The 72,089-nt window shown below is 37.8% G+C and overlaps 1 protein-coding gene and 1 long non-coding RNA gene across 2 annotated transcripts; both read left to right on the forward strand.

Moving 5' to 3' along the window:
* Nucleotides 1–3,199: 3,199 nt before the first annotated feature.
* Nucleotides 3,200–10,072, forward strand: LOC145551166 (uncharacterized). The gene is made up of 2 exons (XR_014087006.1): nt 3,200–4,864; nt 7,355–10,072. It is a non-coding gene; the product is annotated as an uncharacterized LOC145551166 (long non-coding RNA).
* A 2,441-nt stretch (nt 10,073–12,513) lies between these two features.
* Nucleotides 12,514–35,500, forward strand: hsd17b12b (hydroxysteroid (17-beta) dehydrogenase 12b). The gene is made up of 11 exons (XM_008405692.2): nt 12,514–12,866; nt 21,460–21,506; nt 21,824–21,899; nt 22,460–22,567; nt 23,647–23,711; nt 23,944–23,988; nt 24,875–24,909; nt 27,985–28,066; nt 28,968–29,033; nt 29,191–29,340; nt 34,448–35,500. The coding sequence occupies exons 1-11, from the start codon at nt 12,689–12,691 to the stop codon at nt 34,553–34,555; spliced, it is 960 nt and encodes a 319-aa protein (XP_008403914.1). The 5' UTR covers nt 12,514–12,688; the 3' UTR covers nt 34,556–35,500.
* Nucleotides 35,501–72,089: the final 36,589 nt, after the last annotated feature.

Consider the following 72,089-nt stretch of genomic DNA (forward strand, 5'->3'; position numbering starts at 1 on the left):
GACCAGAACTTCTTTCTTCACATGCTGTCATACTTGCTGCGCATTGCACACACCTTTCATACACAGTTCACTATTCAGCAGTTTGCACAATTACGCAAAATGTTGCTCAGCTGTGCAAAGGGGGGGAAAAAAGAGTAAAGAAATTTAAGAAAAAATATCTGGCACAACATTCTTTTAAAATTGTCTGTCTTTTTACCACTCTTCCATGATAGCTGGGTTTCTAAGTTTATGACTAACAGCTATCCTCCCCACAGGTTCTCCCTGAGTTGTGGATCTCTGCAACTGTTCATGGGTTATCGTGGCTGCCCCTCTGCCAGATGTTCTCCTTGCCAGGCCTGTCATTTTAGGTGAACAGCCATGTCTTGGTAGGATTGTAGTTGTACTACACTATTTCCATTGTTACATTTCAGATTTAATAGCGGTTTGTGAAATGCTTAAGCCTTTTGTGTAATGTTTAATCACTTAACTTTGCTTTAAGCGTCCACGACTGGTTTGCTGGGTTAAGTCATAATAATGGTGTTTATTGAGGTTTTCTATCAAACTTCTTGGGCATTCACATTTAGCAGCATTGATTACCCACAGAAGGACTAAAGTTCAAAGAGAATACAATGCATCTGACATTGATGCCTAGTATAGATCTAATTGTTTTTATTATGCTTTTTCATGTAAAACAATCAGAGATAGGTAGCAACATTTACTCTGTTGCTCTTACTCTAGAAAAATGTATTTCTCGGCGCAGTCATATAGCATCGCATTTTCTTTTTTACTTTTAATCAAGTAATACTTTCAAGTAATACTTATGTTACTTGATTACAATTTGATTACAATCATCAACTATTTAACCCCCCACTAATTACATTTTTCTCGGTCGCTTTGGTGCATTTCTCACATCACTTAGCATTTGGGCAACAGCTAGTGCATTTATCAAAACAATTAGTGCAAACTAAAAATATCAAAAACACACAATTTCACTATGAAGTGATTTGTTTTAACAATAATATATATATTTGATAATGTATGTAAAAATTATTATTTTATTGATAAAAAGAAAACAATGGCCGCGGTAGGTACCGCACGCCTTGCCGGTATCATGAGCTGCCGCGCAATGAGCAGAGCATCCAAACATCCAAAGCTCCAGTCAGAAGTCAAGTAAGCAAAAATAATGTCTCAAAAAAGGACGTATTCTTCAGGGTGGGGAAATGAAAGAGGAAGAATAGAAAAAAGCCAAGATAAAGGTTTGTTTTAATGTGCCTTGGTAATGTAATGTAATGAAAAAGATTTGTAAAGCTGATAATTGAACGGTCCAGTTCAACAGTCAAACTTTTATGCTGCACCGTTTGTATTTATGTGAAACTGAGTTTAAATTTTAAATGAGTTGGTTCTTGTGGTTGGTTCTGTATATTTCTGAGGTATTTTTGGCTTCAAAACGCCGTGTTTCATAACGTTTGATAACAATAATTAAAACTTCTCAGTGTTTGACATTGTCTATCAAAAAGTTTTACATCAGGCAACATGGCTGCCTGCTGTATTAATGTATCGATGAGCTGCTCAATGCTGTAGTTGGGGATATGTTGTTTGCTGCTGAGCATAATCATTTTGTGGCTAAAACAAACATTATTTTTACATCAACTTCTAAGTTATGTGAAACTTCTGTTAAAATCATTTGAAGGCTCAGAATCAGTCCAGTACCGGTCCACATTCCAGGGGAAAAAGACTCACCTGGTATAAATAAAATTTTCAGCTTATTGGAGTTACGCTTAAGAGAAATTTATTTAATCAAACAACGTCATGAATATGTGTATAGGGCTGCATTGATTGCAGTTTTCTGGCCGATTCCTTGTTACCAATCTTTAAAAAGTCTGACCTGCTGATTAGGATTTTTTTGTTTGTCTGAAATGTTGCTAAATATAGCAAGAAAGTCACTGTTGGCAACAGTGGGGTGAATATTGTTAACTGTAAATGTGCAGACCTGACCTGGTTGGTCTGTCAGTCAAACCTCTCACTGCAGAGCAGAAGAGGACAGAGGCTGATTTATAAACCTTTGCTGATGAAGATAAGATCAGAGAATAAGATGGACTTCATGTGTAAGTATCGGCCGATCACGATCCCCCAAAATTAAGGAAATCGGCGCCCAGAAATCAACTGGTCGATAAATCAGTTGGCCAATAAATGTATCCTTTTATACACGTACTGTATATAATGTCAACAGTCAGAGATGCAATAAGTTTATAGCAGGTGTGTGAATGATATAATGATCGGACTGCTGATTGCAGGCCTCATGAGGCTTGGACCGGCCCTGTTCATTGTGTTAATGTTAGTTTTTATCTGTAGAGCCCACTGTGACATTTGTAGGCTAAGTCAATATGCATGAGACATTATACATTTTCTGCACTGTTCAAACATAAATACAATATTTCAGATCAGAAACTGCACATCTACCAAAGTCCTTGTTACTCACTCTAAAAAGAAAATAGTTGAACCAACTTAATTGAATTGCTTCTATAGGTAACAAGCAATTCAATTAAGTGTATCCAACTGAATTTATTAAGTTTAACCAATTCAATATATTATAATCATCCAACTCAATTTGTTAATTTATTTTTAACAAATTTATTAAGTATGTTTAAGATAACAAATTTAAGTCAGTCTTACTCAAATCATTTAGTTTACTTCAAAAATGGAAAATAAACTTTTATAGCGCTTTTCCAGTCATTTTGACCACTGAAAGCACTTTACACTATAGTCACGTTCACACATTTATTTAATGTGCAGATAGGCAACTTGGGGTTAAGTGCCTTGTCCAGGGGCACATTGACATGTGGCAGGAGGAAGCTGGAATCAGACCTACAACCTTCCGATCACAAGACGGATACTCTACCCACAGAGCCACAGTCACACCAGGAAATCTGTCCCTGGTAAACTTGAGTCATGACGTCAGATGAGAGATATATGTTATTTAACTTAATTATTTCAAGTAAAGTCAAAGTAAAAAGGTCATTTAAGGAAAAGAAGCACAAAAGTCCAGAAACAGCCTCTGATATTATACAAAGCTTTCGAATTGCTTAGGAATTGTATGATACAAATTTCCTTGTATCATACTTTTAACTACAGACCTCTCCCTACTTGTTTTAGTTCTCTTAGGTGCTCCATCACCTAATCTCACTGTTTCAGTTTCAGGACTTCTATTAATCAAGCCAGGAAGAAGGGTGGAATCTGAATTGAAAATATACAATTTCTCAGATTTATAGATTATTATAAATCAGGTCTCATTGCAAATATTATGAGTGGATCAGCATTATGAATAATTGGTCTTTTTATTTTAAACATGTGAATGTTAAAAACATAGATAGACAAGAGAGAACATCGTAGCTGCAGCGTAATCAGAAAACATGTTAATAAGACAGAAAAAGAAGCAAAAGTTCGCTCTCCTGCAAATGCAATGCCATGAAAATCCTGCAGGTTGCAGCTTTAATGAATGAGACAGTCTCCATTCTTAAAGAGACACGGTTTAAAAAAAAAAAAAAAGAATACAGAAAATATTGGAGGATTTTTATTTAATTTCTATTTTTATTCTGCAAAGGCTGTAATTTGTCCGATGAAAGCAGCCGTGGGTTAATATATCCCGCTTCCAGTACAGTAACACCTTGAGCAGAGAAACCCGCAGCGCCAGGCGTGTTGAGTATGGGAGTTAAAAATAGCATCATCGGTCGGCCAAGCGCCGCTCCGTTACTACGCGTTTCAGCATTCTGCCCTATGCAGGGGGGGAGTCTGCAGGACTGAGACCGCGGCAACCCTCCACCTTTTTGTGCTGCTCCGCATTATCAGTCGGAGGGCCACTTGTGGTTGTTTCGAAGGAGTAAACCCAGCCTGAAGTCCATTTTAAGCACATTTGCAATCTTTATACGAGTCCCATTCTCACGTTACTCGCCATTTTGCTCCTGATGCTCTGTGTGAAATAAAACAGACGTTTTAGAGTCACCAAACCGCGGCCAGTTCGGTCTATTGAAAGAGGTGTAGGCTAGTCTTTTGGCTCATCGTCTACTCGTTTACATTTTTACTGGCTAATTGGGCCCTCGATGGTGTTTGTTCACATTTAAGGCAAAAGCAGGCTTTGCTTCCACCTTCAAAGTGGGAGATTCTCCACCTGACGTCAATGCCTATGTGACTGACGCAGCCCGCAGCAGAAGGAAGTCTGTTTTAGTTATCCATTTGTTTAGGCGTTAAAAATACAGAAGGACACCCAATTATCCACCACCAAGCTCTACAATTATAGCTTCGTTTGACTATTTTCGCCATATTTTTTCCCCCCTTTCCACATGGTGGGTGAGTCTCTGCGCGCATGGATGCACGCGCGCGTTGGGAGATGAGGGTGCCACCGTGCTTTCAGCGACAAATCATGATTTTTTTAATTTTTTTATTTTATTTTATTTATTTATTTTTCTAAGCGTCAAATTTTGCACATTATTAACTCCTGTTTGCAAACCCGGTCCGAGTGGTTTCCTTGTGGAAATCATGACCACTACATATTGGACAATATGCGGGTGGGCTTGCGCGTGCGTGCGTGCGTGCAGCCCACCGTGCAAACAAGGCTCGCGCTCGCTCTCAAACGCCGCACGCTCGAAATTCCTCCAAGGAACCTCTGCGAGCTTTTCTTTTTTCATCACGCGCGAGCTAAAAATAGAAGCGGGGTTGGATCGTGATCCAGAAATAGATAGGGGGCATCACTCCTATAAAAGGCATACCATTCAAGAGTACAGTGAGAGAAGAGAAAAGCCGGAGCAGATTTAATGGACAAATAGGGTGTTTAGTCCATTTTTTAAAAGCTTCTTTCCGTGCTTTTATCAGAATCTCTGCAGCTACAACGGTGAGTTGTTCTAACCTTTTTCTGAATGCACCTGTTTCCTTTTCATCCCAGTATTCTGCATCAGTATTATTCCTTGTTGTTCTTTTTTACGTAAAATTTTGGGGATTGCAACTCTTTGATTGGGATGGGAAACACATAGCATTTAAGGAGAGCCTTTTCGTAAGAATTGCTGCTATTTCTGCAGCTTGCTGGAAGGAACATCAACCGGTGTGTGCTTACAGCTACACGGGGATCACCCTCAGACACTGTTATTAAAATAGGTAAATTAGTCTTCTCCCTGCTTATGAGAGATGAATTGTCAGTGTTCTTGCTGTTGTTACCTAGTGATCCTCATTCTGAGATTTGTTGAGTGGTTCTCAGCCAAGAAGTGTGAAGGGAGCTGTCCTTCATGTAGCGGTGCTGAAGCGGTTCAGGTAGCGGTTGCTGGTTTACACCCAGTGCAACTACGAATACCGCCATGGGCAGCTCTGATTAGTTTGATGCACCAGAGTTTTATGCTTTTTGATGGGTTTTGATCTTCACGCTTTACCGCTGTGTGAATAAACATGATTTTATTTGTATGCTTAAACTGAAGGGAGAGCAGTTCGACGCCTCACACCAAATGCTCCATTTAGAATTTGAATCCGTTTGCAGAATTTTTTTTTTTTTTTATTTTCATCTCTCCTCCCTTTTGTGCACGATGAGCCTCGAGTCGTGACTGCTAAAAGTGAGTAAGGCGCGTGCTGCGTCAGTGGCGTCTGGCTCCGGTGCGCTCGAGACAGATGGGGAGAATCGTGACAGGCTGGGGAGACGCGTCCTCGACTGAAAGACTGGGCGGCCCAATGAAAACGAGGCGAGGGTGGGGCCCCTACATCAGCAGCTGGTGATTTGGAGCCAAAATTAACCCTTTGCAAATAATGAAATAAAACTTTATGCTTATTTAAGATGAATTCGCTCTGAGTAGCACGTCCAGTTTGGATCCACGCATCTGATTGCGATGAAACGTCGTGCGTTTTCAGCTGCAGCCTGATTGTTTCAAACCGCTCTGATGTCCATGAGAGCAGAGGTAGTCAAGAAACTGTCAGGTGCTTTGGCCTCCTGCTTTTAGGTGCTCTTTTTCTTTGCGTCCCTATTGGTGGAGGACTGGGTACCCTGTCCAATCAGATCACAAGCATTCCTCTGCTGCGTGTTAAAGTCTATAACGGCGATAAGATACCGCCTCTCTTCATCGCCGCTCTTTTTAATAACAAGGCTGCGTGTTGCTGCAAAGCCAATACCAGTCAGACGAGTGTTCAGATTAGATACAATTCAGTCAATGAACAAGTCAAACGACAGTGCAAAAGCTGAAGACACTTTGAGGATGAAGACCCCCGGGGAGTCGTGGACTGGAGATTCACTGTGATTTATAGCAGCTGTCCGTCACGAATCTTTTTGCGGTCTGGGCTTGCTGTGCATACATGAATCCGGGAAGCCCTTACCCCAAAAAGCATTCGTGGAGGACGTTAACGTCGCCCGTGTTGTTTTGGATGGAGGAGACACACTGCTGCTGTCAAAACGGGCTCTCTGCTGTGTTGTAACAACGAGAGCTGGACCCTCAAAGTGCTTCCGCACACACAGGCAGTGTTTGAATGTAATAGCTAGACGTTTGGTTCGATACTTAAATACAACTATTATGTCTCTGCATCTATTGAAGGAGGAAAAGGCAAACACGAAGATGCACACACCTTTCATACACAGTTCACTGTTCAGCAGTTTGCACAATTACGCAAAATGTTGCTCAGCTGTGCAAAGGGGGGGAAAAAGAGTAAAGAAATTTAAGAAAAAATATCTGGATTTCAGAAGAGTTGTGAAATAGAAAATAATGTATGTTTTGGACACATATTTTTTATTTATTTATTTGCACTTAATTATCTATCTATCTGTCTATCTGTCTATCTATCTATCTATCTATCTATCTATCTATCTATCTATCTATCTATCTATCTATCTATCTATCTATCTATCTATCTATCTATCTATCTATCTATCTATCTATCTATCTATCTATCTATCTATCTATCTATCTAATCTCAGCATGTTTAAATTTTGTTCTATTGCTCTATCTGAATTGTAAACAGGTGCATGTGAAAGACTGCGTAATGTAATAAGTGGGAGAAAGTAAAAGCAATTATCATTATGCCCAGAATTTGGCGTATAATAAGTTATCCAAAATCTGGTATATATTTTGATTTTTGAATTTTGAGACATCAATACAAATACCTAATTGCTTTCTTTTTCAACACACTTTTCACGTGCAATTTATCACATATATTATTACATACACTTAATCTGAAAATAGAAGTTATCTATTGAATCTATCCATGTTCATCATATATCCTCCGTCACACCAGCGTGCGCATGTTTTCAAATCATTTTTTCTGTTCGACGCAGCAAAAGAAATTCGATTTTTATTGTTTCTGCTCCCTCGCGTTGTGTTCACTTTCTAATTTTTTTTACCGCTTTAACTCCCAGGTTCCCCCCTTCACATGCAAATATAGCACACAACACCTGGAGACAGCAGCAGTGACCAAAGAACATCTAGGTCAGCAAGTGGACTCTACAGTGAGTGGGAAATCCTGGAAAAGATGTGAACAAAAATTTGCATCATATTCTGGTTTTGCTTTTGTGAAATGTTCAAGAATGTCTGCCTTCTCATCTTTAAACTGCACTTCAGTTTTTTTTCTATCTAGCTATTAATGATGTAAATACTAAAAATTCCACTAGAAAGCAAATTAATTTGTGTCTTCTTATTTTTGCAAGCTGTGGTTAGGTGTTCTATTCATGCGCTGCAAATGACTTAACTTTTTGTGTTCTTTTTTTTTTTAACCTTCCACACATTACCACATCTTTTATTAAACTCTCCATACATAATATTTTTTTGTGTTTCATTGCACTGAACAATTTATACAACATCTGAATGTATTATTTATTCCTCTAACAAATTTCGCACATGATTTTTTTCCCAATATGCTGCTGACGTAAGTGACTGAACCGTTCATTAATCTTAAAACTCCTTTAAATATCTATGAGGCTGATATTTTACCCATGTCGAGGAGCAGGGGCAGTAAACTCCCCTCACACTTTCTTCTAGAAATGGTCAAATTTATCCAATTCCTCACAAACTAAGGAGCGTCATGTTTATGATTCATCCCTTTCTTTGCAATTTTTCATCTCATACACATCGGTCACAGTCCCTTGAAAAAGCAGGGGAATTAAAATATATTTTTATCATGTGACAATTTAAATGAATTTAAAACTTGTGTCTCTTGGAATAAACAATGTTTAGAAGCTGAAAATGTTTTTTACTCTTATTGGGTTTTTTTTTTTGCAGGGTTACACTGTATTTTCATTATGTTATTTTTTCATGAGAAAATCCACCAGAACATGTTTTAACTCTTCATAAATAAAAACAAGAACTATGAATCAACATTAACTGTTATGACTCAGACGATCTTTGACACTATCCAGTCTTTTTCCTTCTCTTTGATTATTTAATTCTTTATTTCTGTACACAGTATGAGCTTGGATTTTAATAAGAAGCAGTTTAACGGTACTAGGAGTGTATATGTATCTGGATGCGAGACATTCTGATCATCATAGTTATTTACAAGCAGCAGTCTAAATTGATTGAACCCATGCATGCATGTGTCCAATTGGTCTCTCTAAACTGCCCTCAGGAGTGAATGTGTGTCGTGCATGTCTATGACAGACTGACGATCTGACCAGGGTGTGCCCCACCTCTCGCCCATTGACTGCTAGAGATAGGTCACCCTACCCCAACAACCCTGCAAGGATAAGCAGGGGTATACAATTTATGAATGTGTTCTAGGTGGAAAGACATTCTGCTGCACAGTTAATCGGAATGCTGTGTTAAGCTCCCACAAAGATGTGACGTGGTACTAATGTCACCAAAGACCAGCATGTATAGAATACTGAATTGAAACTAATATATATATCTCACTCTTTTGGGCTCATTGGAAAGTAGTTGTAGTATGAATCTTTTTTTTTCTCTCTAATAAGGTTGGCAACATAAAACTGATATGTCAGAAGTTATGTGAACGCCCATCTTTGTTTTAAGATCTACATGTATGGTAAATGAATTTACTCCTGTTTTCAATCAAACAGTGAAAACTCCCTTATTTGAGTTTTCATATCTGACTCTTTTTTTTTTACTTATTCTTTTTACTATTGTTATTATGGTTATTATTTAGGTGTGTGAAGTTGTGTATAGATTGCATTGTTATGCAAATAAAACATAGATATTTTTAAACTTTTGTATTATTGGTGTTTACTTTGTCAACTTTACTAATATATCAATGCCCAAGTAATATAGATTAAACACTGCATGTAATCACTTAAACACTGCTAACATGTAATCACTGTTCATGTGAATTCTTATTAATAATAAAAAACCGGAAGGAGAGCCAGATCAACAAGAGCAGTTTACATTAATTTAGGAGATATAATATCCACATTGTGAAGATGTAAATGAAAGCCAATGTAAATGATGTTTATTTTATTAATTTTGTTCTAAGTTTAGTTGAATTTATGCAATAAAGAGTATACAAAAACATGAGTTTATTATTGTCATTGTAAGCCTGCAAAGTAACTAATCAATAAAGTAGAGTTTAAAAAGCATAAAACAAAAGGAAAGTCCAGTAAAATAAGAATGTGTGATCATCGGCCTGCAGCACTGTTTTACAGACATTATAAGTACAAATATATTAACAAGCTTGGCACTTTTTTCATGAACCAATCAATGCAACAGTTGAAATCAACACTCCTCATTCACCTACAACACACTCACTCACTGAGGCATGAGCAGAAGACTCACAGGACTTGCCTGGGGGCATTCACAGTAAGGATCAGCTGTCGGTCCATCTGCGACCAAGACAATGCTCTGATTTAAATTTCATTCAGGTTCCTTTGAAAGTGCACAGCCGACAGTTTAGACCCATGTTTACAATTGGTGCATTTCTATTTTTAGTAGCAATGCGCTTATGTAACACTCACACTAACGTTATAGACCACTGATGTCTGCTCCACTTGACTGAACTATGTTATGCATATGTGCGTGCGTGTGTGTGTGTGTGTGTGTGTATGTGTTTGCATCTGTACACGGATTTGGACATTATGTCTTTTATTAAAACATGAAGGAGTTGTGTTGACATTCATAAAGTTTTAAACCTATTCACATTGTGTCCTTGTGCATTTTTTAGTGCCATTGCTGACTTAAGGTTTATTATTTTTGAACAAGTGATCAAGGTTCTCTAAAATGTTAATCAACAAATCTAACAACATAACCCATAGATGCATGAAAGCACAAAAACCTAAAGAAAGGTAAAAAATTAAACAGTGTTGTATAAAATAGTGGTCAAATAACACAAGTGAAGTGAAATCAGTGATCGACGTTTGAGGTGAAAAATATAATTCCAACACAATCAAGAAATTATTAAAATACAATCAGAGTAAACATTGGCTATTTCATTATATTATATATAGCTACAGCTCAATTTTTCAGTTTTTAATTTTTTAACTGGTTTCCTTAACATGATAAATCTAGTACAAAAATCATGCAAGATATAAATCATGTTCATACCAACATGATTTATGTCATGTTGGTGAAATTCAATATTGCATATTCAATGTCATACGTCTATAAACAAAGAGGTAGACAAATAAGCAAATGTCAAATGGACAAAACAGGTCCTATAGATAAAGCACAAAATTTGAATAAAATATACACAAAATATAATTTTTTCAAATATCTGACTAAACTAACCTGGGTCATGTGAGCCAACAATGTATATTTTCCAGATATTTGGTGAATATTTTTTTATTTTAAACATTGTAGTCGGTGGATGATGCCTGTAAAATCCCTTGTCCAGGAGCAGAACTCAATACATTATAATAGTTTAAAACAAATATAGAAATACTAAAATTATATATTATGACAATTAATTATAAGTAGTCATATAAATAATTATAAAAGTATCAATAAATTGAATTAAAAATCATTTTTATATATTTTCCAACTCCATTGAAATGTGTCCCTAGTTTTGTCAACACCGTCCGAAAGAATGTAAAAAAATAAATCTGGCATTATTGGGGGCACCAGAACTTCTGAGGACCCCATGACCTCTTCCTTTCTCTTCCTTTGCTAAGAGGGCTAGTTAGCTCTGGTTAGCTTATGTTATTCTTTAATTTTTTTATTCTTTTTATTCCTAAGTTGTTTGTCACAACCATGATGTGTCAACACCATAACTGACAATTTACAAAACTTTGATACAATTTTGTGAAATAAAAGCTTAATTTTGGTATAATGTAAAGATTTCATGGACCTGATGAGCTACAATATGACCTCCTTCAGAATAACATCATATAAATTGAAGTAGTTTGGCATTTTGTCAACTCCGTCAGAAGTAAACTCCATCAGAGTTTTTGTGACTATTTCAGTGAAATTGTTGTCAAATTTCACTTAAATGTGCAAATAATTTATTTTAATGTATTTTACATAAATTGCATTACTTCACATGTACCAAGTTTTTCATTTTACTCACTAGTTTGTCACCACCTTCAGTTCTGTGTCAACTCCATCATGCAGTGTCAAGTCCGTCAGATGAACTTTTTGTTGTTTTTTGTTTTAAATAATATTTATTTTGTTTCTTGAGAAGCATTTGTTTGTAAAATTAGTAAAAATATCACTATTCTCCCTATTCTCAAGAATTACTGTAATATTACTTTTAAATATAAAGCATACACACCTTCATATCCACCACCACATAACTTGCAGATTTGATTGTACAGTTAAGTACCAAATATATCAAATTAATAAATATTTAAATAAACTTAAAATACTGTAAAATCTGTGAATTTAAAGATGTAGTTGAAAATCAGCTGTTGCAAATCCGCTGTATAATAAAAAAATGACAAAAAATAAAAATAATAACTAAATATATATTATTAAATACAAATGGAATACTTCAGAATTCTGATAAATTTTTTAAATATCTTGAGATATAAAAAGAAATTAGATGACAAGTGCAAAGACCACATAGAAAAAAGAGTTTGCAATGTATTGAGTGCAAGACTGTGTTTTAGTTCATTGGTTTATGGTTTTTAGTTAATTGGTTATGAACTGTACTGACTAGTATTTTTTTAGCATATTGTTTTTTTTTTTGCACGTATATATTCAAAAATTGTTTCTCCTGAAATGACACCTTGTATTTTAAAGATTTACGAGTATAAATATAGTGGGGAAAAACCAACAACAAACAAACAAAAACAAAACAAAAAAGGCATACAAATCTGTAGAGTTAAGTAAATGATAAATCGGGTCATTAAGCTATAAATACATAAAATAAGCTTAAATTAAAATTCCGCTGTTCATAAGTGAAAAGATATAGCCAGATGTCTATTTTATTCCAGAGTATAAAATAGAATATAAAATAAAATAAAAAAAACAACTCGTGTAAAATGCCTGTATCACAAAAAATCGTTCATTTCCAGAGAAAAAGAGAATGGTCCAGTTATCGATCATTGAACAGTTTGAATTCTTGACATGTTGCTCAACGGTAGGTGGTGGTAATGCTTCGGTTTTTCACTGTTGCTAAGAAACGTACAAAAGAAGAAGAAGAAGCACCCAATCACCAGCAGCGAAACACACATGAGGAAGCGTCTGACTCGGGCGTCTAAGCTGGGATTCCCTTTGCACTTTGAGCAGCGGCTGTTTAATTAATAAAGAAGTTAGAAGTCCAGGTGTTAGTGTCACCACAGAGTAGAGACAGAGGAGGGACCGGTGCGGGAATGTCTTTCAGAGGAGAAGCCATGTGTAAGGCCGTGGAAGTCCCGCTGTTCTGGCTGGGTGCTCTAACCGCGGCCTGGCTGTCCGTGTGCTCCGTGTACCGGCTACTGTCCGGCTTCAAGGTGTGGGTGCTGGGCAACGGAAGACTGATCTCCCCCAACAAACTGGGAAAGTGGGCAGGTGAGAGTCTAGAAGGCTGGAAACACTAATGTCAAGTAATATCGCAGTTAAAACTGATCTTAAGCATGCAGAAATAAAGTGACAGTGAGTTTTTTTGATAAGGTTTTGGTGAAGTGAGAATTGTAACAAGGGACGTTAAATGATAACAGCAAATCTTGTATATTGTTGTACTAGCAACCCAACATGTATTATTTTGACATAAGATATACCTACATCTGTCTGACTGGTCTATATTTTATTATACTTCTCTTGTTAATTGGATTACAGCGAGAGTAGAAATTTGTCATCATAACCTATCAGTTGGAAAGAGAAGCTCAGACTTTTGATCGCCATGTCCAATAACTGACCCTATTTATTGAAAACTAAGTAAGACAGTTTGTCTTCTGAAACCTAAAACAGCATGTAATTTGGTTAAATTGCTATTTTAGATAGTGTGGTGAAATTGCAGAGTTTCTCTTGGGCTTTTTCAGAGCCACTGTAATACAGACTTCTATGAAGATCCTTCCTGCCAACAGCCATAAGCATCAACACATTTTTATTTTTATCCAAATCTGGGGAAACATTTTATCCCATCTCTGACCAATAAATATATTATTTTCATTTTGATCTGCAACATCCATTCCTGAAGACTTAAAAAATCTTGTTGCAAATGTCTGCATACCTACATGCCCTTTTTTCCCATTTCGGTACTGACTTAAGGAACAGATGGTCTTTAGAGTGAAGACACTATCTCACTAGATTGTGCTTTGTACTTAGAATGGCCTTGCAAATGAGAAAATAGCTGGTCCAGTATCAGGACAATGTGCACTATTCAACTGTCACTAGTTGAGTTGTTTTCTTTGTTCCCACCTACAATGTATCCAGTCTGTTTGAACAATGTATAGAATTGCAATGATAATGTGCTGAATCAAGTTTGCAAATAGGAAGGTAAAAAAAAAGAAGCCAAATCTGATCTTTATACATTTATCACAATCTTATTGTCCATACTCTTAAAATGCTGTTGGTCTGCATAACTAATCGTAGCTACAAAATATGTGTATACCGAAGTTTTATCTGATAAAATTAACATAGTAGTTTGTGACACTGCCATGCAGCCGTTTTTCTAACATATTTGAATAATCCACATCTGCTGAATCTATATTTATCTTCCCATTTTGCAGCAGCACACACACATCTCTTGACCTATCTTGTATGCCCTAGCAGTAAATGTGTGTGACTTCCTTCTGGTAGGTTGAACACGATGGAATGATCAGACAGTTTGGTTGTAAACTGTAGTAACTCTTGTGACTGGATTATGGTTCGAGTGGATTATCAAATCAGATTGAATACTGTCCATCTTTCCATGTTGCTTACTCATCAAACCTTGACATTTGAACAGGCTACCTGATGTTACTTCATACGCGTAACCCTAGAGCTCGAAGTCCACATTTCAACACAGATGCTGTAAAACTGCGTGTGTGTGTGTGTGTGTGTGTGTTAGAAATGGGCATACCATATGGGAACTCTTAACAGTTAAAAGTAATCTGTTTTGGGCTATTGATCTTGGTGATTTAGATTGTAAAGAAATTGGGCAGATTGGTTTAGTAGAAAATGTTCAGAATGCCTTTCAACATGCACAGTGACATCAGTCTGCCAGAGAGAGGAAAATGTTTGGAAGTGAAGTTGGGAACTGAAGTTGCTTTTGATCTTTTTTTTGTGTGTGTGTGTGGCTATAAATGGAAAATCATCAGAGGGAGAAGGGAGTTTATTTTTGGATCACTCATGCAAAATGATTTAGAATATGCAGTGAGGCAAAAGGAGCCTGTTGGCCTCCACTGCTACTTTCATTCACAAACTTTGTCTCAGTGAAGTGGACTTGATTGGGAGGACAGCCTGATTATATAACAATTCCAGAGTCATTCATAAATGAGGCACACATGAGACGCAGAATCCTCAACATTCTGGTTCAGTGGTTCCCACAGTTCAAAAGACTGTGTGTGTAAGAGATGTTGAGCAAAAGAAGGGAGCATCTATGAAAATATAATTGAGCCCTTGTAGCTGCATACTAATGAAATCCACTAGCGAAGACCTCAGAATTATTAGTGGTATAGATGCCAGAAAAAATATAATAATGCTTCAATATTTTAAAGCACATTATCACATTATAAATTTTACTCATTTTATTTAGCTTATCTTTGGAATCCATTTAACACAACTGCTTACAGACTGTATTAGCACAGAGTGAGTTAGATATTTTAATGACCATCTTTTCATCCACCGCTTGGGACAGGACCTGGTCCCTGACCCAGAGAAGCCACCCTACCCTTTGCAGCTCAGTTACTTAGTCTATGTTTTATTAATAGTGTGATAGTCTTCACATTTACCTTGCTGTCTGATGTGTGTGTGTAGCTTGAGATGTTGCTTGCTTTTTTCTTTGTAGTTTGAGCCCTGCATGGCCTGACCCTAGGGTTGAACATGCTAAATCATGTATATGGATGAAAATTATTGTTATAACAAAAACATACACGCCAAGATTTTTGTTTGTGAAGAAAACTTATAATAATAATAATAATTATAACATTTTATCCAATGTTTTGCATCAATTATACATTTATAATAATTTATTAATCCAGCTAACATTTTAATGCTGTGTTTTCTTGGCAACTTTAAATTTCTGGATTTTGTCTCTGTTGAGTGGAACTCTATGTCTCCCTCTGCTGGTTATTACCTGCAATACTTAATGAGTTGCTTTGTGAAATTGTTTGGATTGTTTTATTTTTTGTGATGTATTTACTTTTTTGTCACATTGAATAAGCGGTACATCCTGCTGTAGTATTATTTAATATATGAGACAATTTTAAATGTAAATTAGTGTGGAATATAAAGCAGATTTTTTTTTCCTGAGCTTACCTATGAAGCAAACCTCTTGTCAACATATTTGTATATTGGAAAATCAGTTTGAACTATTTTTACTATTAAATTAGTGAGGCAGTAAGCAGCTATGTTCTATTATTCTGACATGTGATTGACTTAGTTAAACATTTGCTGGTCTCAGATTATTTTCAGTGATGATTACTTCTGCATATACAAGACCTAAAATGACTGATGTTGGTGGAGACCTGAGAAATGAGTGGTTGTGTTGATAACAGGGGTTCATATGCACATAGTAGCAGTATCATTTAGGACACTTATCCAGTCTGACCTAGTTTTACAGAAGACAACAGCAGCTCTAAAAATAGATCCTTATTTATTTGAGTGAAGGGAACATGCACTCAGCTGTAAAATCTTTCTTTTTATTCCTGTTCTGCCTGAAAAACTGTTTATTCTTAAAATGCCTAAAAATAAACCAGTCTATGTTTCCCTCATCATTTCGCCTACAGACTCTCCCGTACCCCCACCCTCCTCTCTCCCTGTGCTATTTTTAGTTGCCCCCAGGATCCCCCATGTTCGTGTTTGTCATTTTCTTTTCTCTTTTCCTCGGCCGCTCCTTTCTGTTTGGCTCTCCTGCAGCCCTAGAGGATGCCTGGCATCGCAGCATCATCTGCACTCAAGAGTATCACACAAAAGAGAGATGGGCTCAATAAAAAATATGAATAGAGGGAGAAATGGAATAAATAGTGTAAAATAAGAAGAATGTGTACTTTGAATAAGCTTAATTGTTATGGCAGGAATATTAGATTTTGTAAGTAGCATGGGTACCATTTTATGAAAACAAATTTGATGTATCAAACTTCTGTGCAAACAGTATTAAATCTAATATGATTTCAGACTTATTGGGCTGAAAACATTACAAAGGGTTTTGTCTATCGTGCTAGATGAGGCAGTGAAAACAATTTAGAAAATTTGGCTTAGGTAATTGATTATCCTGAAATAAATGGCGCATTTAAAAAGAAACATTGAATCCCTCCTGAGTGAATTTCCCCTGTCTGTCACGTTCCAACTACAAATGTCAATGTTTTTTGAGGGATTTTGTGTGGTTGAGAAATACTAAGTAATAAAAAATTGAAGTGGAAGAGAAAATGGTTCAGCTGAATTACTCTGATTAGCTAGCTTTCCTAAGTCAGCCAGAAACGTAAAGCAATCATCTCCTATATTAAATGTGTTAGTCCCAGTGACCGTTTCACTAACGGTTTTTGCCCATGTGCTTTCTGGGTAAAAATCAATCGAGTAACACGCGCTGCCGCCCCCCCCCGTCAACAATTTCCGGTAGCGCAGATGATAAACGTGTAACACTTTTTCTGTTACAAACTGACTGCGGCCCCCCACCAGAGAAGGGAAAAGTTATGTGGCCCTCACAGGAAAACGTTTGGGGACCACTGGTCTAGACCTTTGCATGTTTGCTGCTTTTAACTATTTTCTAATGAGCATCTTAGCCCTTCAGTTAATTCTAGAATACAATGTGGCACACACACAGATGTGTTTTATATAGTGTACATTTCAAATGAGGACATATCTTCCTTATGAGTCGGAGTGCTCAGACATTTGAGTAATATTGTAGCTCGGGAAAATCTATAAAATAATGGTTACTCAGAATGGATTTACTGAAATTACAGCATTTTATTTCAAAGGACTGAAGAATGCTGCTTAACATGTTCTTATTTCTTTCATGGCTCTTTTATTTCTAGCCTTTTAAATGGAGATTCAAAGAAAATGCGTCATCTGTCTGATCATTCGAATTGCATTCTCTGGTGGAAGTATCCACAGACAATGATGGCTGATTCTTAGAACCATTTCAGAAAGCCGTCGGTTACTTTTGGTGCTCACAGTCCTAGATTTACAGCTAGTTGTAGTTCAAAGAGGTAATTGAGGATCTTGACTCATAGTGAGATCTTAGATGAATATTGATTCGCCAGGGGTTACCAGCCCTGGTCCTTGAGATCTACTGTCGTAGGGGTTTTAGATGGATCTCTGCCCCCAAAACAATTGGAACAAATTATTTAATTATTTGTTGAGGCCTGTTGAGAGCCATTCATTTGATCAAAGTTTGTTGGGACAGGGTTGCATCTAAGGGTGTGTTCACACCAGGAGAAACATTTGGTTTGCTTGTTCGATCCAGACCAAAAACTGATTTTATTGATTTATTTTGTTTGCTGCGGTTTGCTTTCACATTGTGCTTCATTGCAAGCAGACTAAAATTTATAAACAAAGCCACACCTGTGACAATCATTGCTCTCATTTGACAGAAATGACGGGGTAGGGCCAAACATCTTTATAGTTTTTGATTTGTAAACTTAACATTTCAGAATTGCTGTAAACCTGTTAAGATGAAGCTTAACTGGTTAATCTTGCTGGCTTATTCTCCACAGGAAAGATTGCCAAGTGTCTGGCAATCTTCATTGTGAAATAACCGTCACTGTGAAGTAATGTGCTCAGTGGAGGGGAAAAAAAATCACTGATTTTACCTGCATATTTTTATTCCATACATTTATTACATTATGGCTAGAGATGGAGAGTATATGAAAAAATGTCAGTCTTTTGGGTGCAACTATCACCTTGTATAGTCAAAGCCTCATTAAAAAAAATACAAAAACATAAAACTAAAACTTACCCATCATCACGTAAACAAAGCCACACCTGTGACAATCATTGCTCTCATTTGACAGAAATGACGGGGTAGGGCCAAACATCTTTATAGTTTTTGATTTGTAAACTTAACATTTCAGAATTAAGCACTGCGCTTGCAGCTTGGTACTGCAAGCGCAGTGCTAAAGGGTGCACAAAAATGTAATATTTTGAAATTAAAAGGCAGCATTTATTTATGGCCTATTGGAACCAATAGTGGAACAAGTCACAGGGGATTTACAAATGGGGTTAAATTTTTAAGGCGATTTAACCCAAATTGCCTTGAAAAGTGTGTGTCTGCATAGTTGTTTCTCCCGGGTGTCTCTGTGGTCAACTAGCTGCCTGGTCAGGGTGTGTGCCCCACTTGTTGCCCGATGGCTGCTGAAGACTGACACCAGACCTCTCTGCAACCTTGCAAGCAGGGACGGATGGTTGACAAATTCTTGTTTTCACCATACCAATCCCCTTTGGGACATATTTGTTTGCTCATTTTTTAACTCTGTATAAATGTATATTGTCATTGCTAGGAGAGGCATTAGAAGCTGTCCTCCTTACTGCCCCTAACTTATAAAGTAGTATTTTTATAAGTGACTTTTCTCTCTTTCTAAGCCACAACTGGGTATTCATTTAAAAAAAAAATCCATTAATGTAAATGATAATGAATGAAGAAAAGTGGGTTCACCCACGGATAAGATAAGTTTTTCTCTTAAAGAGAGCTTTTTTTAGGTCATACCGGGACATATCGTAGCGCTTCCTGTCTCGATCCACGTTTTGTTATATTTAGCAAGGGATGTGTTGAATCGTTCTTTTTGAAAGCTGGGGACTGCTAAAAATAGTCTGCTGCTGCTGCTGTTGCTGCTGTTTGTGCCAGGCATTTTCAGGGCATCTGCTCGCTCTGCTGCTACCTATGACAGAGAGAACTTGCATTCTCTTTTCTCTGTCCTCATCTGTCACCTTAGCAGCTCTCCACATCTCTTTCTGCAGAACGTCAGTTTGAATTGATAGTCTCTTTAACCTTGAAGGTGTATTCGATGTTTTATTTTTTATTGTTTTTGTAAAGCTTCTTCATCGTTGCCGTCTTTGCACAGCATTTTCTAGATTCATAAGTTTCTGTAGGTGGCACTGTTAGTCTGTGTATTTGTGCTGCTTTCCTTTTTGGTGCCATCATTTTTGTTTGCTTTGTTGGTTCTGCATGTACCTTTTCTGTCTGTAAAGAAGCTTTCCTTTTTTATAACCGCTAACCCGAGAGCCAGATATTTCTGAAAGCTCTTGCTTCATTTGCTTCTGCCCTTTTTCTATTCAAACAATTTTCCACTTGGCCTTGCTGGGGCTTGGCCAGTCAGGGTTTATCTAATATCAAGTGTTCTTGATATAAGACTACACAGAGATCCACGGTTGTGTCTTAGAAATACTTTCACATCTCTTAATGCTTCTACTTCAGAATAGAGTACACGGGCTAGACATAACCTATTTGTGAGCTTAATATCATAGAGAATTGTTTTAAACAATAGTGTCTTTTGTTTCTGTGTTTATTTTTGCATTCGAATCACAGACTTAAATTCATTGAAATGTGTAGGATGGATAGAAGGATAATCACAAAGCACTTTGAAGTTTAAGGAAAATAATCAATGGTTTTCATAGATTTTTGCAAATCAAATCTGAAGTGTGGCCTGCATTTGCTTTCAGTCCCCTTTTACTCTTATCTTTTTATACTCTTTTTATAAAGAAAGTCCAGTGAGTAGTTTACTTGTGGGTCATGTAATCTCCATCTAAATGCACATGTTCTTTGAAGGCCTCAGGGAGCACTGGTAGGAAGAACTACATCATGGACATCCAGAACACAATCATGGATGTCTCCCAAACAGCTGGGTAATTCTTCACCTGAAAGTGGAAAGTGTGTGGTGGAAAACTAACACTGAGCATCACATTGAGCATATAATATTCACCTTGTTGGAAGGAACTAAACATAAGCTAATCCTGGAAGTTATCAGTTATATATGCCTACTTTCATATTTTTTCTCTTCTGTGCTTCTGTCACCCTGTGTGTTTAGCGCTTTGGGTAATGTCGTTGGTGTCCGCTGTGAACGCTGGCTGCCGTAAAACTCGGTTCAACTGATTGGATATTACATTAGGACGTTTCATAGCACTTAAAATATATTGGCCAACAATTGTTGCCCTAGTTGAAGGATCACCTTCCGGAGTCGGAGCCAAAATGTTTAAGATGGTTTAAGTTTAGATGGAAGCATTTTTGTCTTAGAACAGTCCAGTTGAAAGCCACACTAAAATCCAGTTAAGATTTTGTGATAAAACTGAAAACTGATATTCACAGGTTCTCTCCATATCTAAGGTTGAGCTATTTTGCAAAGCTGAAAGGGTGAATGTTTTCAGTCTGTAATTACAAAGATGGTTGAAACATTTCCCACAAGACTTGCAGCTGTAACTACAGCAGAATAATCTGTAAATTATTCCTTTACTATTAACTTGACTTGTCACTTAAAATTCTCTGGCTAAAATAGCGTCACTCTTTGAATATGTCTCCTGCCCCATACATGAAGCCATTGCAGAATTGGAGAACTCCTCTTGTGATAGGCTGCTGCATCTGAAAGGCACAAAAACAAACAGTTTTATTGTAGGTTTTGGTCCCAATAGGTTGGCATCTCTGCTGCTATTTGCACAGTTTTCTTGCAAATACTATAGTTACTTTGTATAAATATACAGAGCACAGTATACAAAGAGCAGTGAGCAGTGTCTGACACCACTGACCTAACTTATTGTTATTCTTATAACTGCATCAGAACAACTTCTGCACACAAGATCCAACATTTGTCTGATAGTCGCCCCAGACAAGTCAGACAAGTTTGACAGTCGCATAATGTTACAGTAGCAGATAAGTACGATTATTTGGTTCTACAAACTACTTCAACTACTCACAGTTGAGCGTGTGAACGATCTAAACAGCCATACCATTGCTTCTCCTTTTCAGTGCAAGTATACCAATTTAATGGGAGGAATGCTAATACTACTTGTTTGTCCTTTTTTGTCCAACTTCCAGTTGTAACAGGAGCCACAGATGGGATTGGGAAAGCATATGCAGAGGAGGTAGGATGGCATGGATAATGTTTCACATTCAGAGGTTGCATTAAGGAAGTTTTGTATCTCATAATGCTAGTTTTTCAAGCTTGTTCATATATGTAGTGTATGGTTTTAGTTATGTGGTTCTTCAATGAATCCGTCTTAAAATGAATCTTTCTCTGGTTCTGTTTACATGTTTTTACATGTGAATGAAAACTCAAATTAATGATGCAACATTTTTTTTCACTCTTGTTTTGTTGTCTCTTATTTTGTGTGATTACAGCAGCATGATTTGTTTGTTTTCTCGTAGACTTGATTATTTTTTTTCCTTTGCTTCTAAACAGCTTGCCCGCAGAGGCTTTGCCATCGTTCTGATTAGTCGCTCTCAGGAGAAACTTGATGATGTATCCAAGGCAATCGGTAAGATATGTGCTCTCTTATTTTTTGACATCTTTGATTTTTTTTTTGTTTTTGTTTCTCCTTCTAACATGGCACATCATAGTAAAATATTAAGGATGACAGAGTATTAGTGTTTTTAAGCAATTATTCAAACAAGTCTTGCATTTCTTTGTCAAGGGAAATCAATATTGCTTGTCTTCCTAAGAAAAAGACTAATACAGGTGATCCATTAAGACAAAGAGCTGCTGGACAAGGGCTTAGCCATCAAGATCCTTGCTGCATATCCTCATTCATCCTCAGCCTGAAGTGTTTTATCACCCAAAGGGCCTAATTGACAAGTGACGAAATGATATAGCACTGAATTGAGTGTTTTGCACGTGATCCTTTCAGTACTGTAGAGATGCAGCAGGGGTTTTATTTTGGAGGAGTAAAGCCTCCTGCTGGAGCCAAGTGTGAATCCATGCAATTGGATAAAAGGGATCCTTTCAGTGATGAACATATTGGATAAATATTTAAATTAACCCTTTTGCTGTCTCTAATATCCCTATTTACTAAGCTCAAATGCATGATTGTGTCCCCAGCAAGCAAATGTGGCGTGGAGACCAAAACGATTGCAGCAGACTTCAGTGGTATAGATATTTATGCAAAGATTGAAGAGGGCCTTGCGGGACTGGAGATTGGCATGCTGGGTAAGTCTGGTGCACCGTTCACCTAGGGTTTAGGATTTTATTTGAATATAAGAAGAGCATTTCTTTCTAAAATGCTCTTTATTTATTTCATCTGTGTTAATGCAAGTATTGCATATGTGGGTGCATCTCAATAAGTTCAATTGTTTTTGAAAAGATCATTTTGTTTCAGAAATTCAGTTTAAAATGTGAAAGTCATTGAATAGTGATGTATTTCAAACATTTGTTTCTGTTAATTTTTCAAACTAAAATTAATTTTTTTAGAATATTTCAGAATATTTATGACATTCAAGTTAAGTTACGTCAAGTTATAACACTAGACCCTGTAATGCTGTAACTCATCCAAAAGGAGCCCCAACTATGTATTGAGTGCTTATACAGTAAAAGACTGCACATTACAAAACAATTAAATGCAATAATGCTGATAAAGGTCTTGATGCTGAATTTACTTGTGATTAATAAATAATTTAGAAATGGTGTTTATCTGTCTTCTGAGGGTCTATAATAAAAATAGTCCTCATATAAAGATTGGAAAATTATTTCCATCTTATTCCAGGCATCACATTCTTTTAACTGGCATCTGTCTGTAGCTGCTGTTTCTTAATGACCTTTTACTTGAACAACTCAAATCAAATGAATCATTAAATATCTAACTGGCACAGAGAGCCTGATTAGATGGAACTTAAATAATGGAATTAGCTAATATTTACTGCAGTTAAAGCAATTATTTGCAAAAATCTATATTGCATACAATTTGTGAGAATGAATTTGAAATATATTTTGCAGCATTTTACTGTGCACTATACTTTTTTAAAATGTATTTTTTGTTCTTGAATAATGTTCTGAGTTGTTTCTCAATCTGTTAAATGCATAAACATAAAATATTAAAATATAGCCTTATGTGCATCTGATTTAACAACCCTTTGCTGCCCCCAAAAGACAAGAAAATGAATAGCACTTTTTTTCCACATTTTTATTTATACAGTTGAGTCTTTTTCTGGTCTAAAGTCAGTAGTTTTCAGTGTATTTTCAGGCTCTGTCACTTAAAAATTTTTTTAAAAAAATCTGCTTTTATTTTGTAGTAAACAATGTGGGCACATCCTACTCCTACCCTGAGTTCTTCCTCAACGTTCCCAACCTGGACACGGTAAGTTGTCTTTCGTTTGACAACTATCTAATTGAAGTTCAGACTTTGCTCAGATCACTTATGTTGAATTTAAATTGAATTAAAAACTGCCTAAAAGTCATCTCTCATAATTTCATAAATCAGTTGGGTTTGAAAGAAATGGACTGGTGTTGTATGACCATGAAAATGTATAAAAACTTAAACTCAGAAAATAATTCCTCAAGATGATTAACTGGTCTTGTTCTTATTTCAGTTCATCGACACAATGATCAACATTAACATAACATCAGTGTGCCAGGTAAGTATGAATAAGTTTTTAATCACAGTAACTAAAAATAAGGAAAACATTTTTAAATACCAGCCTGAAAAGAAACCAACCATGTATACTGAAATCATGGTTGCGTAAGTTTCTCTGCCTACCATTTGATATTGAGATAATGCACTTTTAGCTGTAATTACAGCCTTGACTCTGTTGATGGATTGGTAGTTCTGCTATTGAACTGACAGTCCAGCATGTTTCTAAAAAATAATAATAATAAAAAAAAAAAACTTGGGTTGCAAAAAATTAGGTGGAATAAAACTAGAGTTTGATGAATGTTGTCATATGCAAGCTTGTTTGGAAACCTGTAGCAGATATTAAGTTAAATGTCTAGCTCAGTCCCAGTCTGCATCCAATAAAACTTTATAAAGTTTGAATTATGCTCATATCATTAGTTTTCCCCTGTGGTATCTGAACCACCTCTGAGTAATTACGTTTGTCTTAAGTGGATTCAGATTGCCGGGATTTTTTTCTGATGTGTGTATTGCCAGTTAGTCACACACAGAAGAGAACACTCTTTCACGCACACACAAAAACATGGGAAACGGTGACATAAAACACAGTAAGTCACTTCCGTCCCTGTTATCCGCATATAGCAGCTCCCAGAGAAGCAGCTAAAGTCCACCCACTCTTTTAACACTTAATTTAGGTCATTCAATATTTCTCCAAATGGCTCCCTGTGCTATCATTAACATTTCCTCCCTCTCTTTGTGTTACCTCTCTGACCACTTCTTCACACACTTCCCACACAGGTGTATGTTTGCAGGCACACATCCACAGACAAACAATAAGCATTCTTTATCTGTAATTTCTGTACAGCGTCTCTCTGGCATCTCTTTTTAATTGCTTTTCCCTCCCCCCGTAGATGACTCGTCTTGTTTTACCTCAAATGGTAGAAAGGTGAGTTTTCTTTGCTTTTTTTTTCCCATACAAAAATGGCACCTATGTTGAAAAACATTTTTACACTTATTTACTTTTTCCACACAATACAGATTTATTCTAAAACAGATTTTATTGAAATAAATCTTGACTAAGTAGCCTATTATGAAAAACTGGAAAGACCTACAATAAAGTTAGTTGACTTTAACATGATTTGAAATAAAACACACTTGTCTGTAGAAGGTCACCCTGTTGACAGCATCGGTATATCAAAGGTATGACCTGTAGACCTCAGAGACTGGATTGTGTCAAGGCACAAATATGGTGAGACAGAACTACTTTGACAGCATTGAACTCCCTTGAAAAACACAGTTCAGAAAGGGAATAAGCTTAAAACCAGCTGGACCCTATTTAGATCTGACCAGTTAACAAAACTGAATAAATGGGGAATACGGACCTGAGAGGTGACCAAGGACTCAATGGTCTCCAAGGCAGACGTGCACTATTCTTCTCTGAAGATGGAATGACCCAGAACTTCAGCCATTCACTACTCACTCCATCAGTTTGACATATTATGGTAAATTGATGTCAAATGTATTTAAATAGCATATTAGAAACGTAATTTGACCAAATTGCTTAACAATTACACCAACAGTAACAAAAATGGCAAATCGAATAGACGGTAATAAAATAAAACAAGACTTCCGATGTCTATAAACCATTCAGCATCTCATTCAGAGAAAGAGACGTTTTTAGCTGACATGGCAAATTCTCAATCACTACTTAATTTTAAGTTTGATTGTAGAACATCAAGAAAAAACTGGCTGACTGACTGAAGTGCTGTCAAATATGAGTGTGTGTTAAGGAGATAATGTAGACAAGATGAGGCTAGCCCAAATATGGCCACTAAACGGCACTTTGCAGCAAAGTTGAATTTTGCCAAAAAGCGCCTTAGATTTTCAGACCCAAAGGAAAAAAAGTCTTTGGCCTGATGAAACAAAAAGTATTTCCTTTGGCCTGAACACTGAAAAATAAAAGAAAACACTGCTGTTAAGCGTTTACAAATTATGTTGTAAAGATGTGTTTAAGCAAAGAAAGTGGGTGCACAAGGATACAATGACGGTAGGAAAAAATATGGAGAGATCCTTTGAGACCGCCCCCCACAGAGTGCTCTGGAACTCTACGTCTTCCAGCACAATGACTCAAAGCAGTCACCAGGAGAAAGGGGTGGCTCTAGGAACAGTTTGTGAATGTCCTTGAGTGGCCCAGCAAGAGCCTGGACTGAAATCCAATTGAACATCTCTGGAAAAGTTTGTTTGCTAATACTGCAGGCACACATCCACACACAAACAATAAGCATTCTTTATCTGTAATTTCTGTACAGCGTCTCTCTGGCATCTCTTTTTCCGACCTTGCTAAGCCGACCTTGCTAAGCATAAGGTCGGCTTATGCTTAGCAAGGTCCGACCTTGCTAAGCATAAGATTTGCAGAGACGAATTGGAGAAATACCTTAAAATATGTGTACCAAGTTTGTAGAGCTGTTTCCATGGAGACTTGATTGCTACCAGAAATGCTTCAGCAAAATATTGAATATTATGAAACTCTGGATTAACAAGCTTTTTGCTAAATAAAAAAATACTTATTATTCAAATAAATGTCTTTTACCTTGAGAGGTAATATGTGTAGGTCAATAACCAAATCTATTTTAGAAAACATATTGAAAGGATTAAAGTACTGTTTACTCATGTTTATTCAGTAATTGAGTATGTGGATGTATGATGAAGGCACATAATGAAATGTGGAAGGAAAATGTGATTGGATTCTTTTTTGACCACTTCTGGAGCTGTGCCCAAACTTAAATCAGACCCCAGTAAAATTCTTCCTCTGACAATTTAAGGATTTTTGAGAAATTTGTTTGCAAAATCTACAACTCGGTGAAAAAGTATTTCCTCCATTAGAAATTTCTTTGAGTTTTTTTTTTTTTGTTGCATGTTTCTTTTTAGCATGTGTAATAGTTGGCAATGAGTTTTTAAATATTCCTGTTGAGGAATTTTGGTGCATCTTTTATCGCAGTGCTTTTAAGTCTGCACAACAGATGGTTCTTGACCATAAAAGGTTTGTTTTGGGGTCATTCTGCAGGATTCTCCTTCAGAACATTTTTTTGGTAGAAAGCCAAAGTCGTGGACCATTAATAATTGCAAGCTGTCTCAGGAGTTGAAGAACCAGATATTTTCCGGATAATCATACCGCATTGTTTTACTGTTAATATAAGACGGGTTTTTGTCTGAGATGTTATTGGTGTTATGCCAAATATCACACCCTTCTAACGACCGGGTTGTTTTGGAAGATCTTTGTTCTGGAATACATGACATCCATATTTAAAATCCAACTAAAAATTAACTAATCTGACGCAGTTTGCCCAAAACAATTTGGCATTTGCCAAATGTGGCATCAGCTGAATGCCAGTGGCACTGGGGTAAGCTCTCAATCAGCCAAAAGGGGGAGACAGTGTTGCTTTTTCTGTTACAAGCTGGAAGATGCCGTTGCCACAATACAGAAGTATTTTAAAAGAAATTATTTGAAAATCTATAGAAAATATGTATTTTTTATATCAAAATTTCCTATATTATTTAACACCAAAAACTTTAAAATTTCCTAATATGTTTTGCAACATCTGACTTTATCTATATGTATGCATGTGCTTTCATATAGATTTATGTATGGTATTCTTATGTTGTCACTGTGCTAAGGATTTATGTCTTGCTGAATATTTTCCTTGCAATAAAGTTTATTTTCAGAAGGGAAAAAAAAATCAGGATGAAGGTACCAAGAGCTGAAGCAAAAATGTCATCAGATTGTAAACATTTAAGTATTGATGTTGCTGTATCTTTGATCTTATCATTATCCACCAGCTCTACTTTGATGTACTACGAGTGGAGTTTTGGCTCAGCATGCGAGTACATGTGCTACCATATTCTTTTATCTTGCTGGGATTGATTTCAGGCTGAAGTGTCTGCTGCCCCCCACCTACCAGCCTTTTTCCCCTTCTTTCTGGTGTAAAAGAACATTTTTTTTGTCTCTGTATGTGGTTCCTAGGAAAAAGGGAGCCATCCTAAACATCTCATCTGCCAGTGGGATGTACCCTGTTCCTCTCCTCACCGTCTATTCTGCCTCCAAGGTAATTGTGGTACACGGTGTATGACCTTCGCATCAAATGTTACTTGAAGGAATACCTGTAGGCACATCTCGGCTTCATAAACAGTTTGTTAACATGCACTGTAGCCTTCGAGGAGAAGAATGCTGTCTTGTTCTCATTTTACAAATTATTGTTTTATTGACAAACATTGCCTCAGGCAAAACCTAATCGATATGTGTAGGAATAGAGCAGCATTAATGTCTATTAGTGTTATGTTCTCTTTGGTAGCTGGAAAATGGTCTGTCCCTCGCTGTTACACTTAAGTTCATTGGCATCTTTTTTTTTTTTATATACTGAATCCCATTATTCACACTTTGAATATGCATCTAAACAGTCACTGCAGTGGAAACTTGAGACACTGCTACAAGAATGTGGACAAGTTGCTATATGAAGATTTCCTGATTTCTTTCTTTCTCCCTTCTATCCTTTTCCTTCCTTATGTCCTTTACTTCTTCCTTCCTTGTATCCTTAATGTCTTCCTTTTCCTCTTTCCTTTTTTATCTTGCATTCCTTTTTTGTTCTTTTTTTTTCTTTCTTCCCTTTTACCATTCTTGCTCTTTCTCATCATTCCTTCCATTCTTTACTGCTTTTTCCTTCCTTCTCTCCATTTTTTTACCTCCCTTTCTTCCATTTTATTTGTCCTTTCTTTTTGTCCTTTCTTCCCTCCCTCGTGTTTCTTTTTCTTGGATTTTTTAAAATGTATATTTTACGTTGAGTGCAAAGGCTTAAGTAATCAACTTTTGAGTTTGAAAAGGTCTGGAGTTTTTAATTTAAAACTTTGTAAGAATCCTGCCGATAGACCTTTTTTAATTTTTTTTTCCTTAATAGAATGGTGAGAACTTGGTTAAAAGGAATATTAATCACATGCTTTTGCTTCAAACAGGCATTTGTGGACTTCTTCTCCAGAGGACTGCAAGCTGAATACAAGAGCAAAGGGATCATCATTCAGGTAATTAATGGACTAATCTAATCTAAGGGTTCCTGCACTGTTATCAAGTGCTGCTGATTAATAACTAAAGTTTGGGGAGGGGTAACAGGAAATTAAGCAAAGATAATGAGGCTATTTGAATTGATGATTTTTTTTTTATCAATTTCTCTGTTTTTAGAGTGTTTTGCCGTTTTTTGTTGCCACCAAACTGAGTAAAATCCGTCGCCCTACCCTGGACAGGCCTAGTCCAGCACGCTACGTTGCAGCTGAGCTCAACACAGTGGGTCTGCAGACTCAGACCAATGGATACCTGCCGCATGCGATTATGGTATGTCATAAAATGAACCAGAAACACAGTGGGTACAGTCTGAAACATTTCTAAAAGCACTCAGACTTTAATTGCTTAGATCCCAACATCTTATAAAGAAAGAGTATGAGACAGGAAAGGAAAAGTAACATCAAGGCCACTAACTTATTATTTCACAGTGAGTACACTTTGTATCTTATGTCAAGTCAGTCTAAATGCCAGGCAAGGTGTAACTGTAACAAGCTCTAAATGCACTTCATAGCTGCAGCCTTCCTTTCATGCACATTTGAGGCACGGAAAAGAGAAGAGGGATCTTCAGTTGGCATCACAACCTGATATTTTACAGTTGCAAAAAATCAATCTATTGTTTCTTTGTTTTATGTCTACTACTTTCTAAAACAGAATAAAACCTTTAAGGAAATGCTTACTATTACCGTATTTTCCACACTATAAGGTGCACCTAAAAACCTTCAATTTCCTCAAAAGCTGACGGTGCGCCTTATAATCCGGTGCGCCTTATATATGGACCAATATTGAGCCACAACAGGTCTAGCAGCTACAGTAAGCAGCCGCCGACTTCATTTTCCCCCGTAGAAGAAGCAGCGCGCGGTGCATGCTGGGATAGTTGTCAGAAAGCTGGTTTGTTAATAAAGTGTGGCTGACCTATCTACCTACCGACCGTCTAGAATCAGGTCGTCTGTAGATCATTTAGCACCACGTTCTCCACAAACATGCTGTGCGCAAACGGAGAAGGGTGACCATCGTCCGGCCACGCCCCGGCCCAGACGCTGAAGGCTCTCCTCGCTGACCGGAGTTGGACTGTTTTGCTGACATTCCGTTTAGTGCAGCTCCATCTAGTGAATGCATAACGTAACTCCAGCCTCTACTGTAGCGTCCTTATAATGCAGTGCACCTTATATATGAAAAAAGTTTTAAAATAGGCCATTTTTTGACGGTGCGCCTTATAGTGTGGAAAATATGGTAAATCTCTAATATTTTAAGCTGCACACACAGCAGTCGCACACCTTGTTTTGTTGAGCTTAAATCTCTTTTTCAGGTAAAATTTAAATTTACAGAAAATATAAGCTGGAGAGCTGTTTTACTTGTATGTTGTATTGTTCCAATCAGAGAGTTTTGGCTCCCCCCACAATGCTGTGCTCCAAAAGTTTTGAGTTCCTCATTACCTCCTTACCAGGGCTGTATCCTCTTTTTACCCAGTTAAACATGACAAAAATGGATGGATGGCATTTGGGGTTCAAGTGTCCCTGGAAAACGACCCTGTATCCTGAAAAAGAAACCTGGTCAGCTGTATATATGTGCATGTTAATTAAGAACCATTTATTTAAGTGAACTGCTTACATCATTGCTGTTGTTTAGTAAATCGTTTCTTGGGAAACACATGGGGAGTCATTCCCTGCACCGTTTCATAACATTGAACTGAAAAATACTTGTTGGTATACAGACAGTTAGTCCAGATCTGAGCAGCTATTAGTATTTCAGTTCAAGTAAGTGAAGCAGAGAACAAGAACAGCTTATATTATTTAATGGATTATTTGAAATTGATGTTTCAGCCTAAATGTTTACTTGTTTACAGATTGTACTGTTTTCTGAATTGTGCTCAGAAACACGTAGACAACTTCAGCTCCATTAGGCCTCAGGATGACCTGAAGCATTCTTTTTATTGATCCATTTCTAAAAAAAAATCCACCACAGCTAAGAAACCCATCCCTTATTTTATCTCTAGTTTATCAGTTGTGTAGCCATAGCAAACAACTGCTGACATTTTTTGTACAAAATGGAGGAAAAAAAACATTTTATGTAGCTTGTTTATATAACCTTGTGGAGCAACTAAAACATATTTTGTGCAGGCTCGACGACTACGGAAGTTATGAAAGCATGCTTGTAGTACATAAGTTATCCATTTTTTAAAGGAATAAGCTTTCTTTCTCAGCGCTATAGAACTGGAACAGCATAATACATACGCAGCGTGGTGAAGGTATGCCATGGCAACTGTGTTAAAAGCTCATCAAGCTCCGGTTTGACTTTATACAAAAGAGCCTCCTACGAGCGCTCCTCTATTCACAAAGGTAATGTTGTTCCAACAGCTGCTCCTAGCATCTGTTTGGAAGTAAACATCCTCCAAAATAATGGAGTGGGATGCCTCACTACCTTTCAGCATTGTCTGCATCCTAATGACACCTTATCAGAAATGAGGCGGAAACTTCAGTCCTGGCCTGATTTTCCAGTCTGTGCCTTCATTCATCAGAGGTCACAAGCATATGTCAATGTCAGCGTGCTGCAGTGGACTATATGACCTAAATATCAACGATCATGTTTATTGATTATACATTTAGGTGACACTATTTATTTCAGCACACAGGTGGTCAATGAATTATGTTTGTCATAAAAAGGCTTTTATTAATCCTGCACAGTCGCTGGGTTTTGTGCAGATAGCATCAATTCAGCCCAGATCTTGTCTGCCCTCAGCCACAGTATTTCAGCGGTCCATAAGCAGCGGACAAGCGGAGCTGTTGTGTTTATCTGATAATCCCTCTCTGTTCAGCTGTGTCTCGGCTCTCTGCACGTTTTACAGTTTTAAGCCACAGTTCACCAGTATCCAATTTAGACTGCTGTAAAACTGCAATCTGCACCTTTCTGGGGATAAACAACATCTGTTCCGTTAACTGTGCCGCTGCTTATTTTTCTTTGGTTCTACAATTAGAATGACATAGTAATACGCTTAAAATAATAAAACTAAATGGATAAGTGAGTGGAGTGTGAAATTCCATGCTGTTCCTGCAGTTTTTGACCAACCAGTACAAGTAAATTGCCTTTGGTGCTTCTTGGTCACCTTTAACTGGGCTCAATCAGCTTCTCATTTACTGGGTTTGTAGTCTTTAACTACATAAAGTAAACCGCTTTTCTCCTTTTACTATATAGCCACATTAGGTTGAGTGATACGTAGATTTTCTAAAAGAGAGAAAACAACTGCAGCTCCAAAATATGATGAAACTTAATTACAGTTATTAAAAATAAGATAAAATTTTGTTGGAATTTCAAACTGCTCTTAAGCAATTTAAAGTCTTTTTTTTTTTTTTTTTTTTTTGCATCTTAAATGAAAACGGATCCAAAGAGACGTTTAATGGACTCTTTTTTTTTTTTGTCTGCCTCGCCAGCAAGTTCAATGTGATTATATGTGGTTGTGTTTTTTGTTTGCATAATCAGGCTAACACACAGATAGGCAGCTGTAATCACATGCCTTCTCTTCAGCTCTCTCCATGCTGGAAGAATGAGTTCATTATGTTTTCAGTTAGTCTGAGTAAAACTGCTGATTAGACCGCATAAACCTGCTCATCACTTAGGGAGAGGACTTAAACTCTAAACCAAATCATCTGGTTTTACTGGGAATCTCTTCTGCAAAACACTTTAAAGTTAAAATCGATTTCCATTGCAGGTGGAAGGTGTACATACTCATCGTGAACGTTGATGTCATTAATTTGTGGCTTTTTTTATGCATTTGAACCAATTTTCTCTTGGAGTGAAGTAGTGACAGATCAAATGCTTAAAATGGTTTTAAAATTGGAATTTAAAATTCCAACTCCCAGGCATTTAATTATGTTCCAGAAATGATTAAAAGGGTAGATGTTTGGGCCATTTCAGTAGCTTAATGTGAACCTTCATCATCCTTTCCAAAACCAGTTTTCATGCATGTCTGTGATCTGGACATTTATTTGAGGAGTTGAAGAACATGGAGGTTGCCCTTCTACAGTATTCCATCCACTTTTTTGATAATCCAATATCAGTGGAAGTGCATTGATATTTACCATAATTCTAACACCACCATGCTTCACAGTTGACTCATTTTTGTGGGATTTGTCCATTAATTTCTCCCAACAGATTTTTCTTTTCATCATTGTTCTGACTTTTCATGGATGGATAAATCTGGCTTCTCATATAGCATTTTTAAAATTCCTGGCCTCGACCCATTAGGGATTTGTGAGCTACGGCTGTCCCACAGAAACAAGATATTTAAGTTAACTTTTCAGATTTTGCCAGAGGCTCCTCCAGAATTACACCTGAAGCTTTTTGATGGCTGCAAAAAGCTCTATGGTTGAGTTGCTGAACATTAAGGCGCAGGTGCCAAAGTCCACTTTTTGAAATCTACTGTTTTCACCTTTTGGATACAATCCTGCTCCAACACAACTAAATTCATTCATTCAGCCTGTTTATGAATGAACTATTCATTTGATTCAATTAAAAAAAAACACTTAAATCTCAAATTAAATGTTGCTGGAATTCATATTACAAAGTTTCTTCACAGAGTTGTAGTAGGTGCTGATGGCTGTGAGCATAAAGGATCTCCTGTAGTGGTCAGTTTTACAGCAGCTCTGAAAAATCTTCTGACTGAAGGCACTCTTGTAGAAAAGTTTCATGACGGTGATTTTATGAAGAATCCTTTTTTGCACTATTATCTCCAGTGTTTCCACACAAGAGAACCAGCTTTCATCAGTTTCTTTATCCTAGTTAAGTCTGTGGTTCTGATTCTGCTACTCCAACATTGGGGTAGAAGTTTGGATCGGGAATATGATCCTGCAGAAAATCATACTTGTGAGCAGAAATCTTGGTTTTGAAACCTAGGAGGTCTATATAAATTACTAATATGCATCAGCAACATCCCAAATAGAATGACATTGAACTCCATGCCAGTAGAGGAATATGTAAACTTTCCACCTGTACTTCTCTTCCCATAGCTGCTAAAGTAGTCATTTGCATTCCTTCATAATGCACGGGCTCATAAATTCATCCGCTGACCCCATAAAGTGCCACCTTCTAGCTACAAAAACACTTGGATTGTGTCTTTTGCTTTTTAAAGTGGCATTAAGGAAAGCTTCAAATAGTCCCCAAATAAGGACATGAGTTTTGTGACCTCTGACTTTAACAAATGGCATGTAGTTCAGACATAATTGGAAAAGGGCATATACAATAAGATGGCACAATTGCTTGAATTTTTTCCCCTTGTACAAACACGCTTGCCACATTTGTTGCTCCTGTGGGTTGGAGATTAATAATGAATGCTAATCTGTTATTTGTAAATGCCACCAGATGACCATGTAATTTCCCTCTGTAGGGTTGGGTGACTACAGCTCTGCTTCCAGCCAAGATGCTCAACAGCTACGTGATGGGGATGGGTCTGTCCCAGCGCGCTCGTTACCTCAAGAAGCAGAAGCAGGGGTAGGGGGATCAGATGGACGGTGGGAGCCGCAGCAAGAGATGGAGGGGACCAGGTGCATTAATGTCATGTCCAACTGCCGTCATCATCAGGGACCAGGCAAAGAGAAAGTGACAGTTTCTGGGCAACATCTCAGTTTTCCTCCTGCAAGTGATAGATGATGTGAGCCAGTCTCTATGTGCTCAACCCCAACAGTTGTATAAAATAACCATTGGACTAATTTGTGCATTCAGTAAACGGCTTTAATTAAATATAGAAACTAAAACCAGACCATCTGTCTAAGAATCGTGATGAGAAATTAATCCTACAAGAGAAAGGAGGCTATGAAGTTGGAATTATCAGGGGCATGGTGTCTCTTGGCATCGTGCATGTATTTTATGGCTTCTGTTTGCTAAAACACTTGAAGTGTGACTTGCTTTAAAGGATGATTCATCAGTATTTACTCTTCATAGTTTTGTATTTTTCTTTATTTTTTTTTTAGTGTGTATTGTTCGCCACATTGGTTTAAACGCTTTCTGTTAAAGCACCAACTAAATCATTCCGAAGCTTTAGCTTTTGTTTTTGTGTAATTAATGTCTCAGTAATTTGTATTTATGACAGATACTGAAATAGTTGAACCAAACACTTTGATTAATTGCTGTTTGCATTTCTGACTACAACACATATATTGTTGTGTCGATCTACTTACAAATTTCCACAAATATATTTTGACCTGCTATGTTTTGAGTTATTGTGTGTCATGATGGCTGTTCGGCCAAACCATTGGTAGTTTCTTCAAGTATGTTTGATCAAGTTGGGTCTGTATACAATTTCAGATTTGTCATTTCAATTCTCTCATTCCAGCATAAACTTGTCTTTTTTTTTTTTACCCTGGATGATTGACTTAATGTTGAAACTTAGATTGCACTTGTTCTTCCTGCTATCAATAAATAAATATTCTTTTCAGATCAATTTGTCTTGTTTTTTAATGCATTAGTTTGACTTTACTTTTGTTTACATTTTACATTTTAAAGTCTGAGCTACTTTTGAAGTATGATTATTAAAATAATTAGAAATCACAGACAGTCAATCATGTTATTTGATTCATGTGAATTATCAGAATTCTGCTAGATTTAGGTGTATTAATACATCAAAAACCTTTATTGCAACTGTAGCATATAGATTTTACTATATGTACAGGGATACACAATAAGTACTGAATAAATCACATCTTTCCTAGTTTAAATATTTGAGTTGAGGCCATTATCAAATTCACACCAGATACTTGAAACAAGCAGCATATTCAAAAATATCTAAAACAAATTAGTCCACACATATTTGTAGTGAAGTCAGAAATAAGTACTGAAAATGTACAGAAATGCATAGAAAGCCAAGATCTGTGCTAAAATCAGTTGGTAATAAAACATTGATGCTACTACATGTACATCAATATCATCTAGTTTTAATATAAACTGCCTAAAAAATGTTCTCATCACCAAAGTGTTGAACAGTTACAAAGAGATCTTCACACAAATGTCTTGCTGTTGCAAAATGTGAATGACAATGACTGCTGCTGCATTTCTAAACTTCTGGATGTTCTAGCTCTGTCAGAGACAAACTGGAAGAGAAAAAATAAACATTTTCATCATAAACCAGCCACAGTTTACAAGAGTACAACTCTTACTCTTGTAAGAGTTGTACAAGAATCAAGAGATACTTGTAAAGAAGCGGGTGTCAGAAAGAGGTATAGTTTCCCCAATGAAAAACATCGTAATGGACTCAACCACAGTGCCTTCCGAATCTCTGCTCAAGACTCATTGCTAAAGATTGTTGAGGCTTTTTTAAAGTTTGCTGCAGAATATTCAAACAAGTAAGGGACATAGTGGAAGAATAGAGTTTGGTCACATGCCCCATGTTTGGATGAGGAATGCATATCAACCCAAAAACACCAGGCCAAAAGTTGAGCTTTCAGACTGCTTGACAGTTTTCCAGCTGACAGTTCTTTATGCTCTACACATGGAAAGTAACACGGAAAAGGTCATTACTAATGCGGCAAGCTGTTCAAAGTTGATCCATGAAAAGCAAAGTGGAAGAAAAGAAAACAGTAGAATAGGGGGAACAAACGAGAGATAATATATAAGTATAATTGTAAATTTTCTTTAGAGCAGAGATTCCCAAATCCAGGCCTTGAAGGTCAGTGTCTTGCAACTTTTAGATGAGCCCCTGAATCACACCTGAATCAGATAGCTGAATTACCTCGTCAGTATGCAGTCGAGTTCGCCAGATTCCTGCTAATGACCTCGTTATTTGGCTCAGGTTTGTTGAAGCAGAGATATATTTAAAAGTTGCAGGACGCCGGCCCTCAAGGCCTGGATTTGAGGACCTCTGCTATAGAGTATTTTTAAGAGGTAGATGAGATTGGTATTAAAGTATTCTGGGTTCCCTTAAGATTCTGCATTGCCACAGGCTAATAACCAATGTACCACACTATTGGTACAGTAATGCAAAAGGAGCTCCAACCAGCTGTTCAGCTACATAGAAAGAAGAGAAGGAAGGGGAGAAAGGAAGGAAGGGAAGAAAGGGAGAAATTAAGGAAGGACGGATGGACAGACGAACAGACGGACAACCAAGTTCTTGTACAATTGGTCCTCTCCAGGAAAATAGTGGTTTAGTCAAATCATTAAGAACCCAAAATTAATACAACAGCTACTGTGTCACTTCTTGTCTCTTTAAACAATGGATGGATAAAACTTTTGAGATTTTAGAAGCCACATTTTTCATAAGGACACATACAGCATCTGTTTTCGCTTGTGTACGTTGGGTTTGGTTAACTCTTTCAACTTTTATTATACTCAAAAACCAAAGTCAAACTAAACATCAAAATATGGGATTCAATCTTTAGTTTGCGATTTTTGAACAGAGTGAATGCTTTTGACATTTCTTGCAACAGTTTCTGTGAACTTTGTTTAGCAAAGATGTTACTATACACTTACTGGACACTATTTATAGCCTGTCAGTCAGCTCACATAACTTTCTTAAGTGATTGTACAATTATTCATAATTTTCACAGTCTGCATCATTGTGTTGCTTTTTCCCTGTTCTGCCTACTCCCTCCTAAACATCCCTATCCGGTTCCCATGCCAACAGTTTCTGGGAGGTTATTCCGGTGCACTGGTATGGAAGCTGCGGAAATGTGTCATCAATGAGGATGTAGGAGGGGAGAGGCGCTCTGTGCGTGGAGGGATGCCCAAAGGAAGAAGTGAGTGGGTTGCTGAAATGTATAAAAGAAGAGCTCAGTGGTGCTCAGACACAACGGCTCACTCAGACTTGTTCACATTTTTTCCCTGTTTTTTAAGGAAAAAAAAAATCTAATTGGAAAAGGAGCTCAACAGGATCTCTCAAAACATCTTATCAAGCAGAACCCTGAGGGATTTTTTTTTCAACGTCTCTCATTGATTAAATCCCACTGTTACAACGTTTTTGTCATTTTTTGCATCATTTGTCCCAGAACACTCAGGACAGCCCATCAGATACATCTGAATTTTTAAATCTTTCATCCTCTGCTGCGTCTCCTCTAGAGCTTTACCCTACGCAGCTCGTCGTCCCTACATTTGGGCCTCTTTTCTCCATGGCGACCAGCATGGACACTGTTCCTGCCCATCTGCTGCCTTTAGCGATGGAGGAGTTCCCTCAGTCTCTGGCCACAGCTTGCGTCTGCAGGGCTGGACGGCGCGAGCCCCGCCTCCGCTGTGTTGAGTGCGGCATCATTGAGGAGGAAGAGGAAGACTGCTCCACCCTGGAGGAGGACCAGGCCCAGCGCTCCTTCCTGCAGACCCTGGAAAGCCTGAGAAGGAGTACCAGATGAACTACTCCAGGGGAAATTTTAGCCTGACGTCTTTGACCCATTTGGCTTGCCTGCAACTGTTTGGGAACCAGCAGATGTCAGAATGTGGCTTCTATGAGTTGTGATGTACTCAAACTACCATCGTTGGATTGGAAATGACTGTATGAGGCAACAGATGAGACAGATGAGTCCTGACATTAACAGAGTTCTTAAAAGAGCAACTTAAAAGGCACTAGCAGCATTTGGCACAGCATGTTTGGTCAAAGTAAATTGGCTTTGTTGTGTTATCATTTTCTGCAAAGCAATGCTTTCACCTTCTCTGGTAACTTGCACATTAAGGCAATTTGTACTGTTTCTCTTCACGTTTATATCGCCTGCTGTTAATGTATAAAGTTTGATAAAGTTTATGTTTCAAAATGTATTTGTCTTTTTGTTTGTAAGCTGAATTCAACAGAAAGCTGATAAATGTAATTCTTAAACAACTTTTTTTACACGTTTTGTTTCAAATTTATAAAACAAAAACAAAAGAAAAATCCTTGATATGTTTTCAGCCCTTCCATTTGGGGGCAGTATTGATGCACTTTCTGGTGTTTTAAAGCCAAAACAGATTCAACTGCATAGCAACTTCTCCATTATTTCAAATAGATTTTACAAGTTCTCACTTTAATCAGTTATTATAGCTAATTTGCAGTTTCTGTGAGATGATATTCTCACTATTCGTAAGGAACAAGCACACGATTACAACAAAAATTCACTAATTAGCATAGAGTGACCTCAATTGGGCTCTAAATGAGACAAAAATGTTGCCTTTTGGCTCAAAATCAATTTATTTCTTCTTTTATTTTTTATAATGTGTCAAATTTATGCCCATCATGGCTATTTGAATGTTTAACACACAGCCTAGCTTTTTATTTGCACACTATTACCAGTATAAAATGATCTAAAACTCTTCTGAGCAAGCTATTACAGCATGAATGTTGCTCCAATCATACACATATTAGATTGCAATCTCTCCGTTTCTTGATAATTTTCATAAAATAGCCAGGGAGGTTTGCAGATGTCCACTCCATGAATCAATTTTGTTGGCGATATTGTGCACCATCTGGAACCTGTTTAGTCTTTGGTTGTTTGGTAAATACCTGCTCTGTTTAATTTTCTGCTAGAAACGTAGTCTGTTACTTCTGCTTGCTGCACCGTTTGATTACAAAATCACCACGGAGTAACAGATGCAGCAGGTTCTGATGACGCACGACAGTTAATTTAGGATAATTTTGTAAAAATGTGAGTTAATTAGACCTATTCAGGGTGTATCCCACCTAACGTCCAATAACTGCTGGACACAGGCACCAGACAATCCTCCACTCCAACTCTCCCTCATAATAAAGTTAGACATTTACAGACATTTTAACATTTGATATCCTCTTTTTGTTCAGTTCTTGCCTTTTTTACTGGATGTCTGAATACTATTAATGTGCGTTTTGGACGCTCAGTCTGTGCTCCGAACATTTCTTTTGAACTTGCAGCCTAATTGTTTTGAATCGCTACAACAAAGGTTGTGTCTCTTCAAGCATTTCTGAAGTATTTTTCAGTCCAACACACTAAATCTTGTCTTGTGAGTTAACAAGTCAGCTGTACACATGACGGGTGGAAACACACTGATCTAAAGTGAACACTTTAGGGTTTTTAAAACTTTCTTTTAGGGGAATTTTCAAAGTAATGCAGCTAAAAGAAAACAGTGTGAAAAGGGGTTTTTGAGACATAGAAATGATTTCCTTCTAAATTAATGAGATTAGAGCACAAATGTTCAGCTTCAGCCAAAATCTTATCAGATAGAATACATTTTATGTTATTTATATATGTGCAAATCATTGTAGCAAGTTTATAAATAATACTAGAACATTTGAGGCTTCAGTTTGATTTTCTGAAATTTCCTTCTTTTTATTTTTTTTTATGAGGTTGGTTAAAAAGAATAAAATCAAATATTTGAATAAATAATTTTGGCCTGCATGTTGGTGGAGTTATTAACAGTCATAACCAAATCCTGTCTTTGTGTGTTTCCTTTTCCTCACTACTGAATTTCCTTCCACCATGGGGTAGATTGCTCTTTGTATGCATACATGGTTTTGTCCCATGTTGGTGACCTGGGCTTCTGCAGCCATGCAAGGATTAAACAGGTATGGAAGATCGATTGAAATGTATTTGGAAGGTGGCGGTGCATTGTTAATTAATGCTCATCACATAAAGTCTTATTTAGAGACAAAAACACAGACAGGTTTAACATCGGCTATGGATATAAGTGCAAATGACAAATGGGAGACTCAGCCCTACAGTATGTCTGTGTAAGCTTACAATCAAATTCAAACCTACATCATTCCTGGCTGCATTTTTTTGAAGCTACTTTTTGGTATGTCTGGTGTTGAAGCTTGCGAGCAAAACTGCCAGCAGACACATAAAAAATGTATGAATTTATTTATATGAGAGCAAAGTTTATCTGGATCCAAATATATTTATTTTGTTGTTGTTATTGTTATTTTTTTATTGGACATAGCGGAAACAATTAGAGATAAAATTTGATTCAGGTTTCCCTGAGGTCTACTGAGACCCTATTGTTTCTTTTTTCTTTTTTTTTTTCTGTACAATCTTTTAAAAAGTAGCAAGCGCTCAAACAACAAGACACTAAAGGGACACCAGGTCAGCCAATTTAACCTTCAGATGTACAGTATGTGCCTTTGGCTTTGCAGATAAATTGTATTAGTGTTTTCCTTTTGATATTGCTGGTGGTTTTAATGGATTGGACCTGCATGTTCCAGAGAAAGTTATAGTTTTTCATAAAATATATATTTTTGTCATGGAACTGGCCTACCATTAAGGATCTGAATTAAATGTCAGTGTTATTAGAACTATGTTCTACTTTTTATCATGATTTTATGAAGTTCAGCTCAGAATAAAGGAAGTTCAATGTCTTTATGTAGTTTGTGTCCAACACTGTGCTGGTCATGTTTATTCAGTGTTCATGTTTACGTGTAACTCCAAAATTTTTTAAACCCAAAATATTTCTGAATGTACTATTAAGGTTTTAGAGTATAATGGTGTTAATAGTAATGGCTTAATTACATTAGATGATATTTAGAGGATGATAAAGATTAGCGTAATGGCATGGAGGCCTTCCAACCTGAAAAACTTGGATTTTCTTACCAAAGATAAAATGTCAAATCACCAGAAGAAACATGGAAGAAGCTGCTCAGTGATTGTGTTTGAATTGATAACTGAGATGATTATACATATTTTTGTCATGCTGTTTTGGATCAAATGTAAAAAATTAAAAAAGGGCAAATTAAATTTTTTGTTTAATTTCTTTCTTTTTACATAATTATATTATCATTTGAGAGATGGCAATCACATTCCTGATCAGAAACAGGCTTTTTGTTGATAAAAAATAAATGTGAATCTACATCGACTAATATTTTGCAATGCAAAAGTTTGAGCTTAACTATATTTATATAAAAACTTTCTAAAACATTTTCACTCTTTACTTACTTGCTCTTCTGTTTATTTTTATATTGGTTTTCTGCTAAATGTAACTGAGAATACAATCATTTTTTTGTGGGCGGGGCCCAAACCAATATTTACCATAGGAAGCTTAGCTTACCGTTTTCTGCACAGTCTGATAACTCACAGCTAAAACTGTTTACTACAAAACTGCTTACTATAAAACTGTTTAACAGCTCCCATTGTAGGCTTTATGTATGAGCATATGTGCTTGTCACCTGCTTATTGTTGTATTTCTTAAAGCGAAACTGCCTACTTACAGCTTCAGGTTTTGTGAAATTTAAGACGATATGCATAATTAGCTTTTGTGAAGCTTTTATGACTCAACCTGCCTCTGCTGCAAATCATGATTGCTGAGCTTAGATTTATCCTCTTCATTTCACTAAAGGTTTCCCCTCCCCTGTGGTTCCAGGTGCCCAGCAGGGGGGAGCGGCCACAAGGCGCTTGGCGCCGCTGGCGTTAGTTCTAACTTTATTGCAAAAACTTGCAGCTGCCTTCTTGTTGCATTGCATAAAGCACTGCACAGCATTCACCTCCAGGCTTTTGAGTTTTTTCTGGGGGGAGTTTACTATCATCACTGCTACGTTTTCGCTGTGCTGAGGTTTGTTTCTGCTTTTGGTGAATGACATGCTCAGAAGCTGGCAGCAAATATCAGTTCTCAGCATTCATTTGTAATGAGTTGGGTTTATGGATGTTTGACAGAAGCAAAAAAATAAATAATAAAACCCACATGTTGTCTGAGGGCAACAGAATTATTCACATTTTATGTATAAAATCTCAAATAAATCCTTGTAATTCACCCAGTTTGTAAATACTTGTTTTTAAGGACTAAAGCAACTTTTGGTGTGACCTGCATCTTAGCTTTTTTTTTTTGCTGTTTGCTGCCTCTTTTGTCCAGCTATAATAACACCTTTATGTGTTTATCGATTTTTGTTCCCCGGCAACATTTCGTGTCTATTTTTCTGAGCTCACTGCTTTGAGCTTCAATTGGTTTTTGCTTTATCAAAATGCGGTGCTTAAGATCAATCCAATAGACACAGAGTACTTGGGTAGCATATGCAACTGTCATTATTCCACAGTGTCAGTATATTTGTACCAACAAATTGCACTTGCCCTTCTATTTTACCAGCAAATCATTCGTATGTTGTTGGGTTCACTTCATTTGGGCATGTCATGCTATTAGGGGTTATTTGTATAATTTACTACTTCTAATTCCGAGGCTCAGCCATATTGGCAGCAACATTCAAGACTAAATTGAGTGTGAAGATTGAGAGGAATTAATGTCTGCTGGATCGCAGGCTTGAAAGCATGCCTTCAGTGGGCCCTCGGCCACCACAAGGACAAGAGTGTGAGCAGGATTTGTACGTTAAAGCTTGACTTAGCAAAGTCAATAATTGAGCTACTCTGTGGGAGTTGGACCGCCCAGGAGTAATCATCCATTCTGTTTTGCTAGAAGAAAGCAGTGGGAGAAAAGTGAACCTACAGGACAGAAAGGCTCAAAAGGAGAACAGAAAAACGGAAAACAAATGCATTATTAAAAGAACATAAGTTTTACCATGTTATTGTAATCTTCAGAAAGCTGCTTTGAAGTCAGATATTTGTAGTTAGTGTTATCTGTCTTTTTCTGTTCTATGAAAAGGTTTCATGAGATGCTTGTGTGTTTCATAATGCAAAAGACAGTGATGGCTCCTTAAAAGTAAAATGTGGAGTCAAAAAATGTTCTCACTCAAATCTGCATCTCGAAGAAACACTAAAATAATGCACTGTTCCTGGCTCCTTTTAAGAGTGACCTTTTTTTTTTTTTTTTACTGCAGTTCAGCTCAACAGGTGACATTATTAAAAGAAAAAAACTAAAGGGGAAACTCAAGACAAAAGGATCAATTGATCACAGTCAGGGGGATAGTTTCATACACCTGGCTAAGCGCTGTACTGAGTTCAGATTTAATGTTACACAGCTGGGGTTGTATTCAGGGCTGCCGTATGTGATGTTTGCACCCGTGACTGGACACAAATGAAGATTAAGTTAGTAAAGACCGCTATTCAAATGACACACAATTCCTGCTGTTTGTTTAATGTGACTTTAAAATTCTAGGCTCAAATCTAGGCTGTTTGGTTTGCAGTCTCATCATGAGCATATAGACAGATCTGTTAGGGAAGAAAAAAAATTGCTAAATCAAAGTCATTCAAAGTCAGTATACACGAATCTTCATGGAAACTGATATCTTGAAGAAACCTTTTTTTTTTTAAATAATATAGTTTAGCTCATAAATTTACATACTATGGCAGAGTATACATTTTTATTTTATGGAGAATATGAATAATAACTCTTGGACTGTCTTGTATAGACAGCAGGTCTTGAATCTCCCCAAAAATTGCTCAGTGACACTGAGGTCAGGAGACTGAGTTGTGTCCACTCAGAAGCGGCATTTTAACTTAGCGTCATGTTTGGGGTCATTATATTGGAGTGTCCAAGTATGTCCGATGTGCAGCTTCCAAGCTGTGGAGTGTACATTTTCCTTCAACATGCTCTGTCAACATTCATCTTGCTATTAAGTTTGACCACCTTGATGTAACTTTGTAAGTCACAGATAAAATATACCGCTACATTTCACAGTAGGTAGACACACTCTTCATGAAAGACTTTTGTTGACTTCTCTCCAAATGTGAGGTTTATGGTTTTGGTCAGAAAGTTCAATTTTTTGTCTCATCACTCCAATTAACGTTGTTCCAGAAGATTCTGGGAGCTTGTCTCTGTACTGTTTGGTACAGTAATTGCTCTGTTCCACAAATTTGGCCATGCGGTTTGTTTTCTTCAAGATCATCTTTTTTTTGCAACTTGAAACAGCGACACAATATGCCAGCTGAAGCTATTTGCAAGATTTTCCTTTGTTGTTGTTTTTCTATTCCAATCAATTTTCATAGCAGTTGTGGTAGACCTATTTGTCAGTGTACCGGATCATTGTTTAGTTTCAACAATTCCTCTTTTTAACTTCTTAATTGCAGGCCGAAAACTGTTTTTTGGCCCCTAATTACTTGGATATTTTATACGTTCTTGTAATGTTACATGGAGATCAACCATGTTCTCTCAAAGATATCTTGGTAATTATTTTGCCTCTTCGGTCCAGGAGTTTCCAAGCAGCAGTGAATGAAACTTACAGGTCCTCCTGTCAAGAGCACAGAAAGTCACTTTTTACACATAAATGGCAAGAAAACAGATCACAGACAAGGAAATGCTTCTAAACCAACGTACAGTACGTAACCTAGTATTTATATCAAAATTATTTGACATTTTTTATTAGAACACATTGAATTATTTTAATATTTTAAATGTAAAAACATGTAAAAACAATACAAAGGTGATTATGTTATTAATCGAGGCGATTCTGTTCCACCATCCGACGTCTCAGGAGGGGGAAGCAGTGCAGCACCAACACTGTTTATAGTGGGGATGGTGTGCTGCTGACCTCAACTCGGGACGTTGTGGACCGGTGGGCGGAATACTTCAAAGACCTCCTCAATCCCACCAACATGCCTTCTGTTGAGGAAGCTGAGCCTGGGGACTCTGGGTTGGGCTCTCCAATCTCTGGGGACGAGGTCACCGAGGTGGTCAAAAAGCTCCTCGGTGGCAGAGCCACGGGGGTGGATGAGATCCGCCCGGAGAAAGTCTCTGAATCAGAGTATTCAAGAGCAAATTCTGTGACAGTCTATGTTCCAGAAATCACATCATCATCAGGCAAATTTTTAGCCTTGATTAAAAGGAAGTCAGTGTTTCAGCTGTTTTGCAGTTTTCTGGAAGTTAGTTTCAGATTTGTGCTGCATAGAAGCTGAATGCTGCTTCTAGACATCAACACAATTTCAGTGTTGTAGTTTGGTGTCAACAAACCTTTAAAAAACAAAACCTAAATGAACAGAAGCAAAATGGTAAAAACATAAATAAATAAATATATAAATAAATAGTTCTAGACTTGCTCTGCCAGACGAAAGAGAATTATTTTATTTTTAAATAGCAACTCAAGTGAACCATCAACAAAGGGAAGTGCAGATGGAAGCTTGCGTATTCACAGGAAGGTAAAATATAAAACAAAAATAAGAGACTGTGCAACAAGGTTGTAATTTACTGCATAGGAAAAGCGATTTTTTTTGTGTGTGTGTGTTATTTTATTGAACCTTTATTTTACCAGGATAAAACACATAGAGATTAAAAACCTCTTTTTCAAAAATGTTCTGGCCAAGAGGCAGCAACAAATACAATAAAAAAAAAAATTACACAGTTAAAAAAACGTCAAGCTATAAAGAAAAATAGGTAAACGTCATTGAATCGACCCCAAGAACTTTTAGTTTGAATGCAAAAGCACTAAGCGAGATTAATTCAGCCAATTTCAAAGTTTCTTGTTAGAAGTTCCAATAAGAAGGAGCAGAATGAAAGAAAGTCTCCTTACTCAATTCAGTCCGAGCAAAAGGGACAAAAAGAAGCAGCAAATCCTGAGAGCAAAAAGCATAAGAGTCAACATTTCTCAGTGCAATTGCAGTACAAATATAGGCAGACAGAAGTCCAAGTTGTACCTTGTAAATAAAGATTAACAACAGTGAGTTCCTTTGGGCAGCCAGACCAGTCCATCCTACCTGTGAGTGTAAATCACAGTGGTGTGTTGCAGTTTGTAATGAACCTCAGAGAAGAAAGGTAGACAGAGTCAAGTATCCTACATTGTGTGGCAGCAATCATATACAAAAGAGCTCATAGTCCAACACAGGCATAAAAAGCTACTGAGCCAAGCCGCTTTTAGCAGGGTGTGAAAAACACAACAAACTGATCAAACTAACATACTCAGATTAAAAGAAATGTACAACTGAGTAGAATCATTTGAAACAAGGTATGAATTTTGACCTTTTGTTTAAATTCACATAATGCTTTGCCAGTTATTACAGTTGCTTACGTCTTAGTTTAACTCAGTTGTGAAACTTTTGAAGCAACTTTTTAAAAACATTTAAAATCCAAACAGCATTTCCTGTTGTTATCAGATTCATTCCGTGAGTTTTCTAAATGTTATTTCTGTGTGTTGAGCATCGTTTACACATTTTGCTGTCACCATGCTGAGTGCTTTATGCATCATGTGCCAGTCAGATTTATCTTGCTTTTATATAAAACCCACATTTACCCTACGGAGTCTAAGAGCTTTTCCTGTCTGCATGACAGCAGTCTATTCATCTGAGGTGGTGTGTTTTTGTAAAGCTGTGCTTCAAAGAGATTAGAATAATACCTGTAAAGAATATTCATTGATAGTGCGATTCGGTAAGCACAATAAACTAACTCTAATGCTATTACAATTTGCACACTCTCTGGTGAGGTAGATCTGTCTGTGAAGAGGGATCAGTGTTATATAGTGTTTAGTTTTATTCTTTCCTTTTGCTGCTTTATTGTCTTGCCTCGTAGCTTTAGTGACAAATGATCCCCGTCTTCCTCCCTAAACCCCATTTTAATCAGGACAACATAGTACCATTATAAGTCTCAATATCCTTAACCTAATATATAGTTTTAGTATTAAAATGTAAGTTCAACTTGTCAGGATGCAAAAGGTTTAACTTATAAAGATGAGGGAATATTTTGTTCTCATTATTTTTGTCATATGTTAAAATGATGTACAGTAGATGTACAAACACATATAAACAGTATGTGACCTTTTATATTACCTAAATATACGATGCTGTGAAAGGTTATTTTCAAATCATCAAACAAATTGCAATATTAGACACAGATTAACCTGGATAAATATAAAATAAAAGTTTTACAATGATAATTTTCATTTAGATATAAGGGAAAACTGTTCAAACAAACTGACTTGGGTTTATTGGAAGAAATAAGAAAACCTCTGCTAAATTGAAAATGTTATCAACCAGTTTATATTCACTACACACACACACACACACGTGCACACACGCACACGCAAGCACACGCATGCACACACACACACACACACACACACACACGCACACACGCGCACACACACACACACACACAGGCGTTACTTTTACGGGACATAAGAATCAACAAATAACTAAAAGTATTGAAAGGACTGACAAGGAAATAGTGGATATTTTTATTAAACCTTTTCATTATATTCGGTGCAAAACTAACAGGACATTAGTCAGTCAAACATAGTGGTGGTACTGTAATGGCCTGACACAGATTTGCTGCTACCTGTATCAGACTCGCTGTAATTGATGGAGCCTTGCATTATTTTTTCTTGCAGAAATTGTGACCTTCAGGAAAACTTTTAGGTTTTACTGCAGGACAAACTTTAGAAGCACTGCAGGCGGTAAAAATCTCTCCAAGGCCATAAAATCGAAGGCTACAGAATGTAACTCTATTCCCTTGAGACTAATAATTTCTTTAAAAAAAATTACATTTTGCATTCATTCAGGTTGTCTTTATTTGATTTTAAAATTAGTTTGATGATCTGAAACATTTAAAGGTAACAAAAAGCTAAACCACAACAATTCTGTTAGGGGGAGGGGGGGCATTCTTTTTTGCAGCACTGTATAATTTGCAAAACAGAATATCAAAATCAGTACACCCTTTGTCTTTTTTTTGTTTTTTTAATTTAACACTCAAAGAGCCACCAAGCACATGATGAGTTGATCATCAAAAAGTAAAAGTAAAATAAATGGAGATATTTTATATTGACAATGAGGAAAAATACCAAATCAGAAAGTGTTAACCTTCTATAACCTGATTAATGGGAAGGTTCTAAGCACCTCAATAAGTTAAATGTTAAAGTTCATGACATGCAACAGGAAAAGAAACTAGCAAAGATAAGTGTTTTTTGGAAATGCATGGGATTTTTTATTCTATCTAATAAAAATGAAGTAAAGTTTAGATTTGGAAAAAATGCATCTGAACAAACTAACTGACTTGTGTAAATATCTCCTTTGGACAGATGAGACCCAAGTGGCAATGTTTGACCATAATTCAAAGTGTCACGTTTGACAAAAACCAAACACAGCATGTCAGCACAAACACCTCGTTCTATCTGTCAAGCGCATTGGTTGAGCACCAAATAGATGGGCTTGTTTTGGAGCCACATGACCAGGACGTCTTGCAGCTATTGAATCCTGTATGAGCTCCTTTGTCTAAAGGCATCTGGACTCAACTATAATGCTGTTTGAATGCTGAAGTTTAGCCCATGTCAGGTCAAGGATCAAGCAAATGATGCTAAGTAGACCGTGCAGATTTTGAAATCCCATGGAAGGACCTGGAAATACCTAGTCAGAAATAAATGCCACATATGTTTGTAAATATACCCATAAATGATAAAAAGAATCGGTTAAAATACCCCACAATGATGTGACAAATCAAAGGTACAAATGATTATTTTGAGCTATTATTGTCTACAATGGCTTTATATATATATATATATATATATATATATATATGTGTGTGTGTGTGTGTGTGTGTGTGTGTGTGTGTGTGTGTGTGTGCGTGTGTGTGTGTGTGTGTGTGTGTGTGTGTGTGTGTGTGTGTGTGTGTGTGTGTGTGTGTAAAACAAGACAACTTAAATCGCGAGACTTTTACCATGCTTATCCCCATAGGCCTCATTTGACAAGACATGACTGGACAGAGTTTTCAAAACAAACAGTAGATATGATTTAGTGTCTGTCATATGAAGGAAGAACAGAAATTCTTCATAATGTTAATAAATAAAATAGAAATACACACTAAAAATTAGAGACTCTGGAAAGGTAAAAGGCCATTTTTGTCATGTAAACTGTGACCTCAACCAAAAGACTTTTCCTACTTAGGTTCTGACTTTCCCTTTAAAGAATTTGTCCTATTCAGATATTGCCTGAGAAATGGTTTATTTAATAAAGTGTACTTTTGTATTAGATTAGTCGACCGATCTGAATGATGCTACACTGGCAGAGTCATAGCTCTGTCGTTTTAGCATGAATTACAATGCGGGGATGATGACAAAAGCCATTTTGCAAGGTCACTTGTCACAAAGAATTTAAAAGAATCCCAAAGTGATTGAATGACCTCACCGTGGTCGAGGGAAAAAGAGAGGGACATGCTGCACCATGTTTGTGCTGTTAAACAACATTGAGAATAAGGAGGTTATTGGTAGAAAACTAGTCAGTGGTTGCTGTAACAAATGCAGAATGAAGAAATGTAAACATGGACTTGTTTCAGCCTCTAAAATGTTTTATTCTGCTTTTAAGGCTTTTAGCAAGAAAGACAATCTTTAAGCAAATTAATTTCTTCAACACCAACTAAGTTATAGATCCAGTAAATGTGTTTGGTGTTCTGTGTCTAGGGACTAAGACACAACAAAGTAAATTGGTCTTTTATTCAGCTTACTCTTGGCTCTCCCCACACTTGGATACTTACTTTTACATGAACAAAGTGTAGTTTGTTCTTGGCTCTTGTTTCGCTCGTCTCCCATCCATTTTAGGAAAGTGCAAGGGCTGTTCATCAAGGAAACTGAGCCTTCATCAGACAACCGATTATTCCCCTAGTCCTGCTTTTCTGTCCGTCTCATTTCATTTCCATCAGTGAGGACTTGTTCTCTCGCTCTGCCTGCCCTACCCTTAATTAGCAAGCACAAAAAGAAAGTTACCATAATGAAGCAAGGAGAAGGGAAACTCCAATTTGGAGGAAAAGTAGGCTAACTCTTCACTATTTCATTCTTCATTTAACCCCCAAGCCAGCCTTACCTGCATTATGGAAACATAAATTCGACTTTTGCTAGTCCACAGAGCCATAGTGTTTTTAGCTTTTTTTTCCCTACCAGTTCTTGTGAATTTTATGTACACAATAATAGTAATGTTCAATATAAAACATGTTTTGCAAAACGGAAAGCAAAGTCTAACTATGTGAATTCTATCTCTGATTGATTTTTGTGTTGAACACACATAGAAATGTATTTTCCTGACTTCCCATGACACTTTAACTTCTGATGGTTACTCTGGCAACACTGAACACCACAAATCCATAAAAATCTTCAATGTAAATAATCATAGCCTAATATGTAAAACCCTAACCTTAACTATAAATGTAAATAGTGATGTGATATATGGTATAGTTCAGTCATTTCCAGCAGGACTGTTAAATTATATCTCTAATTTGGAATATTCCATCTCCAATTATGACAAAAAGGGTCAATGTCTGCCCTTACATTCATTTAAATCATGCAGTGAATAACTGATTGCTATCTCTTTAGGAGACAAACTGATAAGCGGATTGATTGACAGATCAGTGGGTGTTGCTGTGGGATGATTTATCTCCAAATGGTTGCCGTGAGGTTCACATTGAGGGAAGATAAAGTCATTTTGCTCCTAATAAGCTAATGGATCCTAAATCCATTTTTTATCTTGCATATGAGCTGAGCACCATTACTGTAATGGTGATGCACAGACTAGGGTTGGAGAGAATGGCAGGGAATGTTATTTGAGTTTAAATCCACTCTAACCTCAAACATGTGGGGGGGGGATTATGACAGAGGATATGATGGATGCAGTGTTTTCTCTCCAGTTCAGCCTGCCTTGGTGTTCAAGCTATTTCCTCGGAGGGATTAGATTGGATTATCTGGAATTATGGCAATTTATGTTTGATTGGGGATAAATCCCTTTTTGAATTACTATTATTAACTATTTAAGAACATCTACTTAGAACTAGTTATAAAATATAATCGAAGTTTGACTGTAACACTTTTTACGTCTATGTTTAAGCTTATAATGTCAAAAGAGAGCAGAAGTATATTGTTTAGACAATTATAAGAGATCTGCAGTCAAAAACCATTTTGGGGTATTTCAATTGTACCCTAAATTGGTTTAAGTAGGAAAATAAATGTTAGACTTGAGGTTATATAAAAGAACAGTATTATTCCTAAAACAGCATCAATTGCAAAGGTGTTTGAATCTATCACAACCAAACTGTCATTGTAGAATTAAACATAGATTTTTGGATGAAAATTGAATTTTTAAGCTTTCCTTTTTCTTCTATTGTCAACTGTGAGCTTTTATCTGAGTACTGGTTAGGAAAAACATGAAACTCAACTCTCATAAAAAAGTATCAGCGTGCAGGTAATATCAAACCTGAAATAAGCACATTGTGTTAATATTTGGCAGTTGCCAGTTTGGTCTCAATCAAATTTTAGTAACTCACACTGCTATTCATTCAAGATCTAAAATTACTTTTCAACATAAAAAAGAAAACTCTTTATCAATTTTGAATTTCAGTAACAGGTTACACCCTGATGAAAACTGTATTGTACTGTAATAAAGTACCAAAAGGAAAGAAATGCTGTAACATGCTGCCTAGCTGTTAATCAGGGGGGTGAGATCTGTTTTTGTACCATTAAAACTTTATTTAACACATTCATTTGCTGCAGCATGAGTTTTTATATGCATATGTAGTGTTATGCCATCTGCTTCACAACTCTGAGACACCACATATACTTCTTAAAGGTGACAAAGAAATGTACATAAATGGTGTGTAAATATAGCAGCAATGACCCAATACTGATGGTACCTAAACTTATGATGAGCCATGCTGATGTTCTATCTGCATTAATGAAGATTTCCTTACCTTGGTCTGGTAAAGGCTTTAAGCCGCTGCCAAAGCAGAAGATACAACCATGAATTAAGCTAATATTTAGCTGAATTTAGCTATCAGGGAACATCTAGTTTGTGTATTGAGCAGTGAACTTTCCATCCAAGATTCTCAGGTAATCATGAAGATTTTTATAGAAATGTACAAAAAGAGACGAAGACATGACAGCAAAAAATAACACATGATCTATAATAGATCATGATGCTCCAGAAAATGAACTTCCTTTCCTCATAGAGAGACTATATATACCACCTTCTGTCAAATTTTAATCCGAGTTTGATGGATTAAACGTTTTCAAAGCCCGCCCCCTTTAATTAACCCCTTCCCCCTCCCCCCATAGGACGTTTGTGACCTCCTGACCTTCCCCCATGGAAAGTTTGTGACCTTGTGACCTTCCCCTATGGAAACTTTGTAACCTCCCCCTCCCCCTCCCCCCATAGGACGTTTGTGACCCTGTGACCTCCGATACCCTTCAGTCAAATTTTAATCGGAGTTTGAAGGATTAATTGATATTAAACCCCTCCCCCCTTCCTGTGACCGGAAATTCCCCCACGAACAAAGACTTTAATCATACGGGAACTTTGTAACCTCCTGACCTCCCTCTGTGACCATCTGCTCACCGTTAACTCCTCCCAAACTCTTTGAATTAACCAATAGAAATCATTTACTTGTAAGTGAATAAATAAATATACTATATTCTAAACCATGTTGAAATAGATTAGGAATAATATAACTATCTCAGGTTTTAAACAGATTGTCATGCAGCGTGTGCGTGCGTGTGTATCTGTCATTAAAGAATGGGGCCGGGGAGTCTTGCTGCGGGTGTGTGTGTGTGTGTGTGCGTGTGTGTCCTCAAGCATGAGAAACCCACAGGATACGTCAGACATTCCTTCTGACAATAGCTTATTTGATGTTAGACTACCTCTGAAGGAAAACAACAGTTTAACTGTTTTACTACAATATTTAGCTTACGGTGCGCTATTTGGTGTTGGACAACAGACTTATCGTCTGGTAAGAGGGACTGACCTCTGTCCAGCACAGCAAAGTATTTGTGTGTGTGCGTGTGTGTGTGTGCGTTTGTGTGTGTGTGTGTGTGCGTGTGTGCGTGTGTGTGCGTGTCCCTGCATAAGAGTGGGTAGGAACCTCTGAATGAAAACAACAGTTTAACTGTTTTACTGTAAATATTTAAGGCAGCACGACTAGTCAGTACTGACTGAGTTTGTAATTTCCTTCATCCGTTCCGAAAACAGTCACTTCAATTTTAAACTCTATAGATACCTTTCTGTAACACCTGCTAGTGTCATACATTTCAGTAAAAGTTCTTCATCTGTAATTGCATTTCTTAAAGATATGTGGCAAGTAGTAAACAGGCCTACATGAGGCTACTCAAATTTAACTTTTAGTTTTCTGCAGTGAAAGTGAAAGACAAACTCTAACATCACTGCCTTTCCAGGATTTGTCCTCACATCATTGTGAATTCTACTTTGCTTCAGTCTTTTTCCTGCTGTTGAATCAACACTGATCTTCTCAGTGCTTCATGCTTTCTCCAAAATAGTAAAGGTTGGTTGAAACTTATAGATTTGTTTTTTCTTCAACACTTGCAAGTGTGATACATTTCAGTAAAAGTTCCTCATCTGTAAATGTATTTCTTAAGAATATGTGACAGGGACTAAACAGGCCCAGGTGAGGCTACTGCTCATATTTATCTTTCAGTTCTCCCCAAAGTTTAAAGTTTTTACACTGCACCACCACGCTCCAAGAGTTGCTCCAACATTTTGTTACCTTTAAAATTACGTACAGCTTTTGTCTCTAATACGTTGTTTGTTTTTTGGTACTAATGATTCTTTCCTTCCATTTGTTATCTTACATGCTTAAGTGTGTTTACTAACAAAATATAGTACACATGTAGTTGTTATGGTTTCATTACTAAAAACCTATACATGATCAGTGTCAACCATCAGTCTGTATTAAAGTATTTAGTACAATTTCTATTTATTTAGATTTGATGTTTTGATGTGAGCACTTAGATTTCTATCGATTTATTGAATGATGCTCTATGTAAATGTTTATCAAACTGAATGATCGTTCAGGTTTTATATAGTTTTTGCTTTCCTTTCAATGTTTGTTGCACAAATTCAAATATATGCTGGCTATCGACCAACAATTCAATCAGTGAATCTTAGTTTTTTTTTTTTTTCTCAAGTAACCCCTCTCACAGAGACTTACTTACATCTTCTGACACCTGGTCCTACTTATAATAACATTGACTTGTTATTGCTACACTTTACCTAATAATAAAACATGCTCACTACACAACCAGGCTCCGAGAGTTGATCACAATGTGGTAAATTGTTTTGTTACCTTTAAAAGTATCTACAGCTTTTGATGCTGTCTGTTCACTAATGTTCACTAACAGACAGTAACTGATAAGTAACTGTAACTAATGAGCTTATAAATGATCAATGTGAAGCATCAGTATGTGTTCAAGAAGATCATATCAGTCAGACTTCGTAAAATATGATACTCAAAGGAATAAAAATTATAGTTCACAGAAAGATAATGTATCCTTTTTAGGGAGCTTCGACTGTATGAAAGGAATGATTGAAATATACTATGAAAATATTCTATTTGCAGAATTCTGATAATAAAACTTCAATTGTGAACTGAATAATTAGATTGCAATTAGACACAAAAGAATTGACTGTTAATTAGTAATCATACTATGGAAATGACTAGCAAGATCTGAACAAACAAGAAACTTGACTACCTCAAGAGATTTCACTCGTAATGAACCGTCTGACTTTCTTTAGCCGACTAAATTTAATCTTACCAAATTTTTGCCGTAAAGCAAACAGGTACTAAGTTTGAAGCGGGTCAGATGCCTCCAGCCGTCTTCTAAAGCTAGACTCCGGCCTTCCTCACTGTAAAATAAAACATTCTGCTTAATTAAAGAGTTCAAGTGAACATCACTTAATTCTCAACAACTTGTATGTACTCATCTTAAACAAGCGGCAGGAACTTTTGGATTTAAAAAAGAAAAAAAAAAGATGCTTTACAAGTTTATCTATTTAAGTTGAGTCTGCAACAACTAGAATAAAATAAAAAGTGAACTATTTGAAAGTGGTGAGAATTTTGGGTGGTAAATGTTTAACATTTTAACATACACAGACATTACTCCATTTCTACTCAAGCAAACCGAGAAGTTTTGAACAGTACAACTATGTAATGTAATGACATGTAGTAAATATATTGCTGCTGCTGTAAGCAGAAAGTAAAATAAATTTTGCATTGAATAATATTTTGGATGAGTTTAAGAATATTGTTTGCCAAAATCACACAATGTAACTACACTTGTCTTTTACATGTTGCAGTAATTGAATCTTTTGAGACAATTGGTTTGCATAAATTTAAGTAACTACAACCTATTTTCCTGCTCCACATACTTGGCTAGCAATGTTCCAGTTAGCTTCCCAGTCTGAACTTCTGGACAATGTCTTGATTCAGTCAAATCTTCTATCCTGTATCTCCTGTACTCTGATATTCTACAGAATTCTTTCTGTGAAAGCTTTGCTTGCTGGTCTTCTTCATGCTTTGAATGCAGTATCTGGTTTCTCTTACTTTAAACCGCCCAACTTGCACCTGATTAGCATGTTAGCCTTTCGATTCCCTCCCAGTGAGGCAGTGCTTCACAAAGCAAGCTGTTTGTCAAACTGTTGATCTCCCTCAGAAGACATGGTGCCTGAGTTTTAGACACTAGTTAACAGCTCATCCAGCTTTTTACTAAACGGCAGTCCTAAAAGTATGTATCTTTAAACTATGAATAAATACATACAATTTTATAATTATTCGATCCAGCGGTTATAGAAGTTTGATAATGCAATTCAGGGATTGTTGTTTCTTAATGTCAGTGTTTCTGCTACTGGAGTGAGATAGTGAGAAAAAAAGAATAGGGTTAAACGAGGATTTAGAAATAAAAATACAAAGATGATAGTTGTATTTACTGGGAGAAAGACTATGACTAGTTATCAGGACAGAATGACACCAGTAAAACTGTGGGGTCCATACAGTCATCTGCAGTCACCTGCTCCAACAATTTATTACCCTTAAGGAAATGTTTGGACACAAGGAGCAGGAACATCACAACATCAGATGTATTTTTCATCAGTATATCAGTGATTTAAAACTATTTTTAATTTTTGATACCATACGACAGAAAGCAAAGTTGTGCATGATTGTAAAAGTCAATTATTTTCTTCACTGATAGAAAAGTGAAATGTGTTTATTATTAGTAGGATTAACTGAGCTGAAGGAAAACAAAGGAGAAATAAATATTCATTGATACAGGACCGAATCAGAAAATATGAACTTATAAACTATTGAAACCTTCAAGAATCTTATGTTGTGTACGATATTTAAGAAAATAATACTGAAACCGCACTCATGAATTTCTTTATTTGACTGTTATACTTTTTTATGTTGAACACCAGACACATCTCACCTCTTTCCCACAGTTTTTCACTTAGTTCCACGACTGCAGTGGATTTTATAGTCAGTGTTTAAAGCAGCACTGAGTCTGAAGCGATGGAGGAAATTTACGTCAACATGGAGCCTGTTAGACAAACTGCATCTAATCACACAGGTAAGAAAAACGTTACAGATAAACCTAGCATGTACTGCATTACATTTTGCTAAGGTTCAGGTTTTTCTTAAGGTTCAAGCAGCTCCAAAGAGAGGCTCTGCCTCGGTGTGGCTTTGGGAATCCTGAATGTTTTACTTTTGGCCAAACTCATCGCCATCAGTGTACGCAGTGAGTCTTGTTCTAGTCATCTTAATAAAGATGAGTAAATTTTATGTTTCTGTAATAAAAAATGTCATCGGCTCTTCTGAAATCAAACTGACCAAATAGCAACGGTTTGGAAAGCATAAAGCTTGGTGACTCAAAATGTTGCAGAGGTGAATCATTACACTGCTACATGAGTTTGATTCATTTTCAACAATGGATGCATTTTCAGCCATTTATGTCTTTAATATCTCCTCTTTTTCACACTATTTTATAAGTCTTAAGAAACTACGATGCGACTTCTATTTTTGCAAACATGCTTGTTGATTTTTTTTTTCCAGCTCATGACATGACAGCAGATTTTTCTGACATTAGTAACTTTCTGACTGAGCAGAACAGCGACAGCAAGTTTCCCCCCCACGAACGCTAACTTTACTGAAACGACTCCACGAGCTGAAGACACTTTAAGGTTTGTCAAAGCTTTGAAAAAATTTGGATCTCATTAACATGTCTAGAACCTTTTCCCCTCTGAATTGTAGAGTATAACTAATAACTTTCCTTTTGTGGCTAAATGAATATAATGAACAACTTTTATTTTAATTTATTAAGTACTGTATCATTTGTGTGCTCTAAAAACAACAATGTAAAAGAAACAAAACTTTGATTTTTTTTCTTACAGAACGGACAAACGTCAGTTGTTCCTGTTAATTCAGGAGCTGCAGAAGAAGAGACACTTGTGACTTATAAAGTAACAATTTCACCGGTTGTTCTCTGTGTTTTTCTTTCTTGTTAAAACTCTGACATGTTAAACAAACGTTGGAGGATGGTTGTGGGGAGGATCGGTTCAGCATGAGGCGTTCTGATTGCTTCTTAATGTGACTTTTACTACGAGACTTTATGGAACTCCAGTTGTGTCCATTAATAAAGATACAAAAAAAAAGAAGGCAGCAAATGTACATGTTGGTTCCACAGGGTCCCCCTGAAAATATAGATCAAATCAGACATTACAGGGTAAAAGTAATTTGAACAGGGGGAAGCATATAAACAAGTCAAGTCAATAACAAGTCAATGACATGATACAATCTGCATTTTTAACTCAGATAACTTAACTTTTTTTTTTTTCACTGACTTAATACATTTTAATTTCTGCACTGTTAAGTAGAATGGAAATGACTTTTTTGTAAATTGTCTCGAGATTACCTATTGTAAATTAGTGTTATATAAATCAACTGAATTGTTTTAAGAAAGGTTACAATTTGCCCAACGGACTGGACCGTTGGTATGGACATACCATAGCCTGGTGTCTGAGCAGGTATAGGTCACCCCTTGCGATAATAAGAAGCTGTTGTCAGAAACCGTGATGTTAAGTTTGACTTGCGAAGCAATTTTCTAAGACACTAGTCATAATATCCTGTTCGACATAATTCTCAGTAAACAGACTATTAAAAGTCTAAAACAAGCATAAGAATCACCATAAAGTCATGAGAAAAATGCTTGTGAAAACATTCTTGCTCCTGAATCTGGCTCAGGAAAATTACAATTAAAAAAAAATAAAATAAAAATTCAGCTAAAGTGGGTGGTGCTTTAAGGTACAGAGTGACACAACCAAGTGTTGGGGTAGATGTAGAGGAGTTAAGCAAGGCTGTAGTAGCACTGTTACCAACTTGGTACTTTATTGTTATACACTGCAGTAAGTAGTACTTACTACTAGGGAACACTTAAGTGTTCCCTTTATTTTTTTGAGCAGTGTAGTTTTCTCCAAGTCCTGCTTGAAGCTTTCTTCAAGCAAGCGTGCAAAACTGAGAAACTCTATCGGTCAACCAGCTGGACATTGAACTGCAGATGTATGCCATCTAGTACATTTCCATTTTTTTTTGTTTGGTTTGAGACAAATATCTCCATCACAGTGTACAGCCTGCCACAAATTAAATTTATAGATTCACAGGAACGTTACATTTTAATAAATCAAAAAAATTATGCATCACTAATGTATTTCATCTGCCTCATGTTCTTTGTTGGATAATTTTTGTAGTTTGATGTAGTAGTAGTAATATCATGTAGTGCGATAGTGACAGAGATACTTGATATTTATCATTTATATGGAGGACCAAAACTGACATAATAAAAATTATATATATATATATATATATATATATATATATATATATATATATATATATATATATATATATATTTTTTTTTTTTTTTTTTTGTATTTTTATTTCTAAAATATGTTTTTATGCGTTTATTTTTTAGCAAAAAAAAAGAAAATATATATATATATATTTTTTTTTTTGCTAAAAAATAAACGCATAAATACATATTTTGATAAATATATTATTCTTCATATATTTATTATTTTATTTATATATTTATATTTATATGGAGGACCAAAACTGACATAATAAAAATTAAATAAAATACAAATATATATATATATATATACACTGCTCAAAAAAAAATAAAGGGAACACTTAAGTGAACACTTAAGTGTTCCCTTTATTTTTTTGAGCAGTATATATCAGGCTGTACAGCTGGTGGCATGGCTGGTTCCTGAATGCCATCCTGTTTTTCTCCGTCCGCCGCAGTCTTCTCGCCTCCGTCCACCGCAGTCTTCTCGCCTCCTGCCGCTGCAGTCTTCCCGCCTCCGTCCGCCGCCTCCATCCGCCGCAGTCTTCTCGCCTCCGTCCGCCGCAGTCTTCTCGCCTCCGTCCGCCGCAGTCTTCTCGCCTCCGACCGCCGCAGTCTTCTCGCCTCCTGCCGCTGCAGTCTTCCCGCCTCCGTCCGCCGCCTCCATCCCCCGCAGTCTTCTCGCCTCTTGCCGCCGCAGTCTTCTTGCCTCCGTCCGCCGCAGTCTTCCCGCCTCTTGCCGCCGCAGTCTTCTCGCCTCCGTCCGCCGCAGTCTTCTCGCCTCCGTCCACCGCAGTCTTCTCGCCTCCGTCCGCCGCAGTCTTCCCCCCTCCGTCCGCCGCCTCCATCCGCCGCAGTCTTCTCGCCACCGTCCGCCGCAGTCTTCTCGCCTCCGTCCGCCGCAGTCTTCTCGCCTCCGACCGCCGCAGTCTTCTCGCCTCCTGCCGCTGCAGTCTTCCCGCCTCCGTCCGCCGCCTCCATCCCCCGCAGTCTTCTCGCCTCTTGCCGCCGCAGTCTTCTCGCCTCCGTCCGCCGCAGTCTTCCCGCCTCTTGCCGCCGCAGTCTTCTCGCCTCCGTCCGCCGCAGTCTTCTCGCCTCCTGCCGCTGCAGTCTTCTCGCCTCCGTCCGCCGCAGTCTTCCCGCCTCCGTCCGCCGCCTCCATCCGCCGCAGTCTTCTCGCCTCCGTCCGCCGCAGTCTTCTCGCCTCTTGCTGCCGCAGTCTTCTCGCCTCCGTCCGCCGCAGTCTTCTCGCCTCCTGCCGCCGCAGTCTTCTCGCCTCCTGCCGCCGCAGTCTTCTCGCCTCCGTCCGCCGCAGTCTTCTCACCTCTGTCCGCCGCAGTCTTCTCGCCTCTTGCCGCCGCAGTCTTCTCGCCTCCGTCCGCCGCAGTCTTCTCGCCTCCGTCCGCCGCAGTCTTCTCGCCTCCGTCCGCCGCAGTCTTCTCGCCTCCGTCCGCCGCAGTCTTCTCGCCTCTGACCGCCGCAGTCTTCTCGCCTCCTGCCGCTGCAGTCTTCCCGCCTCTGTCCGCCGCCTCCATCCCCCGCAGTCTTCTCGCCTCTTGCCGCCGCAGTCTTCTCGCCTCCTGCCGCCGCAGTCTTCTCGCCTCCTGCCGCCGCAGTCTTCTCGCCTCCGTCCGCCGCAGTCTTCTCACCTCTGTCCGCCGCAGTCTTCTCGCCTCTTGCCGCCGCAGTCTTCTCGCCTCCGTCCGCCGCAGTCTTCTCACCTCTGTCCGCCGCAGTCTTCTCGCCTCTTGCCGCCGCAGTCTTCTCGCCTCCGTCCGCCGCAGTCTTCTCGCCTCCGTCCGCCGCAGTCTTCTCGCCTCCGTCCGCCGCAGTCTTCTCGCCTCCGACCGCCGCAGTCTTCTCGCCTCCTGCCGCTGCAGTCTTCCCGCCTCCGTCCGCCGCCTCCATCCCCCGCAGTCTTCTCGCCTCTTGCCGCCGCAGTCTTCTCGCCTCCGTCCGCCGCAGTCTTCCCGCCTCTTGCCGCCGCAGTCTTCTCGCCTCCGTCCGCCGCAGTCTTCTCGCCTCCTGCCGCTGCAGTCTTCTCGCCTCCGTCCGCCGCAGTCTTCCCGCCTCCGTCCGCCGCCTCCATCCGCCGCAGTCTTCTCGCCTCCGTCCGCCGCAGTCTTCTCGCCTCCTGCCGCCGCAGTCTTCTCGCCTCCGTCCGCCGCAGTCTTCTCGCCTCCTGCCGCCGCAGTCTTCTCGCCTCCTGCCGCCGCAGTCTTCTCGCCTCCGTCCGCCGCAGTCTTCTCGCCTCTGTCCGCCGCAGTCTTCTCGCCTCTTGCCGCCGCAGTCTTCTCGCCTCCGTCCGCCGCAGTCTTCTCGCCTCTTGCCGCCGCAGTCTTCTCGCCTCCGTCCGCCGCAGTCTTCTCGCCTCCGTCCGCCGCAGTCTTCTCACCTCCTGCCGCCACAGTCTTCTCGCCTCCGTCCGCCGCAGTCTTCTCGTCTCCTGCCGCCGCAGTCTTCTCGCCTCCGTCCGCCGCAGTCTTCTCGCCTCCGTCCGCTGCCTCCGGTCGCTGTTCACCTGTGCTGCCTGGATTTTGTGTTTTTGTCATGGGTCCACTATGTCAACCTCATGACCTACAAACCGCAATTTATGACGATCTGTCCAAGTCATTCTCCATGGGCTCTGGGAACTTCCTCTACACCTGAGTTTCTCCCTTAGCGACCACCCGAGCTGCATGCTAGTTGGACTGCCAGTATCCATCAGCTGCTTCCAGGGTGTCAGTCCAAAAAGACCTGATAGTTCTCTATCTTTGGTTTGAGAGCATACCTCCCTTCTGGTGCCTACGAGCTGATTTTAGGGTTGTCCCCAAAACAAGCCATCTCATTTGGAACAAACAGCAAATACCTGCAGAGATACTACTGCTGGGTTGATGTAAATATCCATACAGGTCAGCGTGTGTCCAGTTTGAGTGAAAAGAGGCGCGTGGGATCTGTGCCGAGGTAAACTCAATCCAGCTACGGCAACACGCAGAAGCAACGCACAGAGGCAACGAGCAGAGGCAACACACAGAGGCAATGCGCAGAGGCAACGCACAGAGGCAACACGCAGAGGCAACGCACAGAGGCAACACACAGAGGCAACGCGCAGAGGCAACACGCAGAGGCAACGAGCAGAGGCAACGCACAGAGGCAACACACAGAGGCAACGTGCAGAGGCAACACGCAGAGGCAACGAGAAGAGGCAACGCACAAGGCAACGCACAGAGGTAACGCACAGAGGCAACACGCAGAGGCAACGAGAAGAGGCAACGCACAGAGGCAACGCACAGAGGCAATGCGCAGAGGCAACACCCAGAGGCAACACGCAGAGGCAATGCACAGAGGCAACGCGCAGAGGCAACACGCAGAGGCAACGCGCAGAGGCAAAACGCAGAGGCAACGCACAGAGGCAACACGCAGAGGCAACGCACAGAGGCAACGCACAGAGGCAACACGCAGAGGCAACGCACAGAGGCAACACACAAAGGCAACGCACAGAGGCAACACACAGAGGCAACACGCAGAGGCAACGCGCAGAGGCAACACACAGAGGCAACACACAGAGGCAACACGCCGCAGATTCAGTTTGATAAATATTTACATAGAGCATCATTCAATAAATCGATAGAAATCTAAGTGCTCACATCAAAACATCAAATCTAAATAAATAGAAATTGTACTAAATATTTTAATACAGACTGATGGTTGACACTGATCATTTATAAGTTTTTAGTAGTAAAACCATAACAACTACATGTGTACTATATTTTGTTAGTAAACACACTTAAGCATGTAAGATAACAAATGGAAGGAAAGAATCATTAGTACCAAAAAACAAACAACGTATTAGAGACAAAAGCTGTACGTAATTTTAAAGGTAACAAAATGTTGGAGCAACTCTTGAAGCGTGGTGGTGCAGTGTAAAAACTTTAAACTTTGGGGAGAACTGAAAGATAAATATGAGCAGTAGCCTCACCTGGGCCTGTTTAGTCCCTGTCACATATTCTTAAGAAATACATTTACAGATGAGGAACTTTTACTGAAATGTATCACACTTGCAAGTGTTGAAGAAAAAACAAATCTATAAGTTTCAACCAACCTTTACTACTTTGGAGAAAGCATGAAGCACTGAGAAGATCAGTGTTGATTCAACAGCAGGAAAAAGACTGAAGCAAAGTAGAATTCACAATGATGTGAGGACAAATCCTGGAAAGGCAGAGATGTTAGAGTTTGTCTTTCACTTTCACTGCAGAAAACTAAAAGTTACATTTGAGTAGCCTCATGTAGGCCTGTTTACTACTTGCCACATATCTTTAAGAAATGCAATTACAGATGAAGAACTTTTACTGAAATGTATCACACTAGCAGGTGTTACAGAAAGGTATCTATAGAGTTTAAAATTGAAGTGACTGTTTTCGGAACGGATGAAGGAAATTACAAACTCAGTCAGTACTGACTAGTCGTGCTGCCTTAAATATTGCTGCCTGACATATCCTGTGGGTTTCTCATGCTTGAGCACACACACACACACACACACACACACCCACACACACACACACACACACACACACACACAAGCACACGCACACACACACACAGACACACACGCAGCAGCAAAGGCTCTCCCTGTAAGCCCCTTCTTTAATGATAGATGCACGCGCACATAGACCCAACAAGAAGACAATCTGTTTAAAACCTGAGATAGTTACAACATTCCTAATCTAAATCAACATGATTTAGAATATAGTATATAGTATATATAGTATATTTAAAGGGGGCGGGCTTTGATAACGTTTAATCCATCAAACTCGGATTAAAATTTGACAGAAGGTGGTATATATAGTCTCTCTCCTCATGTCTGACACATGAAACAAATTAAATACACCAACATGCCTTATGAACTTTACAAACTACAGTTGCATTCATATTTTAATGAAATCTTCTTCCAAATATTGGAGTTTTGGACCAGTATTTTTTCAAGGTCCTCCCAAAAATTCAAGCAGCTGCACATAAACCTGAGCACCTGAAGAACATAGAGCCCCACTGTGCACTCACAGAGGGTGCCAATAATAAATTCATCACTTTATCATGTCCACACTTCTGATTCTGATCTGCCCATCAGTATCCAACCGGGTAAATTTAAGATTACCTGACTACATGGCCATATTTATTTAACCTCAGGTGAGGCTTTTCTGAAAAATATTCAAGCATTCACCCCACAAACAATGACAGGTATTTCCAGTGTGCATGAACTGCATTTTATGTTAGTATTGAAATGTATAAATGTTTTCTTATCATTATCAATCAAGGCCACTTTTTATTTTCTTAACATTATATTTTTGCTACTGACATTCAAGAGGTTAAGATCAGACAATTCACACCAGAAATGCTGTATTTTGTCCCAGCTTCTCATTTGTTTTGCTTGTTTATATGAATTCAAAGCTGCTCCAGAAGCTGAGTGTGTCCAATCGCAATTGCCTGTCAGTCTAACCCACTGCTGTGTGCCCCACTTCTTGCCCCGTGGCAGCTGAAACGGACTCCTGCTCCTCCACAAGCTGGACAGGATAAAATTGATGCGGAAAATCGATGACTGAAAAAATGCTTTAATTCGGTATTCCCCAGTCTTCAACCTTGGGGCATATGGCTCTGCATGTTTCATGTGTGTCAGAGCTAGAAACACCAGATTCAGACCAATTAATAGCCTGTTCTGTAAGTCATTAAGCTCCACTGAAGCTTTTTAAAGGTCTATAAATATAAACCATCTGGTCAGACGTTTTTGGAAAATTAAACTCAGTTGAGAATAAAGTTTTTCATCTGTGGGACAATCATCCAGATCTATACTTTTTCCTCATATTTTTGTATGTCATTTAATTATTATAACCCCATAGCCCCAAAAACAAGCTTTTACATGTACACTATGAAGACTGATTAGTTATTTTGAGAATATCCATTTGATTTATCACATAAGCCTTTAAATAATAATAATAATAATAATAATAATAATAATAATAATAATAATAATAATAATAATAATAATAATAATAATAATAAAAAATAACTAAACATGAACATTTTCATACCTGTTAAAACTCTGAAGCTGGTCATCGTCATCACTGCTGTTTCTCTCAGAGTGATAGAGGCCATCATGGCTGATCTCAACGTTGTCAATCTTTAATTCAAAAAAACCAATTTAACTGATATAAAAAATACACAAATCAAAATTAGAAACTTTGTTTCTTCAGTTCTCTTAAACTTTGCATTTAAGAAGAACTGTGGGTTTAAGCTTCAGAAACATTTATCATTATACAGGCACCTTGCTAAAAATACTTACCTATCTAAATTAATTCTTTGGGGACCAATTTTATTCTTTTTCAGCGCTGATGCCTCTAAGCATCTGTGATACTGAAGCTTAAAAAACATCAGAATGAGACAAAGATGTTGTCTTTTTGGTCTGTGTTTCAAAATGTCAAGAAAAGACGGGCTGATGAGGGAATGTTAGGTGTTCTGTTTGATTTTTGTAACCAAGAGCACCACCGAAACCCGTTTCTAATCTTGATTAGTTTTGTCCTCTACCTGATATCTCTTGTATTTGTATGCCAAGGTTTTCTCGTGAATCAAATACTTTGATAAAATCTCATTTTGTCATTCGTTCCTTTGATTGAACACCTTTGAGGCTGGTGTTTTCCTAAATCACACACCAGGACCTGTGATCCTGATAATAAACCAAATCTCGTCTGCTGCTTTTGCGTGAACCTATGCTCTAGTTCTTTAATAATTTTCCACTGACTGAAGTCCTAAAGAGCTTACAAAAGCATAGCAAAGCAAAAAAAAAAAAACATGAAATGCTAATAGGTTACACAGAACAACACATCGTGAAAGATATATGCACACACTACGGCCGGATAGTAAAGGATTTTATTTTTTACATCGGGGATTTTATCATCTATCAGTTTGGATTTTACCTAATTATTTATATGAGCTTGGCAATTATTGACAATTGTTCATGACCATCAGCATTGGCAGGTAAAATTAACCAAACAGACTTTGTCTAGAATTAAAATGTTTTATTGCTAAACATAAGAAAAATGTTTTTGTTCTAAAATGTCCACTTAGTTAATTAAACAACTTAAAGTCATTACATTATAGAATCCATATTGCTGAAAGGCACATTGTATTATTTTTAGGCATCTCAGGCATTTTGGGGGGGACAAGATTAAATTTTATTTTTTTTTTACTCAACGGTAAGCAGTGCAGAAGGACATGATGGGTTTTAGGCATGACTGGTATAGCAGCTGTCTGTTAGAGGAAATAACGCATGAATCCTGAAAGTCAGTGCAGCCTTTCACTTTAAGCACATTTTGTCATTTTTACTTCCTTCTCATCAAGTATAATTGCGTGAGGAAGGCATTTAGAGCAACACTGGGTTTTGCCACAGAATAAATTTTGAAAGAATGCATTTAGTCTTTTGTGTCTCTCACCAGCTATTAAGTGTGCCATAATAGATTTTATATGAGCAGTCATTTGACTTGGTCCATCATTATGTATAATTTTTTTTTTTCTATATGAGTGTACAATGCCAGAGAATGTGAGGTTATTCCACAACCACGTAATAACAAAGCAACAAAAAAAAGCCACTGTAATACAATGGGCCCCTAGATGGATTCAAACCTTGTCCATTATGCAGAAATCATGGATTTTTTCATGGCTTTTGAAGCACATTTAAGAGGTCTTTTATTTTAAGCCATTATCTCAAAGTGCATTGCAGCTGATGGCTGCGCTAAAACATATCTTGATCTAATGAGTTGCCATAGAAAAAATTCCAAAATTTTCTGATGAAATAATGCATTGGTCAACTTTGCTTTTTTTAAAAGCCAATGTAGTATCAAACAGCCAAGTTCAGTCTATTAATATTAAGTATTGGATACATCCATCCATCCATTTTCTTACATCCTTGTCCCTCAGTGGGGTCGGGAGGGTTGCTGGTGCCCATCTCCAGCTAACGCTCCGGGCGAGAGGCGGGGTCACCCTGGACAGGTCGCCAGTCTGTCACAGGGCAACACAGAGACACACAACCATGCACACACACACACTCACACCTAGGGGCAATTTGGAGAGTCCAATTAACCTGACAGTCATGTTTTTGGACTGTGGGAGGAAACCGGAGAACCCAGAGAAAACCCACGCATGCACAGGGAGAACATGCAAGCTCCATGCAGAAAGACTGGGGCCAGGAATCGAACCCAGAACCTTCTGGCTGCAAGGCAACAGGTCTACTAACTGCGCCACTGTGCAGCCCGTATTGGATACATATTATTTTATTTGTGTTTCCCGATATCCCCTTCTAGATCCATAGTTTTTTCTAAATAGGGTCTCGTTCGCCTCCAAAAACACTAACAGTTGATACTCAAATGCCAAACTGCATCGTCAAAACTGTTTTTCTCTAACTAATTGGTTCACATTTATCTAAGCAACAATTTTGAATAATGATATAATGATAATTTATAGTATACCTGAGAAATAGTATCTTGAGAAGAATTTTTTATTACTGTGATATTAACTGTTGTAAACTCAAAAACTACCTAATTTGACCTTTCACCCAATTTAACATTGGTCTGTGTGTCTGGACATCTAACATTGTAAACATTTGGTGTGGTGGGGTTTATTTTTTATGTGATCAAACTATGTTTCTATGTTTGGTTGCATGAGAGCATCAATTAACACAAGGTTTGTTTCACAATCAATACATCTAAAACTGCTTGGTATTGCTCACTAGTATAGCTGTGCAACTGGTATACTAAAGTGGCCATAAACCTTGTGTGAATCAAATATGAAAGTTATCTGTCAAGGCTCTATATATTTATAGATCCATGCAAAAATACACTGTCATAAAACATTATAATTGTTATTATGTGTTAGGAGCTCACCGGAGTTCATAAAAAAGTGAAATATTTTTGCAAAAAAAAATCTTTTTGCCTGATCTTCTTGTCATGAAGGCCTCTTGTCAAAGGGAAATATATTGTATATTTTCTTAAGATAGTTGAACATGTATCTACAGTGCAGATGTTGTAAAAATATATATATTTTGAAATCATCACGCCTGCCATTTCATCCAAATGCTTGTACTTAACCTTACTTGTTTTGGAAAGCAAATTTGCTCATGTTACTAAACCTTTTACTTTCTAGGTCACATATTGTTGTGGTTGTTGAGTCACTTTACTGATGCCACAGGAGATTTATGCATAGTTAATGATGCCATTCTCAGCATTGTGAGTGTTGTCAAATGTTATCACAGTACCCACTACATGGGGCACTTTTGTGTTGCTTTGGCAGCTCTTGTGCATGCAGACTTTTTGTAATCTGTCATGTGCTGTGCTCCTGTAAAACAACAGGAGCATCTGGAGGCTGGTTTCTTCAATCATGCCTGCCTGAGAACCCCAGGAATGAGTAACTATTTTGATGTTATAGAAACACTTTAAAAATAATAAATATACATACAAAGCATATGTGTGATTGTCTATAGATAGTAATACAAACTGTACCTTGAGTATGTTGATGACCTATTTCCTTGTAAAATCTGTGCTTTCGAGCTTCAAAATAACTAAACTAACATGGGTCAATAATCCAAGCTACAGTTACCATCACAAAAGTCTGAAAAAATGATAGCATCAAAGCAAGAAACTTGTGTTTCAATATTGCTGTTCTCAAACTAATAGTGTGGGCTTCTTCAAGTAATAACACTGGACTTGTTTCAACTGATATTATGTGTTATCTTCAGGTGAATCAAATGGCTCAAATTATCTGCTGTCGCAGTCTCAGGTTTCAATGAGCTGCAAGAAAACAACAACCTCCAGGCCTAAGACTGAGGACTCACATGGCAGCACTGTTTAGGTTTGGTCTAGCATCAAGTTACTCATAGCATTATATTGTTAATAAGCCAAAGATGCAGTGCCAGCAGTAATGTTTGTCACATTAATTAGCGTAAGTGATGTTCACCTCAAGCCAAAACACAAGAAGCTGCTTTTCAAATGTTTGGATTCTTTTTACCCTTACCTTGATTGTCCTAAAACATATTTAAACTGCTAGCTTGATAAATCAGAAGTGCTGGTATTCATTTATTTATTTGCTTGTTTGCCCAAGCCCTGACTTTCCATATAGATTTGTAGCCTGAAACGGTGACATAGATGAGATAATTTACATTTCGGTAATTAAAGAACAGATACCAAAGTCCTTAGAGGGGTATTTAACAGATGATATAAAAACTTGTTAGTTCTCTTCAGGGCAACAATTACACCCTTCTATCCCAGATTTATGTTACTATAGAAATAAAATCATGCATGGATTTGCTGAGAAAATCAGGAGGCTGTCAGAGAGATGTAAAAAGAATCAGTGAACAGATTTGTATTTTTAGTAAATACATAAAAACAGAACATTTTCAAGCTTTAATTGCTAATATCTGCCAGTTGTTTGTGAAAAGCCACATGAAGCATAGTAGCCTTTAAGTATAACATCACAGCTGTAACTGTCTGCCAGAACATGATGAATTTCTGCTAAGTTATCTTTCATTGTGCAATCAGTGGTCTGGGCTTTGGAAAAGTGGATGAGCAGTTGCATTGTTGTTCCCTTATAACAAGGAGAGACCTGTAGGGAAGAATATATTTGGTTTCTTTATCCCTGAACAGCAGTAGATGTGCATATGCTAATTATTCAGATTACAGAAATTAATGTGTCTGGACCTCTAAAAGAAGTGACAGTTGAACACACCTCACTAGCAAATATGACACTGCTGCAGTGGTGGAGAAAGTACTCAAAAAATGTACTTAAGTAAAAGTACAAATACACAGACAAAAATGTACTTAAGTAAAAGTCAAAGTACCACATTAACATTCTACTTAAGTAAAAGTAAAAAAGTACTGGCTTTTAAAAATACTTAAGTATTAAAAGTAAAAGTACTTGCTGAATGCATTACCTAATCGCTAATATCATTAAGTGTACCAATCGTCTTTAATTTTAATACATCAGTAATGTGCCATTTTAATAAACAATGCCGCAGATAAAGCATGTTTTTATTGCGTTTACTCTGTAACATAGTTTAGACTTAGATATGTGATTCTATGCATCATAATTTCAGGGATGGAAACATCTTGTCTCCTGTCCTAACATAACATGAACTTCACTTTTTTTGCCACACATTTATTTTGAAAGAAATCCAACTGGCAGAGGAGGACATGGAACCAAGGAGCCTCGTAGCAGAATTTTAGTCTAGACCACCGAACCCAAGACCAAATCAAAACCAGCACCCCATGCTACATGACAATAACATTAAGTGCACCTATCAAAATTGCTTCTCAAATTGATCTGAAAGATTCACTTTCACCTAGATATTAAATACTTAGAGCTGAAATAAATTTAACCAGTGACAATTCAAACTCTTCTTCATTCTGTTTTGCTTTCATGTCTGTGCCACAATACACAGAGGTCTCCTGCCATCCCTAAAAAAATAACACCCTGGGCGGTTGCCCATATTGCCAATGTCAGAAATTGCACCATTAAACATAGCAATTAACAACGCTCAACTATGAACACTGTCCAAGGCCCAATAAGCAAGAAGTAACCAAGCAGGAGGAGCACCGTGACTGTTCTCATCCTCCCTCCTGCTGCAACGTCTGCCACCATGACAGGTGATGAAAACAAAGAGCAATGAGCATGCTCTGTGTTCTTACGTTCTTGTTTTATTTATTCGCCAATTAAATATAAAGATATTTTCATGAAATAAAATAGCTACTGCAGTGTACGCAGAGCATTACAAGAACAAAGAACGGCTCTCAGTGAGGCTTCAGCACTATAGGACTTGGTCAAGATCCGTCCAGAACAATCGGATCGTCCATGAATGTCATATTACTATATTGCACTTTGGTCACAGCGTTGTCCCATATATGCAACACCTCAGTCAAAACCTCCACACAGTAATTCAGCGCATGAGTGACAACTTTTTTTCATCGCAGATGCAACATGTGTCTCAGTCAATACAGCTAGCTTTGCTAGCATCACGTCCACGGAGCTTACCTTTCTTTAAGCTTTCCTTCCAAGTGACGTTAAAAATTGGACGAAGTCCCCACTGTCTGTGAAAGCGAAGCGCTGCTGATTTTACATGTCGCCATATCTTATGATTTATGCAGCGCTATTATATTACTGACGCTCAGAGGAAACCACTGCGCATGTCTTGGAGCTCTGCGTGCCAGTAAAGGTGGAGCCGATGGGAGACAACAGACACTAAGTCACGTTATTGCTTGGATTTTACGGCGCCACCTTAAATCCCTCAACTTCACATTTTAACGGAAAAAAAGAGCAACGCGACTTGGATGTAATGAGTAACGCGACACTTTTGTAGAAATGTAGTGAAGTAGAAAGTACAGATACTTACTGTAAAATGTAGTGGAGTAAAAGTAGAAAGTACCCATTATTAAATCTACTTAAGTAAAGTACAGATACACGAAAATTGTACTTAAGTACAAGTAACCCACCACTGCTTTGCTGGTTTGTTTAGTGAATAGTTGGGGGGAAAAAGTATATTGTCCAATTTAAAATCAAAATTTACAGTTTCACAGTTTGCAATTAGCCTAAGGAGAAACTATTTTCAGGTACTTGAAGGATTTTGTTAGTCTGGTTACAA

Source organism: Poecilia reticulata, chromosome 3, assembly GCF_904066995.2.
Source record: "Poecilia reticulata chromosome 3, P_reticulata-male-v2, whole genome shotgun sequence".
Taxonomy (NCBI): domain Eukaryota; kingdom Metazoa; phylum Chordata; class Actinopteri; order Cyprinodontiformes; family Poeciliidae; genus Poecilia; species Poecilia reticulata.

Excerpts from the sequence above, each read along its gene's own strand:
- hsd17b12b (XM_008405692.2), top strand. The coding sequence starts at position 12,689 with ATGTCTTTCAGAGGAGAAGCCATGTGTAAGGCCGTGGAAGTCCCGCTG. Across the intron at positions 22,568-23,646 it reads ACTGGAGATTGGCATGCTGG|TAAACAATGTGGGCACATCC; the intron begins GTAAGTCTGGTG and ends TTTATTTTGTAG. Across the intron at positions 29,341-34,447 it reads ACCTGCCGCATGCGATTATG|GGTTGGGTGACTACAGCTCT; the intron begins GTATGTCATAAA and ends TTCCCTCTGTAG.